Below are 72089 nucleotides of genomic sequence, written 5' to 3'. Positions count from 1 at the left end.
CATGCAATGTAGTCACAGAAGTAGCATGCCATCATATTTCTCATGATCTATTGGTTAGTGGCAATTTACAGACCATGCGCACACTCAAGGAAATGACATTACATAAGGCTGTGGACATAAGGAGATGGAGATCTGTCATAGGTTTTATACAGCTGCAAAATAATGAAGCAGAAATGAAATGTCTTGATATGATTTCTATAACTTATTGTTCAGTGAAAAGTAATACACAAAAATCTATAGCATATTATACTTCATGAAAGGAAAAAAATGCAAGAAAATGCATGTGTTTATTTGTTTAAAAAAAGCAGGAATGATAAACCAGATTTGTTATTTATTTAAGATAGTTATGAAAAGGGTGAACAGAATGGGAAACTGGGAATAAGGTAGCGAATGACAGACAAATATTTGTTTATTAAAACATTGACTGTTAATACTGTGGTAATATTCCACTTACTTCCATTGGAACAGGAGTAGAAGGAAAATCTCAAATTGAATGCAAACAGTAACTAATGTAGATGAAGATACCAAAAATGTACCATATTACAACTCATCTGAACAGAGGAAATAACTGATGTGTTATAAATTGAAATGTGTTCTCCGCCCCTCCCCCCCCAAAAAAAAGATTTATTGAAAGTAGGAGAAATCAAGTTAAAGAAAAGCTATTAGATTCGGCCTTAATCCAGTATGGTTTATGTCCTTCCATAAAGGGGAAATCTTTAGCTCCAGAGACAGACACGGGTAGAAAGCAAGTGACAGAAGCGGAGGGAGAATACCATGTGAAACTGAAGGCAGGGGTCGGAGTGATATATCTGCATGCCAAAGATTGTCAAAAAAAACAACCAGAAACTAGGAGAGAGACAAGGAAACGATTCCACTTCACAGTCCTCAAAGTGAGCTGACTTTACAAACACTTAGATTTTCAACTTCTAAACTCCAATGCTGTGAATATCGTGAGACTACACAGCTTTGGGTACTTTGCTCAAGCAGCTCTCGTGTTCTTGTTGCAGTAGGGTTTTGTCTCCCCCTAAACTCACTCACGGTTAAACTCTGGTATCTTAACGTTAGTCATTGATGAGCTAAGGATGGATATTTGATCTAAGTATGACATCTGAGAGATGCAAGATCTTTGGATCATTGAGTGTGTGCCCTTCGAGGGTGGCTTTTATGAGACGATTGACTATTTGAGCTCAAGTTCTGCCTAGCTTCTCCCCCCACCCCGTGTGTGTGTGTGTGTGTGTGTGTGTGTGTGTGTGTGTGTCTCCTTCCAGGCTCACCACTCGCAATGAAGAGCTTTCAGCAGACACTAGACTATCTGGTCTGTATGATCCTAAACTGAAAAATGAAATAAATCCTGGGTATTTTAGTTAAAGTAATAAAGAGTGCACTAGCCTCAGCATCCCATATGGATGCCAATTCATGTTCTGACCGTTCCACTGCCCTTGTGCTTACTTTGGCAGCACATATACTGACTGCTCCACTTCCCATCCCATTCTCTGCTAATGGCCTGGGAAAGCAGTGGAAGATGGCTCAAAACCTTGGGCTCCTGTACCCACATGCGACACCCAGAAAGGGCCCTTGGCTCCTGGCTTTGGATCAGCTCAGCCCTGGCTGCTGAAGCCATTAGGGGAGTGAAGCAGCAGATAGAAGACTTCTTTGTCTTTCCTCTCTCTGCTTCTAAACATTTGTTTTTCAAATAATAGATAAATAAATCTTTAAAAATAAATAAAAACAAAAAAGTGCACTAATATATCTAGGAAACTAATACAATAAATAGTTTGTTTGCTGTTTGCTTTTTTAAAAAAAGATTTATTTATTTTTATTGCAAAATCAGATATAGAGAGGAGGAGAAACAGAGAGAAAGACCTTCCATCTGATGATTCTCTCCCCAAGGGGTCGCAATGGCCAGAGCTGAGCTGATCCGAAGCCAGGAGCCAGCAGTTTCTTCCGGGTCCCCCACGCAGGTGCAGAGTCCCAAGGCTTTGGACCGTTCCTCCACTGCTTTCCCAGGTCATAAGCAGGGAGCTGGATGGGAAGTGGGGCCACTGGGATTAGAACTGGCACCCATATGGGTTCCTGGCGCATTCAAGTTGAGGACTTTAGCTGCTAGGCCACCACACCAGACCCAGTAAATAGTTTTGAAAAATGTATTCTGATGGGATATATGTTTGGCCCAACACATAGAACACTATACACAAATACCATGCTTTGAAAATTTGTTTCTCACAAGGATAAGGGTTACCAATTTTGAAGATATTTTATGTGCATGCTAGGGATAGAAAAATACAAAAATAATTTGTAAATAATGATAGCCAGATTTCTTCAAAGTCAGAGAAAGAAATTACAAATATAGGGTGAAGATTTCAAGTTCCTGGCTTTTGGCCCAGCCCTGGCCATTGTAGACATCAGGGCAGCGAACTAGCAGAAGGAAAAAAATCTCCTCTCCCCTCCCCTCCCCTCCCCTCCCCTCCTCTCCCCTCCTCTCCCCTCCCCTCCCCTCCCCTCCTCTCCCCACCTCTCCCCCCTCCCCTCCCCTCCCTTCCCCTCCTTTCCTCTCCTCTCCTCTCCTCTTCCTTTCTCTCCTCCTCTCTCCCCCCTCCCATCACTGTAACTCTACCTTTCAAATAAATAAAAGTTAATCTTAAACAACCCCCACACACATATTGGAAGCAGCATGGTGTCACAGTGCGTTAAGCTACCTGCTGCAACGCTGGCGCCCGCTGTTTGAGTCCTGCTGCTCTGGAATCTGCCTGCAAATGTGCTTGGAAGGTAGCAGAAGATGATCCAAGTGCTTGGGCCCCTGCCACCAAAATGGAACACCCAGATGGAGTTGCAGGATCCTGAATTCAGCCTGGTCCAGCCCTGACTGTTGCAGCCAATTGAAAAGTGAGGCAATTGATGGGAGATTCTCTCTCTTTCTCTCTCTCTCTCTCTCTGTGTAACTGCCATCTAAATAAATAAATATTTTTAAAATTCCACACATTATACAACTGTAGAAAATCTTTTTCTTTATATCCTTACTCTACACGCATGTTTTAAGATCTCTAACTTCAAAAAAATTTGATGAAACCTAAACCATAAACACACACATCATTAGTCTAGCCTTACAGGGTCAAAATCATCAATGTTACTGTCTTCCACTTCCTCATCTTGCCCCTCTGGAAGGTCTTCAGAGCAGTTACACATGAAGCTAATATCTTTGATGGTTACAATGTCTTCTCCTGAGACACTTCCTGAAGGACCTACCTGTTCTTCTTGAGGAGGTGTCACTTTTTTCAGTAGTATATTTGGCATGTTTGCTTGCTTGACATCATAAATGTCTTTGTCAAGGCCCGGCGCAGTAGCCTAGTAGCTAAAGTTCTTACTTTGCGTTTGCCTGGAACCCATATGGACACCAGTTCATGTCCCAGCTGCTCCACTTCCCCTCCAGCTCCTGACTTGTGGCCTGGGAAAGCAGTTGAAGACAGCCCAAAGCCTTGGGACCCTGCACTTGCATGGGAGGCCCAGAGGAGGCTCCTGGCTCCTGGCTTTGGATTGGCTCAGCTCCGATTCTTGTGGCCACTTGGGGAATGAACCAGCTAAAGGAAGATTTTCTGTCTCTCCTTCTCTCTGTAAATCTGACTTTCCGATAAAAAACGAAATAAATCGTGTTGGTGACTTCAGTGGGCTGCCACCTTGCAAACAAATGAACCACACCCGGGAGCAGATCTCAATAAATTCTGGTTTTACCATCGTTCTGGTCTTGGTAGTCCTGCAGTTTTGGTGAGGTTATTTATCTAACATTTGATGCGTTGGCCAGGAAGGGGTGCAAGGGCTCCCTTAATTGGTTTGAACTTCCCCCTTCCTCTTCTGGCCTCCAGATTGCTGACCTCCGCTGTCATTTCCGGACTGCTGACCTTTGCTGCCCTTGCCTGCCACAGGATGATGGACCATGAGGGAAGCCTCTCTGCCCAGCTCCTCCCATCCCCCAAAAAATCCTCCCCAACCTCCTCCGGACCTTCCAAAGTGTGCACACATAAAGTCCTCTAATGCAGCGCCCTCAGCAAGATAGGAGATGTGCCACCTTGCTGACCCTCTCCTTCTGGGAACTAGGTTCCCTTCTAGTCCAAACTCCAAGGTGGGGGAGCCTTCCTCACATTCGGACTTGCCAGGGGGTGCTTTGTCGGGACAGGACAGGCAGTGCCAAATTGCCAGAGGAAGGCATTGTTTTACTTTAATATCCTCGAGGATTTGGGCAATTTCTGTCACAACGGCAAGCAGTCTCAAATTCCATATGTCCAGGCTGTTGCAGTCTGCTGCGTCCCTCCCTTATTCCACCCTCTCCCCTCCTCGTTCCTCTTATTCCTGCCTTTCCCTTTGTTCCTCTTGTTCCCCATGACACAGAGAATCCTCGCTGCCAAGGCCATGTGGAAGGCCCCTGTCCTTGCCCAAGGACCTCTCTGACTCCTCGAATCTCCATGTTTTCCTCTAGTCCAGCCCGTCCTACTTGGAACCTTCCTCCTCCATATTCTTCATCTGCGGATGCCACGTTCCTAGGCCCCTTCTCCTACACTTCCTATGAACAAACCTCCATCTGCCATCTTGCCTTTGTCTTCCACATGGCAAACCCTGTCTGCCATCTTGCGTTTCTCCATTCTCATCCTCTGCCTATCCTGCTCTCCCTGTTGGGTTCTTCTGACCTAACCCCAGTAATGCCCATTTCCCTGCTGCTGCAGCAGCTGATTTTAACTTTTTTTTCCTTTTTTGTCAACCCTACTCCCATCCCTTCGCTGAGAGGTGGGGTAAGAGATAAGCTAATTAACGTATATTTAAAATTAAAAAAGAAAAAGCTGTTACTTACAAAGCTTGTTCTATGACTTAACATTTATATATCTAAATAATCTGGTATAGAATTATTCTAATCCACTGCTAAATTATTCCAAAGATGAGATAAACCCATGTGCTCTTACCAATTATTTTACCAAATATTTCCAGGTTAAAGCATATTGCAGAAGGGGTGGGAAGTCATGAAAATGCTGAGAGGAATACATCTTGTATGATTTCTGTGCAATGTAATTGACCATTGTTCTTAAAAATTGCCTATAGAGGCAGGGCCATGACGTTAACTAGCAGTAGAGAGAACCATATCCGGAGGTAGATTCTGTGGGGGATGTGTGGGCCAAACCCTGTGGAAATTCTAGCCCCACTGGTTAGCTCAAGAGTTGAGGGTGGTGATGGAGTAAGCTAGTTGTGACCAAGGAGTCTGCCATCACTCACAGGTGAAGGAACCAATAAAAGTCTGGATTGGTCAAGACAGCAGCTCCAGAATGTGCATCCTGAATAGGGTGTGGGGTGGGCAGGGCTGCAATGTTCACCAGCTAATACATGGCCAAATGGAAGGCCAGACTGTGCCGGGCATTGGCCTAAAATGCAATGGCATGTATGAGAACTGGGTCTGGGAGTGGTTCAAGTGGAGGAACTTGGGAAACTCCCCTGGCAAGTCATAGCTCCCACTGGTGAACATCTGGTCCAGACCTGGGGGTCGGACAAACTGAGCAAAGTAGCTCCAATGGATGGCCAATGTGTGAGTTGGTAATGGAACAGAGTGGACAGGGCAGGCCTGAGCAAACCTTAGCCCACAAGCAAAATTAGAAACCAGGATGGAGCACAGGTCTTGCCAAGCTAGGCTCTTGCACCGACTGGTCTGCGTAAGCCAGGGATGCTAAACCACAGTGTCTAAGGCAGGGGTGGGGATAGATGAGGGGCTGGGCCAAGCTGAGTCAGAGCAACTGCTGGCATGCGCGTGATCTATGGCTGGGAACAGGCCCAACTGGGGAGCTAAGGGCACACCCCAACTGCGTTGAGGTTCCCACCAAGGGGTGCATGGCCTCGAATGGGGGCTGCGTTCTGATCAGGATACAGTTGTAGTTTCCCTTGGCACAAGTGTAGACTGTGACTGGATGCACCAAGCCGGGCCAGATTTCAACACCATCTGGTTTTCTGGAGGACCAGGGTAGATGTGGGATGGACTAGGCTAGGTCTCAACCACTACTGAGCCATGTGTGAGCCGGATGTGGGTATGGATGAGCCTTGGCTGGGCTGAAACATCCAACAGCAAGAACCAGTTTGGATTGAAGGCCAGTCAGGAAAAGCCACAGTTCCTGCTAGGACAGGAGGTGGACTAAGTAGGGCTGGCTCATGGACCCACTGGTAAGCGTGAAACCTGGCATTGGGAGAGGTTCTGATGGAGGAGCCTGGGCAACTCCTCTGGCAGGACACAGACCCGGCAGGTAAGTGCAAGAAACATGATAGGAAACAGCCCAGAAAAGGCCATGGAAAGCTACACACTGGCATACAATTGGCAGACGTGGGGGCAAGACCAGGCTGAATCTGTCCACGTCATCCATTGGCAAATCCAGGCACCAGTGTGGGTTGACCCAGGTTCGGTCGCAACAACGACTAGTGCACAATATGGAATGCTGAGGTGAGGTTGCCTGTACCGGAAGGGACCGCAGTGCCCAACCAGCCTGAGAACAAGAAAGGAAGTGGGCAGAGCCGGCAGAGGAATAAGGGAGGGTTCCTTTGCAGGACAGCTACTTCCGCAGGAGAGCATAGGCTGGGAGGGGGGCAGACCAGACTAGGCAGAGCTACCACACCTGTGTGCCTCATGTGGCCTAGATCAGGGAAAAGCCGGGCTCGGCGGATTATTCCTTCTGGTGCAAACAAAATTAAAGTGGGCGAGGGTTGTTTGGGCTTAGACGCAGCATCAGCTGGAATCTGGGAGTGGGAGAGGCCTGGGAGGGAAATAGTGGGCTCATCCCTCTTGGGTTACCACTTCCACAGGAGGACATAAAACTAAGACAGCGGCTGGGGTGGAATGGGGTGTGGGACAGACTGGATTACTGCTACACATACTGGCAAACCAGGGTAGGGGGCGGGCCTGGTGGGGGTTATTGTGGGTTGCACCAACTAGGCTGCAGCTCCCACTGGTTTGTGTGAGGGCCAAGTGTGTGCTGGGCAGAACCAGGCTGGACTGCAACACCCATTGGTTCCAGTGGAGAACAGCGCTGGAAGCAGGGCCAACCCAGCAATTGTAATCACCAGCTGATCAAGGCGATGGACTGTGCCAGGTCCTGTACTTGCTAGTACATACAAGAATCTGGTCTGGGAACACTTCAGACAAAGTTTCTTTTGGGATCTCCCCAATCTAACTGCCGGACTCAGAACCCTAGCCATGAAAAGATCGAGGACAGAACAATTTGGTCAACCACCTCAGCTATTTGTTGGCAGCAAAATACTGTGCAAACGGAGACTCTGGGATGGACTATGTCAATCAGTGGATTCTTCAACGACCTCATCGTGCTTGGAGTGGCGAGATTGGCAACAATTCATGGCTGTTGAACTATCAAAACCACTTGAGGAAGACTCTCGGAGCATGCCCCACATCCAGGACCTGGGGTGGGTCAGAAACTGGGTGGGGCTTCTCTCTTAATATCCCCGTTTACCTCAGATTTATGAAGGAAGCAATATGGAAACAGTTTTACTCACTTTCCTGTAGTCCTTGAACTTTTTTCCCTAATTAACTATGTAAAGATTGTCAAAAATATAATTTAAAAATGGGGAAAAGAAGGGTGTGACTAATAGAAAAAATTGCCTTTAGCACTTTTCTAAATATTTATAATTGATATTATTGCTTTTTCTAATGTATAATTTAGGTTAATTGTAAACCTGTGCTCTTGTTTCAAACTTATAGCAGACATCAGACCTTTGGTAAACTTCTTTTAGAGCTTTTATTTGTTTTTTTTTTTTTTTTAAAGATTTATTTTTATTATTTTTTCATTGGAAAGTCAGATATACAGAGAGGAGAGACAGAGAGGAAGATCTTCCATCCGATGATTCACTCCCCAAGTGAGCGCAACGGGCCGATACTATGCCGGTCCGAAGCCAGGAGCCTCTTCCGGGTCTCCCACACGGGTGCAGGTTCCCAAAGCTTTGGGCCGTCCTCGACTGCTTTCCCAGGCCACAGGCAGGGAGCTGGAAGGGAAGCGGGGCTGCCGGGATTAGAACCGGCGCCCATATGGGATCCCGGGCGTGCAAGGCGAGGACCTTTAACCACTTGCGCCACCGCGCCGGGCCCTTTATTTGTTTTTACTTGACAATGTTATGTAATTAATCTGATGTTTCCAACTCCTTTTCTCTCTCTCTCTCTCTCTCTCTGTTTCTGTCACTGAAGAACTCAGGCTGCAAAGTTTGATCTCCAGACCTTCAAGGGATGCTTGACTTGTCAGACTAAGGGGCCTAATTATCTTCTCATGGGCATCACTTTTAAACTGTCAGAACTATGGCTGTGACTATAAATTTCTAGCTCAGTCCATTAAGGCATTCAGGGATAGAATTGAGCATCCCCTTGGCTGATATCCCAAGGCTGCCTCTGTGGCCCACTTTAACCAGGGCCCAGAGGAAGAGTAGTGAGCTAGGCATCAGGAGGCTCATTAATGCGGCTTTATACAGTAACCTGTTCTCAAAGAGACCCAGCAAGACCAGTCCACCCTCGAGAAGCACCTGCTTGCAGTGTGCAAGGCCAGAAGATCAGGCAACCAGCTATCAATGATAGAAGTGGTTTTCAAAGAACCCTATCAGCTCTGCCAAGAGCAAGGCCACTAGAAGTGGAACTGCCCTGGAGGTCAAAGAATTCCTGGGTCAGAACCATGCTGGGCCACAAGTCAGAAAACCCTTTGCTCCACCTAGCTCCTAAAGCATCTATCACTATAGAGGGATGGCCTAGGATAAGCAACATCACAGGTAAAGCTGTATATTTCTTCCAGAGACACCATCTGTTCTGTACCAGCCTCCTCTTCAGGCTATCTCTCCTCTCCAGGCAATGGGAGTCAATGGGACTGCTATCTTTCAGACCTGGCTGCTACCACAACATTGGACCCCAAAGCCTCTCTCTCCAGTCTGGTGACTTGGTTCTCCCAAAACCCTCCACCTACACCCACTCCAACCTTGGTGGACCAGATATCCTTTGGTGATCCTTACCATGCCTACAGCTGCCAAACTCCATGGTCACACTTCCTGGTATGGTTCTTGCCTCAAATGTTTTACTTCTTGTACCAAGCATGAGTGGTCTGTTACCTGCTTGGGACCCACTACACTCAAACTCTTTCAACTATCTCAACGCTCTCTTACTCCTCTTCCTGACAGCAGGTAACCCCTTTCTCTTCATTTCAGCTGGATCTGCCCCATCAGGACATTGGAACCCATGTCAATGCCGAGGGCATGTGTATAACCCCCACTTGACAAATATTATTATTTCAAATAGCTGTGTGGCACTAAGAAACCCAGTATCACACCAGGGTCCTCAGGCAGGGCTATATTACAGGGTGTCTAGGATCTCCAAGGCCCATTCTCGTTGGTCAGCCCCTGCCCCATCTTTCAGCATGGCTCAATGTAATTGTCATTGTCCTGTCTCCATTACCAATTCCTCTTTTCTGTTGTTTTCCTCAGTTTTACTCAACTGTTATGAATCTCCTAGCAGGTGCCTACATTGGGGAATCAATTACTAGACAGGAAAATCCAGAAGGGGTTTAATGAGCACATGTCCAGGGTCCACCATCTGCTGGAATTGCTCCCACCTCCCTGCCATAACAACATTGGTGGAATCCAGGATATGGTCCAATGTGACCACATCTGATGGATCATGCAGCAAACGGAACGGGAACAACATATTGGATCTGGGTGGTGTCTCGAGTTACAATGAATCAGATGCTCCTCCACTGGGAAATTTCCCACTCCCCCTTCAGTCCTCCCACTCAGATGACCCCCTACACTTTTTTTCCAGTCAGGTCCTCCAGGATCTTACCTCCCCCGAGTGGTCACCCCTATTCAGCACGAAGCAGCAGAACAAGACCAGAGGCACCCTATTACACCAAAGAGGTGGGAATGTTAGCCTGGAGGGCCAGGGGCAGGTGGAAAGCCCCTAGGTGGCGCCAAAAGTTCCTGCCGAGAATGGCCACCCTGGACTCATTCAAATGGAGACAACCAATCAGAAGACAGCATCAAGCCCTGTCATCACCACTACTTAAGGAACGTGCGGCTCAGTGCAGGCCTGACTTCAGCAGCCCTCCTACCTTGCAGACTGATGAACCTCGCCCAGGAGCAGATTTCAATAAATATGATTTTGCCATAAAATTGTTTGCCAGCAAATAATGCATTCCTCTCTATTAAAACGTCAGTGCTACAGCCCATGTTTTCACAATGTTTAAGAGGCTTGCTAAGATCTGCAAAACTTCCTCTAAATCCTCCATTACAAAGTTTCTTGAGGAAATCTTCTGTTTCTTTTCCTGTAGTTCCCTTTTTTCTTGCCCTTTCATCAGTTATACATCCAAAATCCATTTTCAACAAATCAGTAGCCTGTTTTTCAGGAGCCACTTCTAAGAGCTCTTGAACGCCATCTTCATTACATCTAGGTTCAAGTTGTTTTCCATTTTAACCACCAGCATGGTGATTTTCGCAACTTCATCATTCTTGGGAAATCTTCTGAATTTGGAAACTAAGCTCCTGACGATGTTCTTCTAGATGTTATTCATACATTCCTTGGTAAGATCAGCACAATACCAAGAAGGTTTTGATATGCAGTGTAATCTTTCCAGAATTACATCAATATCTTCCCGCTATCTTCCTCATTTGCACCCCCTGATCCATTGACTGGATCAAAGTGGTGGTATTTGGAAGCAGAAACACAACTTTGATATTGGGTTGAAGATAAAAAAGGGGGATGTGCACTTTACTGTTGTTACTTTTAAATCTTTGTTATTTTTAAATATTTGTTTGAAAGGCAGAGTTGGGCCCGGCACAGTGGCCTAGCGGCTAAAGTCCTCCCCTTGGGTGCGCTGGGATCCCATATGGGCTCCAGTTCTAATCCCAGCAGCTCCACTTCCCATCCAGCTCCCTGCTTGTGGCCTGGAAAAGCAGTTGAGGATGGCCCAAAGTCTTAGGACCCTGCACCCATGTGGGAGACCTGGAAGACATTCCTGGCTCCTGGCTTCGGATCAGCATAGCATCAGCCGTTGCGCTCACTTGGGCAGTGAATCATCAGACAGAAGATCTTCCTCTCTGTCTTTCCTCCTTTCTGTATATCTGACTTTCCAATAAATAAATAAATCTTTTTAAAAAAAGAAAGAAAGAAAGGCAGAGTTACAGAGAGGAAGAGCCACAGAGGGAGAGAAGTCTTCCATCTGCTGGTTCACTCTCCAAATGGCTGTAATGGCCAGGGCTGCACCAGGCTGGAGAAAGGAGATTCATCTAAATCTCCCATGCGGGTACAGAGATCCAAGTACTTGGGCCATCCTTTGCTCCCTTCCTGGACATATTAGCAGGGTGATAGATCAAAAGTGCAGCACTTAGGACTCAAACTGGTGACCATATGAAAAGGACCATGTGATACAGGATGCATCTTAAACCACTATGGCAAGGTACCAATGTCAGTAAAGAAATTCTTGAAATGTATGATACTTTCCAAACTGTATTTCTCCATTTCCCTGGCATAACAATTCAGGAGGGCGTCTTGGATGATGAGCTGAGTGATCATGATTTCTGATTGCTCCAATGGACAGTGCTTATTGATACGCTTGAAAGCCCTTGGGTTCTCTACAACACTGTCATCAAGCAAGACCGTCATCTTGTTCTTAAGAACTGAAACTGGCTCTGGCTTCATCTCCTTATGGATAAAAGTCTTTACAGGACTTCATTTCTACAATATGAAGATTTCATCCATTTGAAGAGCTACTCTGGAATTCAATTCGCCACAATAAACTTGTCTAGAGTTTCCAAAAATTCCTTAGCTTCCTTCACAGACTCATCACTTCCTTCTGTATTATGTAATGAAAAACAATTCTTGAATTGTTTAAACCACTGAAAGCTATCAGGAAATCCAACAGTAAATCCAATTCAGTCTTTTCTTATAATATCAGCAGGCTTGGATTGCGGTATAGCCAGTAAAGCCACTGGCTACAATATTGACATTCCATATGGGCAACAGTTCAGGTTCCAGCTGTCCCAACTTCCAAACCAGCTCCATGCCTGGAAAAGCAGTGGAAGATGGCCAAATTGTTTGGGCCCCTACTACCTACATGAGATACTCCAATGTCTTTGGCCTGGCCTATCTCTGGCTGTTGTACCCATTTGGAGGGTGAATCAGCAAATGGAAGATCTCTCTCTCTCTCTCTGTATCATTCTTTCTCTGTAAATCTGCCTTTAAAATAATTGTCCTTAAAAATAAATAAGTAAATAGATGCCAACAGGCTTTTTGATTTGGCCATGGTTGTTTTTTTAAAGATTTACTTATTTTAATTACAAAGTCAGATATGCAGAGAGGAGGAGAGAGAGGAAGATCTTCGGTTCAATGATTCATTCCCCAAGTGAGCGCAATGGCCAGTGCTGTGCTGATCCGAAGCCAGGACCCAGGAACTTCTTCCAGGTCTCCCACATGAGTGCAGAGTCCCAAAGCTTTGGGCCATCCTCAACTGGTTTTCCAGGCCACAAGCAGGGAGCTGGATGGGAAGTGGAGCTGCCGGGATTAGAACTGGAGCACCTATATGGGATCCCAGCGCACCCAAGGGGAGGACTTTAGCCGCTAGGCCATGCAGCCGGGCCCTTGACCATGGTTGTAATAGTGCTACAAGGAGTATGCTTCTGTGTTTGTTTTTCAATCGAGGTCATTAGAAGGTTCTCCATATCTGATATAGGTCTTGTTGAATTTTTGCTTAATTTTCTTAATTTTTATTTTATTACTTTTTAAATTTTTGAGTATCTTTACATACTTGATTAGGGCACAAAGGATCAGGAGAAAGTGGGTAATAACATTGTTTCCACATTCTCTTCTATTCTTCCTGTATCTGGGGGTACGGAGGAGATAAAGGGAGAAGCCACACCCAGCCTCCCAGCCATCCAAGCCATCCCAGGGTCCCCAATGTGGGTATGCCCCGAGGGTCCTGCTCAAGTGGTTTTGATAGTCCTACAGTTCTGAATTGCTGCCAATCTTGCCACTCCAAGCATGATGAAATCTTTCCAGAATCCACTGACTGACATAGTCTACCTCAGAGTCTCCGTTTGCCCAGCTATTCACTGCCAACACTTGAGTGGGGTAGTTGATCTATTTGTTCTGCCCTGCATGCTCTGTTATGTTACCAAGTGTCCTTTGCAGGTTCTAATGTACCATTGTATCCTCCATGTGCAACTGGCTATGCTATGCATTGTTTTGTCTAAGGCACCAAGGAGGCCCAGCTCTGACACAAGCACTCCATGGTTGGACCATGGATCCTGCAATTTTCTCCATGGTTGGAGCTCCGAATCCAATGGTTCATTTGGTGGGATCCCCAAAGAAACCTCATCTGAGGTGATCCAAAACCTGTCTGTTCTTGCCAATACATGGTTTGGCACAGTCTGTCACCCCAATCAGCTTGTATACACACTGGTGGTTGCAATTGCTGGGTCAGTTCTGTCTCTAGCCTTGCCTCTGTGTAAACCAATGGGTGTTAGAGTCCAACCTGGTCCCACCCACCACACATTTGGCCACATAAGCCACTGGGAGTTGTGGCCTAGTTGGGGTGACCCATATTAACACCCCCACCAGGTATGACCCTGCCCTGGATCCAGTGCATGCCAGTATGTTTCTCCCATATCACATTCAGCTCTCGTGCCTATCAATGGGCATTGAAGCCTAGTTCAATCCAACCAACCCCACTATCCAGCCCATACACATGCTGGCAGGTGCCACTCTATATAGCCATGCCTGTCCCAGTCCTGGTTCTCATGGTCACCAGTGAGAGTGGCAACACAAAACGGAAATGCCCACTATTTCCCTAGTGGACCCACTCCCAGATCTTGCACTCTCCAGGTGGTTCTGTGGTTTAATGACAGAATTTGTCCCCCATGCCAGCATCTGCCAGCTGATGCTGTGGCAAAACCCAACCAACTCACACCCACTCTGACTCACACAAGCACCAGTAGGAACAGTCAGCCCAGCCCGATTTTCCCCTGATCCAGCTCACATGAGTCCAGGTGTTGTAGCCCTGCCCTGCATGGTCTATCTGCAATCCCAGCTCTCACGCTCACCAGTGGAAGTAGTGGTCAAGCAGGGGAGTCCATGCAGAGCCCCCTTACTCTCTTCATTCCCTACTCCCTGGGTCTCATGTGTGCTGGTTGAGCTCTGCAGCCCAGTCTGGCATGGCCTGCCTCACCTTGATATTTGCCAGTGGGTGCTATAGCCTGGCCTGGCCCTGCGCCATCCCCAGTTCCAGCTCATGCTAATAGGAGCTATAGCCTAGCCCAGTCCAGCCCAGCCCAGGCAGCCCTCAGTCCCAGCCCTAATGTAAACTGGCAAATATTGTGGCCCCACCTGGCTGACCCACACACTATTTTGGCTCTCAGATTTGCCAGAGGGTGATATGAATTGACCTAGCCTGGCTTGGCCTAGACCTGTCAAATGGGTACCGGTGGGTATCATAACCTGGCCTGATCTGGACTGTTCCCTGTCTTGGTTCTTGTGCTCACTTGCAGGGAATGTGTCCCAACAGAGGAGTTGCCAAGCTCCTCCATCAGAACCTTTCCCAATGCCAGATCTCGCACACACTGGTGGGTCCATGGGACAGCCCTACATAGTCACCTCCTGTCCTAGCAGGAACAGTAGCCTTTCTGACCACCTACCCTTTCTGGTTCTTACTGTTGGATGCTACAGCCCAGCCGAGCCTGGTCCACACCCAGACACAGCTCATGCATGCCTGAACAGGGATGGAGACCTAACCCAGACCATCCTACACCCATCCTGGTTCTCACAAGCTCCAGTGGGTGCTAGAATCTAGCTCAGTCTTGCACACCCCAGACACAGTCCACAGCCATGCCAAGGGGGACTGCTTCCATGTCCAGACTGGACAGCAGCTTCCACTCTGGCCCTTGCACTTACCAGTGAGAACCACAACCCAGTCAAGGTGTCCCCCTTTGCTCCCCAAGTAGACCTATTCCAAGCCACAGATCACAAACGTGCTAGTCAGTGGTTTGTCTGACACAGCTTGGCATAGATCCCCACCTGTCTCGGCCACTGCCTTTGGATGCTACAGTCTGACCTGGTCCAACCAGGCCGCAGTCCCAACTCTTGCTGGTGGGTACTGCAACCTGGACCTGATCAGTCTGCCTCCATCCCTGGCTGTCGCAAACCAGCTGGTGTGGTAGCCTCGCTCAGAATGATCTGCATTTCAACTTGGTTTCTGCAGTGGTTAATGGGCTAGGGTCTGCTCGGCATGCCTGGTCCACCCCCTTCCAAAACAAACCAACACATTTGCTGATGGATAGAGCTATCTTGCCCAGCCTACCCAACACCCAGGCCTGGACCATGTGCTCACCAGCAGGAGCTATGACCCAATGGGAGAGTTGCCCATGTTTCCCCACTTGGTTCTCCCAGACCCAGATCTCACATATGCCAGCAGGTGCCAGGCCTTCACCAAACACAGTGTTCTCCCTCCATCCCAGTTTTTGTATGAGCTGGCAGATGATGTGACCTGGCCCGCCCCACACCCTGTTTGAGGGGGCACATACAGGTGCTTCAGCCTCTATCTAACCATCCTGCTTCCAGCCCCAATACCGATGAGTGTTGGCAGATTCCATGGTTTCGCCTAGATCAGCCCCTCACCACCACAACTCTTAAGCTAACCAGCAGGACTTGTATTTCCACAGGATTAGGCCCATATATGCCCTACAGCTTCTATTCCTGGACCTGGTTCTCTTGCGTGCTGGTTAGTGTCATGGCCCAACATAATGTGACTGTTCTGACACTCATTGTCAGGAACTGGGATCTAGCCCTGCCATACAAGCTCTCAACCCTAGCTTTCATGTAGGCTGGCATGTGCTGATCAGCAGTGTTCCATGCTAACAAGCCCAGTTCAGAAACTCCCATGTGGTTTGGAGCATCGGTCCAACCCATAAAACTCTTTTGGTCTCTATCCTTCAAACCACCAGGTCAGAGTCCTCTCACTTAAATGCAACTGCAGTGGACTTGCCATTTGGAGTCCTTCTGGAGTCATTCCTCGCCTACACTTATGGTGGTTTTCCCAGGGATGTCCCTCAGCAGTAATTCTTCACCTGGGCATGAATCCACAGCTCATTGCTCTCCCTCACCTGTGAATTCTGCCCTGCAAATCCTTACCCCAAGTTCCTGAAATGTGCCTCTGGGAGGCCTGAGGGTTGCACCCAGTGCCATTGCACCCAGCTTGGCAGGGACAAAAGGACCCCTTAGCAAGACCCGTGAAGCTGCCCGTGGCTCCTGCGGAGCATGTTGGTTCCCAGTAGCCCCTGGCAAGCCCAGCACAGAGCCACCCCTGCCACTGCACCAGCTGGGCAAGGGCAAAAAGACCCTTCAGCCTGAATTTTTGCTTAATTTAATGCCTTCAATGAAACATACCTGTTAACAGCTTCTGTCATTTTGTTTACTTTTTACACAAAATGTAATTTATTGTGTAGGTGGGGCTTGCAGAAAGAAACATGTTCTGATGACTGTGAGACAATGGATCCCTGTACCACAATGCAGTAGAAAATTTTTTATAGCTAAAGGTGAGTTATGCCAAATTTAACACATGCGGAGTTTTTAAAAAAATACTAATATTCATAAGGAACATTCTGGGCATCAGGTGAGAGACATTTCAAATGTCAGATAAGAGCAATGGATTATCTTAATGACTTTGTTCCTTAGGGCTTGAGATGACCATAAGGCTTACCTAAAGGACAAGGTGGTGGTTTCATAGAAAATGGCTGCAGTTATATGCTGAATCTCTATGTCCCATTCCTCATAACAAGGCTCACAATCTCTCCTTCTTCTGTGATATTCCATGAGCCTACTGTGGCAGAGTGTTTATTAGCTATTTGTCCAACCTGTAAGCAGAGTCCCCAGCAGCAATAGAAGAACACGCACAAAAAGAGACAAAAGATGGTTATGTAAGTGACAATAGCAAACAAAAGCAGATTCCAGGAGAAAGAGCAGCAAAAACAGCATCAAGCCACAGCTACAGAAGCATAAATGTTTAGTAGAGACTTGCATTGGCAAATCTGCACCACCAGCAAGACACTACTGATAGCATCATCTCTGTTAGACAACATGCTGGGAACAGCTGGGGGCTGATGTAGTGGGGCAGAGCACACATGATGGCCAGCAGTGTAGGACCTATTAGTAATTTCTAAAATGAACAGGAAAATGGCATGACTGACCAAGAGGCTGATTTTAGAGTCCTGCAGTATTTTCTTCAGCCCACTTAGAGCACAAGTCACAACCATGAGTCCAGAGCCCAACAGGATCAATGGGGACCAATTTGGGCAGACCAGCGACTTTTTGCCATATGGCAGGAAATATTTAATCCACTCTAGCAGAACAAACTATTGAGCTCTCATTTAGTTGTCCTTCCCCTGGACTTAGCATTTGTAGTATTTGAAACAATGGTGTCAGAGTCCCAATCCAGGCAGCATAGCAGCTGGATGTGCATCTTGGATACAAGGAACAGGATGCCAGCTGTGTGTATACTTAAATTCATTGACTCTTCTCCAGGACTTCACTCTAGTTGGCCAGGGTGGCTTTACCTAACTGGGCCTCTCCCATACTTGTTACTTTACCTAGTTGTTGTTGTTATTATTGTTATTATTGTTTTCATTAACCTTAATAGCTGAAGGGCTATATGGCAGACAAACATCAAGTATTTGAGCCTAATCTTTGGATATCATGTCTCATAAAATGGGTGTCTCATTCATATCAAAGTTTTCTCAACCTCCAATAATGGCAGTTCAGTAACTCCCTTGCAAGGAAGTGCTTGTTATACAAATGGCTGTGTTTAACACATAAGTGCATTTGTGTGTATATTTGGCAAAGGGCCAATGAACTCTACCATCAACTTCTCACAGATTGGATGGTTCAGTGTGACTGTTCCCGACTGTGTACCAAGTGGCAGCATTGGACATTCAAGTACACATTACTTGGGTCATCATATTTTAGGGATAATACTCTTAGTACTACTCCATGCAACTTTAGCACTCTAAGGTTCACTTTTGCTATGTACCCACAGAATCCTATTAGCTGCTTGGGTCAGGACCAGGGTCCATACTTCAGTCAAAGCATCAGCCTCCATGTTCCCAGGGATGGAGGTCTTATTATCAGCAGATACATGCAGCTGTTCCCACTGTTGCCACATCTTGAAGCCCCAGAAAGGGAGAACAGAGCTACTAGTATAGACTGTTGTTCTTATTGCCATTGTGCCATCTACAGTATGAGGCCGCCTGATTCTCAGTTCAAACAACCATTGGCCACAAGCTGCACCAGTTTAGACACTCGAGTGCCCCCTGAGGGACTTATCCTTATACCAAGCATTTTCAAGTATGGGAGTCAATCCCTCTATAACATAGTTGATATAATTGATGTAGGCGATGAATTAAATAGGAAATGAAAGCCGACCAATAACTCAAGGGTCCCACAAAAATGCATGCTTTCCTTAACTGTACAGGAGAGGGGAAAAATTTGTACTTTATCAATCACTATTCCAATTTTAAATGGGTCTTACCCAACTAAACTAGTTTGTTTGAGAGCTATGTCTTACAATCTATTACTTGGTCACTCTGCCCCCCCCCCCCCAGGACAAAGAAGAATCACTAAACTAGGGTTCTGAAGTTGGAATTGGGGACAGTGGCAAGCATCTGAGTAAAACATCTATTCTAGATGCAGAACATTTGGTACAGAGGTGGAAGAATTCTGAGGTCTTGTCAGTTTACTTCTTAATGTGGAACTACTGCCTCATGAGTCACGGGAAGGGTTATTGGGTATGTACAATCCTCAGCATGCCTTGCTCACATTAGAGCATCCCACTACGCAAGCAGGGAGTGGGAAGACAAAGGGAGTCCCCATCTCTTGACACCACGAATGTCCAAGACTTAGCCTCAGGATGGTGGGGGCAAAGGCAGAAATGCAGAACTCTTAAACTTCTGGGAAGAGTTATTAGGTATCTGGTCTGTAAATCACTAGACGTGGGCCATGTAAATGCTTCTCAATGACCATAGGTACAAGTTCCTACTCACCCTGTCTAAACAAACTTAATAATTTTGACTCTCCTCCATATTCCAAATGTGTAGCTGATGTGCCTTAATACAGCAATATCTCTCTGCAGGAACAGGATTAGGATTGCGGGAGTGGTGTTTGGAATATAACTGTCGTGGACCTAGACCAACAGCTAAAGTTCAACCTTGCTTATTACTTTGCTTAGAACTTCAGTATCCCCCCTCGGGGGTCCTCAACAAAATCACCACACTACAAATACTTCTTCAAAGATTTATTTCAGGCCCAGCACAATGGCTCAATTGGCTAATCTTTCCTTTGTAAGTGCCAGGATCCCACATAGGCACTGATTCGTATAACAGCTATTACACCTTATGGCTCCCATCTCTCAAGCTTATGGCCTTAAAAAGCAGCAGAAGACAGCTCAAAGCCGTGGAACCCTGCACTCGCTCCTGGCTTCGGATTGGTTCAACTCTGGTTGTTACAGTCATTTGGGGAGTGAACCAGTTAATAAAATTTTTTTCTCTCTGTCTTTCTTTCCCTCTGTAAATCTGCCTTTCCCATAAAAATGGGGAGAAAATTGAAAAGCAGAGCAAGAGAAGGAGTGAGGGAAGGAGTGAGGAAGAGAGAGAGATTTTTCAAATGCTGGTTCATTCCTCCAAATGGCCACAAAAGCCAAGAACCAGGAATTCCATAAAAGTCTGCCACATGAGTGGCTGGGACCCAAGTACCTGATCCATCTTTTTCTGCCTTCCCAGGTGCATTGATGGGAAGATTGATAGAAAGCAGAGCAGATAGAATTGCAGTATGGGATGGGAGGCTGGTACCATAAGCAGCAGTTTGACCCACTGTGTCACAATGCCAGCCTCCAGATATCTTAATAATAGAATTTAATATGAGATCTGCAAGGAACCCTGGAGCCTTATTTGCTCAGTTAATGAATGATGAACCTGAGCCCCAGAGAGAGATGGAAACTTGCCCAAATTTCCTATACACAGCACATGTAGGAATTGGCATCTTTGCTGCTTGCCTCATAATCTGATTATCTTTTAAGTAATAGACATCAACTTATTTCTTGTAGGGTACCCCAACTGAAGAGAGCTCTTAAAATTAGCAGAAATATTGTACTAGAAACCAACACAGGGCATATATTCAAAGATCCCTTGAAACTTTATTTAGTACCAAACTCTGTATGTGCTGTATTTTCCCAATATATACGTAACTACGACAAAGTTTGATTTTTATTAAGCATGATAAGAGATTGATATGTATAACAAAATTCTGAAATTAGAGTTACATAAATGTGTTCCCTTGCTCTCTCAAAATACCTTTTTGTACCGGTCTCACCTTTCTTCTTACCCTTGGTTGACCGTGGAAATTGAAACCATGGATAAGAAGGGATTACTATAAAACACATGGTGCCTACTTACTCAGAGAATTTCATCTTAGCAATAATTAAGGGATATGTAATGGGACTTCTGCAAGCAGGTGCATGTTAGTTCATAGTCTTATAACTTCATTTTAACAAATCAAAGCCAGAACACATTTAATTAATCTTGTCAATCCAATCCACTAAGTAGGTCTGATACTGCAATTTGCAAAGTAGGAGTTTAATCAACGGCAGCATTGCTTCTTTCATCATGATTTTTTTTTGACAGTTTGAAGCATCAAGTTCATACACGTACTTCGATAATAGGATTATTGGGAATTATGCTTTTTTTCTGCTATAGGTTGGGTGCCCCTGAAAACAGACTTTAGAGATTTTCATGCAGGAAGTTTACTGGGGAGAGAGAGAGCACACTAGGTCGAAACTAGCAGCCCAGAACTCCATCTGGATTCCCAATATGGGAAGCAGGGCACAAACACTTGGACCATCATCTGCTCCCTCCCAGGATGCACTAACATGAAGCAGCATTGCAAGTCTGGACTCAAACTAGCACTGTGATATGGGATGTGGGTATTTCGAGTCGCAGCTTAATCCACTATACCACATTACCCACTCTTTCCTTTCTTTCTTTCTTTCTTTCTTTCTTTCTTTCTTTCTTTCTTTCTTTCTTTCTTTCTTTTCTTTCTTTCTTTCTTTCTTTCTTTCTGTTTATTATTTTCATCCAATTAAAAGGCAAAGAGACAGAGATCTCCCATCCATTCTTTTACTCCCCCAGGTGATTTAACTGGTTGCCCCACAATTTCTACCTATATATAATTTTCACAAAATAAGCAGGCAAGCAGAAAAAAACAGTACCATGCATTAAAAACTTTTGAAAGTAGCCAAATTAAAGCGAAAAGAAGATAAATATACACATTCAAGAAGATAGCCACATAAACATTTGGGATCCAAGATAAGGCCAAAGTGACATTTGCATCTGCAAAATGATACAAATATTGATTTGAATAGAAAGGCAAATCACAATAAGAATCTTCAAAAAAGTTCACATAAAACATATTATGGAAAACATACCCATGGATTTCAATTGCTTTTATTAATTATTATTAATTGCATTGCATTATGTAACACAGTGTTATAGGCTCTGGGATTCCCCCCACCTCTCCCCAAACCCTCTCCCCATGGTGGATTCCTCCACCTCGCTGCATTACCAAAGTTCAAATTCAGTTGAGGTTCTTTCATTGGAAGTATTTACCAAGCATAAAGTCCAGCATCTTATTATCCTAGTGAATTCAATAATTTCTTGGTGAGACCATCTCTGGTCTGAAGGTAAAGCCAGCAAAGTATCATCCCAATCAATTAAAAGCCCCAACATAACGTCAACAATAATTTACAACATTATGGCATTAACTGACATGGTATTGATGAACCAAAATGTTAATAGGAAAATGCAGGTTCCTAACTACATCCTGTGACTTCTTCATAGACATTTCAATTTTAGTTTATATTCAACCATGTTCTATACACCTCAAAATGGCTATAGATTACTATTCAGCTGTCTCGTGTCTATTTTCATTTTAGTATTTAGCTGTTTATAGTGTTGAAGGACGGTTTTGCTGAACTTGGTTGTTTTTCAGATGGTCTGAACTGACTTATAACTCTAGCAAGACATGTGTCATCAGTTTGGGTATAGAACAATTTTTTTAGGAGGGGTGTGCAGAGAAATCCCCAATACCCCAGTGAGGCACAACTAATTCTTGTGCCCCACCTAGTGAGGTATGAGTGAATCCACGCTGACCATTTCCTGTCTGATTCTAAGCTTTCCTTGTTATTGTCTCTCCATTCTAGGTTTTTTGTTTGTACGTTTGTTCATTTTGAGGGGTTTCTGGAGTGATCCTAATGGTCATCACGAGAGAGGGTGGGGACCCAGAGCCGGAGCTAGGCAAGGACCAGAGAAAGCTCGCCTCCCTGGTCCCGAAGGAAGTTTATTATTCTTCTGTTTCTCAGACTGCTCAGGGCTCCTGGTTGTCGTTCCGATGACACTGGTTTCTGCATGGCAGTTTGGACTTCTTCTATCCCCTGTGGAAGCTCCAGATGGGGGTGGGTGACCTCAGAGTTCTCAGCCTCCGAAGGTGCTCCTATTCCCTGTGGTCTCCTTGGCAGTTCGGATGTAGTCCTTGGTGTCCATACTGATAGTCCTTGGTGAAGATCTGGGAGTCTTCAGGGTTGGGATACAAGCCTCCTCCTGTCCCCCTGCTCCACTCTGGGGTCTCCCCCTGCTCCATACGCCCGACCTCCTGTTAAGAGGCTGTCAGGATCGCTCCCAATTCCCCCCCTTATGCCTGTGTAGCTTTACTATTGTCTAGTGCTGACTCGAGTCTGTTGTCTATGAGTTACCAGATTTGATCCTGATAGGCTATATTTCATGTCTTCCTCACACTTTTTAGGGAGATGGAATATTTCTCTGCATTCCCTCCCCATTACGGAGTAACATAGGGTATTAAGAGTGTTTTAGGTTTTACAGTCTTTGATGTAGATCATAAGCAGTCTGACTCACACTAATTGTTGATTTATAGATTACAATGGCTTATCTTATTGTATTGGATACAGGCTGTCAGAGATTGCAATAATATTACAATATACAGGTACTATTTTCCAGATTGACATCTTTTCATCTCAAATTAAGGCAAACATGTGGTATTTAACCTTTAGGGATTGGTTCATTTCTCTTAGCATAATGGGATTTTAGTTGGGCCCATTTGGCCACAAAAAACTGCATTTTTTTTAATAGCTGAGTAGTATTCCATAGAGTACATGAACCATAGCTTTCTTATCCAGTCTTCTGTTGATGGGCATTTCGGTTGCTTCCAAGTCTTTGCAATTATTGATTGTGCTGCTATAAACATAGGGGTGCATGTTGGTTTCTCATGTAGCAGGTGTTTTGGATATATTCCTAGGAGTGCTATTGCTGGGTCACATGCAGGTTTTGAGTTGTTTAAGTGTTCTCCATACTGATTTCCATAAAGGCTGTACCAACCTGCAGCTCCACCAGCAGTGGAGTAAGGTTCCCTTTTCCCCGCATCCTTGCCAGCAAGTGTTGTTGGTGGTTTTTTGTATGTGTGCCATCCTTGCTGGCGTTAGGTGGTTCCTCATTGTTGTCTTAATTTGGATTTCCCTTATTGCCAGGGAACTTGAGCATTTTTTCATATGTTTGTTTGCCATTTGGGTTTGTTCTTTTGTGAAACGTCTGCCCATTTCCTGTGCCCATTTCGAGTAGTTTGTTTGTTTTGGTGTTTTGGTTGTTTTTTAGTTCTTTGTATATTCTGGAGATTAGCCCTCTATCACCTACGTAGTGCGCAAAGATCTTCTCCCATTCTGTGGGTTGCTTGGAGTGGCGAGTTTGGCAGACCCAGTCTGTGGCAGGCTGGACTTGGTTGGGCTGGACTCCCAGGGACACAGTACCCATCAGTTTGCATAAGATATTATACTGGGGTGGAGCTGACCAGGCAGTTGCATCCACCTGTATATGCATTGGCTAGTGGAGGTGATGGACCAAACCTGACCCTGTACTGGCTGGTGCATACAACAGTGAAGTCTGAGGTCACCCCTTGGGAGATTTCTTGGGAGAATCCTCAGCTAGATGCCTGGACTCAGACCCCAGCCACAGGGAAAATCACAAGATATGTGGTTCAACCTTGGAATGCATATATTTTAACTGGACCTTCTCAGTTGCTGATGCCTATGCAGTGGACAGCATGCCCAGATGCACATGGGGGATATGATGAACTAGGCCAGCAGAAGATGTTGACTCGTTAGAGGATGGAAAGCAGAGCAGGTTGAACAATTCTCCTGGCCAAGCTTGCAGCATGTTCCTGTATCTGTGGATGCACTAAGGTGAACTTTGTAAACCAATAGATTTTTCAGCCCTAGTGCAATGAAACCAACAACATCTCAAAACTATCAAAACCACTCAGGTAACAACACCGTCAGAATATTTTTGTCCATATTGGGGTTTCAAAGGATTCATCAAAAGACAGTCTCCCATCCCCGGGTGCTGTGTGGTTTGACAGCAAGGAGTGGTCCTTTTTCCCCACCCCTTGCAAAAAAAGAAACTGAAACACTTGTCCCACTCACCTTCCTCCATACTTGAGCGTCCCCACCCTAATTGGAGGCCAAGGAGACCACAGGGAATTGGAGTGCCTTTGGAGGCTGAGAAATCTGAGGTCATCCACCCCCGTTTGGATCTACCAAATGGGATAGAAGAAGCCCAAATCCTTCCTCACAGGATCCAAGGTCATCGGAACAATGGCCAGGAACCCTGAGTGGTCCACAGAAACAGAACAGTAAATTTCCTTTGGGACTCGGGAGAGGAGCTTTCTCTGGTCCTTACTTAGTTCCAACTTTGGATCCCTACCCTCTCTTGCAATGACCATCAGGGTCGCTCCGGAGCTGCCCCCCCCCCCAAAAAAAGACAAACAAGCAAAATTAGAATAGATTGACAGAGAACAACAAGGAAAGCTTAGAACCAGACAGAAAATGGTCAGCGTGGACTCACACATACCTTACACAAAGATTAGTTACTCCTCACTAAGGTATTGAAGATTTCTCGGCACACCCCTCCTAAAACTGTTCTGCACCTCAACTGTGGACATATGCCTTGTTAGAGTTATAACCCAATTTAGACTATCCTAAAATCTGCCAAGATCAGCAAAATTATGCTTCAACACTATAAACTGCTAAGTACTAAAATGAAAATAGACATGAGACAGCTGAATAGTACCCTATAGCCATTTTAAGGTGTATAGCAGCCGGTTGAATATAAACTAAAATTGAAATGTCAATGAAGTAGCCACAGGATGTGGTTAAGAACTTGCATTTTTTTAACATATTGGTTAATCAATACCATGTCAAATAATTCCATAATGTTGTAAATTGTTGTTGATGTTGTGTTGGGGCTTATAATTGATTGGGATGATATTCTGCCAGCTCTGCCTTCAGACCAGAGATGATCTCCCCAAGAAACCGTTGAATTTATCTGAGCAATAAGATGCTGGACTCTTTGCTTGATACATGTTTGCAAAGAAAGAATCTTGACTGAATTTGAACTGTAATACTGCAACAAGGTGGAGGAATCCACCATGGGGGGAAGGGGGGAGGGGTTGGGGAGGGGCTGGGAGAATCCCAGAGCCTACGAAACTGTGTCACATAATGCAATGTAATTAAAAAAAAAAAAAAAGAAAGAAATCACCAAGAGTTTGAAGTTGATCCAAGTGCACAAGGATGGTTTATTGAAGCTCAGCACATCCAAGCCTGGGTTCTTGGTTGAGAGCAGGTAGTTGGCTGACTGACCGGCCAGCTGGCCAGCCAGGACCAATACCCCTCACCAGGAGTGTGGCCCCAACAGAACATTCATAGGGTTTTTATAGGGGCAGTCCACAATAGCTTGAAAAGGGGCAATTCACAACAGCCTGCAAGGTGAGGGGAAATACCACACATTCCCTACCTATCTTGGCTGGACAGCCCACGCCTCCAGCAACTAAGGGAAGCACCCACTTAATTACTTGGAGCCACTTGTGAGATAACCAGACTTAAGTGGGCCTTGATTCATTAAAGGTCACATAGTTCGCTAAAGGTCACATAGGCCGTTTGGCCTGTAAGGTCATGCAGTTTCTTAGTAGCAATGAGCAAATGGTTGGAATTTTGATACTGAGGTTCTTCAAAAGTACTAGGTTTCCAATCTTAGCTTTGTTCATTTTTGGATATGTGAATTGGATAACTCAGATTAGAAAAAGGAATTACACTAATACTATCTGTAAATGGGTAATGCATATGAAATTCTGTAAATTATAAAACTCAAGATGTCACTACTATTTATCAATGGTGAATTACACTTTAAGAGCCTTAAAAAGTGGAACTGACAAGATAAGTAGGCTTGCTAATTGCTAATGGTTAATCCAGATAAATGTATGCATCAGTGTTCCCCATGTGAGTGCAAGCAGAAGACAGGCTGACAATGTTATCATTCTGATTCATATTCTGTGGCATTGAGAATGAGGCCACTGGTCAAAGGAGACACAGGACAAAGCTGTAGTGGTTTCGGTCCCAGGATGTCTTTACAATGTGATTTTCAAGTTATCATGGCATTAAAATTACTGTTAATGATACACTACCGTTTCAGTGTTTCCCCTTATTCAGGGGTACATTAGCCACTCAATTGTTCCTGCCCACTTCAAGTTAGCAGATGCAGCTTTTAAACCCAGAGACTCTTTGATTCTCATTATGGACTAGGTGAAAAGATGCACAGGCTTTGTCATCCAATCAAATGGAAACTCTTTGCTGCTAATAGTCTACAGAACTGAAGGGTCAGGCACAAAGCAAAGAAAGAGAGAGAGAGAAATATTACTAATAACAAACCCCGAAGAACAAATAATGGGAAACAGAGCCAGGTCCAGGTCTCACCAAAGGCCTGGATACTCCCTCATCTTATGACTTGGATATTTCAGAACCCTTGTATGTATGGGCTATGTTCCTGTGTGGAAGAAGAAAAATCTAAGAATCAACTTTAGGGAAGTAAAATTATAGAAGGAAAAAATGGGAAGATGTCCAAGGATCAAATAGTTAATGCATGCCAGCTTATAGATAGGGAAAGTCAAGTCCTAGAGAGAGAAAAGACTTGTCAAATGTTGCCGGATAATTTAGGGAAGGAGGAGCAGAATTAGCAGGTACTTGTGTCAGATGGTAGCCATAGTAGCCCCCTGAAAAGGGAGTTTCAAAGACCGTTTAAGAAAAACAGTCACAATTACTAGGTTACTTGTTAAAGATTTCGTGGGTCCCCTCTCAGGTATACCGAGTTAGAATTTCAAAAGTGAGCCAGTAACACCAGAATTTTAACAAGCTTTATGATGATGCTGGTACACATGATGTTTAAGAAGTACTGCCCTAGACACCCTCTTTTTCTTCCCTCTCTTTTCTTTTTTGCATTTTTTCCCCACGTATTTAAAAGAAAACAAGAGCAGATCTGAAATGCTGCAGAATCCCCATAGTAACACGCACTTGTCAATTGTTGGGCCCAACCAATAAAGAGAAAGATTTGGCGGTCAAGCCCACTTAGAAAGCTGCCGCCGGTTGTCGAACAGTATGGGTGAGGACGGGCTCCACAGCCTGCAGACATTTTCACGTCCTCCTTAGGTTACACAGATAAGCTAACTAAAGATGCAGCCCCTGAGGTGCAATTTTCCTGCCCCGTGACATCGACTGGCTTTCTATGTGCAAGTCGTTTGTTGCCCCCGTCCACTGGTAGCGTCTCCCGATTCGACCAATCTCCCAACTTTTTAATAAACACAAACCCTGGGGTGTTCCGGAAAGACCTAACAGCAGGAGTGCCTGGCCTAGCCGCCTCGGGGGCAGGGCTACGTGGAGGAACCCATGCAGCAGGGGTGAAACAAAGGGTTAACAGGCAGCGCTCCCCAGAGTGGCAGGGAGAGAAGCCAATTGGGCGCCGAGCAAGCCTACGTCTGGTGTGGGCGGGCTTGGGACAAAACGTGTGAAAGGAAACCGGAGGCGGCCTAGGGGTGAGAGGGCAGGTGGGGTTAGGGGTTCGCGGGGGGGAGGGGGGGACGCTGCCAGAAAGACCCGCGACCCTGGGCCCCTTCCTGCTCTTTTCTCCTTAGGGTTCGGTAGCAGCGGAGACAGCCCGGGACCCCGTGCATGGCCACGGAGTTACAGTGCCCAGACTCCCTGCCCTGTCAAACCCAGCAAGTAGTCTCTGACTCAGCCCTAAATCCTGAGCTGCTGCGGCTGGACGAACACACCCCGGACTATGTCGGGGGAAGCTGTGCCGCCATGGCCAAGCTGACTCTCCGCCAGGAGGACACTGAGTGTAGCGTGCCCGCCGAGAGGGACCCTCAGGCCCGCAGCGATGCCACCCTCAGCTCAGAAAACAGCAGTGGCACGGGTGATGGTAGTAACTCGGACACATTCGTCGGCGACTCCCTCCCGGTGGACACTGAGCTCTCCTGGCAGATCGGACCGCAGCTTAAGTTGCTGCCTATGAATGATCAGATTCGGGAACTGCAGACCATCATCCGTGACAAGTAAGCGGAGGTTGCAAAGAGAAAGGGCGGTTGGAGGGTCTTGCCGGAGGTGGGCGGGGACCGGAAGCAAAAGGGCTAACAGGGTAGTGTTCTTGGCCTTGGCTAGCTGATCTTTGGAGACTGGGGCAGGGCCTTTTCTTTTGGGGTGTGGACTGGGGGTGTCATGTGACACAAGCCTCCAACCCTCTGTTTCCTAGTTTCCGGGTTGAATTTTTGCTTTGTGGAGGGGAGGAACCTTTTGAGGTAGCCTGGGGCCTCTTTGTCTCTGAGCAATGCGTTCTCACCCATTCTAGGCAGGTAAACGCCCTAGTGTAATCTGCACATTCCTGTCCACGTGGTAAATCTATGGTTATTAACTGAATTTAGGTTCTATCACTGATCACCTCAGGCTCACAAATTATGAAATAAAACAATTTCAAGAAAAATCTATCCTACTCTAGTGCCCTTCTGACCCTTTAATGTTTGCTACGGTAAATATATCATTGGAGCTAGGATCTTGAAGTTCATGGTTACCTGGTCACATGAAGGCTTATCATCCAGCTCTTATCAATATCATCTTAGTGTAAACAGAGCAAAGGGAACCTTAAGGAGCCTTTGACTATTTGTGATCCTTCAAACCAGTGCAGCTAGAACTTCACACTAGAGTGCTAGAAATTTCTTTCTGAAATTTCTCGGAGTCCCAGGTGAGCTTGTGACACAGAACCACTAGGGATATCCCCATGCTGAAAGTAAATGTCTGGTTCTTGTACCGGTGTCGCCATAGATCCAGCTTTCTACTAATGCACTACCTGGGAGGCAGCAGCTGATGGCTCAAGTGCTTGCGTTTCTGCTACCCTGTGAGAGGCTCGGATAGAGTTACTGGCTCCTGGCCTGGTCCTGGGTCAGCTGCTGGGCTTTTGAGGGAATGACTTAGCCGGATAGAGAATCTCTCAATCTTTGGTTCTCCAGCTCTCTCTCTCTCTGTTGCCCTGGCCTTTCAAATAAAAATAAATTTAAAAAAAAATTTTTTTTTAAGGACTCCCTAATTCCTGTGTTGTAGATGGGTTTTCTCAAGAGAAATGAGTGCCACGGTGAATTATAATTGGCTTATTGGCAACACTTTGAGTAGCTACAGTTTGTCAGAATAGCCTGTTTTCAGTGGCAGGCCATGCCTCGATCTTTGAAAAGTGCCTACTGACTGATAGAGTGCCACTTCCTTAATCAGACCCTGGTAACTTTTTTCTCATACTGTTTCAATAGGCCCCTAATTTGTTTCTTTGCCTGCTGTTTTCTCTCTTCCATACCCACCCACACATAACTGTACAATCAATCTTCTTAAATATACAGCTCTGACTTAGTAACTATCATACTCAGCAGCCTTCTTTCGTTTCCCCCCAACCTATCAAATAAACTCCAGAATCATTGGCTTGATATCAAAGCCTCTCATACGGTTCCTCAGATAAATTCTGAATCATCCCTGCTTCTACTCTCAGTTAGAATTCCCTGTATCTCTGTTATGCCTGTTCTGACTCTGTCTATTCACAATCAAACTCAACTTTGCATCTGTGCCTCTGCCAAGAAAACTTTCTTTATTTGAATTTTGAAAAAGATTTATATATCTATTTGAAAAGGCACAGTGATGTAGAGAAAATATCTTTCATTCCATGGGTCACTTCTCAAAAGGTCACAACAGTCAGGGCTGGGAACACTGAAGCCAGAAGACAAGAGCTCCATTCCAGACTCCCACTTGGGTGGCAGGAATCTAAGTGCTGGGGCCATTGTTTGCTGCCTCTCAGCCACTTAGCTGGAAGCTGGATTGGAAGTGCTCCCGGATACTTTTAAATTTGGATACATGTATCACAAGTGGCAACTTAAACTGTTGTTCTGTAATACCTGCTCTGAGAACATTTTCTTTCAATATTTTTCCTGGCTGATCTTCCCCTGGCCTTTTTAAAAAATAAAGATTTATTTGAAAGAGTGACAGAGAAAAGGAGAGAGACAAAGAGTGAGAGAGCTTCCATCTTCTGGTTCATTTCCCAACTGGCTAGAGATGAGACAGGCTAAAGTCAGGAGCCTGAAGCTGCATCCAGGTGTCTCACTTGAATAGCAGGGGCCCAAGTACTTGGGCCGTGTTCTGCTGCTTTCATACATGTATATCAGGAAACTGGATTGGAAGTGGAGCAGCTGAGACTCAAATCAGTGCTCTTATGGAATATTGGCATCACAGGTGGCAAATTAATTTCCTTCCCTGGCCTTTGATAGGCAAGATTTACCTTCTATCTTGTTAGGTGTTTTAGAAAGCTGTTATTAGGTTGGAGTTTTGGTTTGTTTTGCTTTTAAAATCTATTTACCAGAGACAGGAGATAGAGATAGATAGAGACAAAGAGAGGGAGAGAGAGAATATAAGTGCTCTTATCCCCCGGCCCACCACCCCAAAGCCTGCAGCTGGGAGGGAGCTAGGAACTTGATCCAGGTTTCCCACCTGAGTGACAGGAACCCAACCACTTCAACTATCACCATTGCTTTTAAGGTCCACACTAGCCGGAAGCTGGATTCAGGAGTTGGAGCCAGCCAAGTGAAATGTAGTTGTCATGGTATCTTAAACTTCCAGGCCAAATACCTACTTCCAACTTCTAAATTGTTTTTAACTTTTGTTTGAGAGGCAGAGAGGAACAGAATGGTAGGGAGAGAGGACTCCCATTTGCTGGTACACTCCCCAAATGCCAGCAATAGACAGACCCTAGTTGGACTCAAAGCCAAAAGCCAGGAACTCAATCCAGGTTCAAGAATCTGAACTTGAACTTGAGCTTTCACTGCTGCCTCCCAAGATCTGCATTAATAGAAACTCACGCCAGGAGGAGAGCCCATGTCCAACCCAGGCACTCTGATAGAGAAGTCAGATGTCCCTTAACCATTAGACCAAATGCCTAACCCCATTTTATGTATTTTTATATATTGATCTTTTCTATTAGGTTTGAAGTTCCTTGAAGGCTGAAATCTTACATCTTTGAACTCTAACCATGCCTTGCATTGTGATGCAGCAGATTAAGCTGCCACTTAAGCTGAAACCCATTACAGGCATCCTGGTTTCAGTGCTGGTTTGAGCCCCAGATACTCTGCTTCTTATCCAGTTTCCTGCTAGTGCATCTCAGGAGGCAGCAGATATTAGCTCAGGTGCTTGGGCTGCCGTCTCCCATGTGGGAGAACTAGGTGCAGTTTTGGCTCTTGGCTTTGGCCTGGCCCAGTTGTTATGGTCATTTGGGGGAGTGAACCTTTACATGGAAGATTTTCTCTTTTTCTTTCATGCTACCTTTCCAATAAATGGATAAATAAATCTTTAAAAAATAGATGCTCGATTATGGAGCTTTCTTCTTATTTATTAATACTATACTTGTGAAACTATTTAAATACTCTTAATCACTATTGCAAACTACTGTGATCATGTGCTCTAACAGATAAGCAGTGATTTAGCAAATAGGAACCATAACATTTATAGTTGTACAGGTAGTTTAAATAAAGCTTATGTATAAAATAAGAACAATTTTTTCTTTCTGTGAAAAAGGAATTACTAATCTTGGATCTTGGGGCCTTGTTGATATAGGTTGTTTTCAGGACTTTAGCAATCTCTTAGAAATTATCTGGGAGCTTCTGTTTGCATGTGCATTTTAATGATTGCCAACATTGACATCTTTATTGAGGTATGATTCACATTCCATACAATTTCAGCATCTAAAATATATGATTCAGTGGTTTTAAATATTTTCACAGTTGTGTAGCTGTCATCACAACCAACTTTAGAACATTTTCATGACCTCACCAAGAAATGCTATATCCATTATCAATCACTTTCTGTTTTCCCTCCAACTCATCCAAAGCCCTAGATAAGTAATACTTTCTATCTGTTGATTTGCCTATTCTGGACATTTTGTATAAAATAAATCATAGAATATATGGTCCTTTGTGACTAATTTCATTTGGCATAATGTTAATCCATGTTATTAAAATTAATATGTAGCATTCCTTTTATGGCTGAATAATATCCCATTATATGGCTATACTGCAGTTTGTTTTTCATCAGGTAATGGACATTTGAATGATTTCAACTCTATGGCTATTATGAATGATTATGAGTAATGCTGCTATATACGTCTGTGTGCATTTCACTTTTTTTGAGAGACAGACAGAAAGAGGGACTGACAGATTTCCCATCCTGCAGTTCACTCTCCAAAAGCCTCCAACAGCAGGGGTTGAGCCAGGTTGGAGCTGGTGACTCAATCTTAAGTCCCTCATCTGGGTAGCAGAGACCCACTACCTGAGCCATCACTTGCTGCTTGCCGGGGTGCACATCAGCTAAAAGCTGAACTGGGCAGTGAAGCCCAGGGCTTGAGTCCAGGCACTCTGATAAGGGATATGGACATCCCACCTGCTGGCTTTTGACCATTCAGCCAAATCCCTTCCCTTGTACCTTTTCTTAATAGGGTAGGGATTCTCTGCTTTCCTTAGCTTTTGTAAAGGATATGATATCGTAAACCATTATTGTAGAGCTTGGAGACAGCATGGTATTTGGCATTTACATATGACAGTATCAACTCATACTTGATTAAATTTCATTACTTGGAAAAGCCTTGGTTATATCATAAACCTAGATGTAAGTAGGATCTTTTTTTTCCTCCCGAGTTTGGAAGGAGGCAGTAGGATTCAGGGGAGTGATCTCAGGCTAGATGTTTAGCAACTCTGTGCTGCTTCAACTTTATCATTTATGAAATGAAGATGTTAGTAACAGCTCACAAGGCTCTTGGAAAGCCAAAACAAGATATTGTCACAAAAAAATGTTATAAACTGTGAAGAGCTGTGCCTGTTTAAAACATTTCAAACCATCATGTTTGGATTTTAGCTGAAAATTTGAAGCTATCTCAGAAAGTTCGTAGAAAATGGACTTAAAGTAAATTTGTTGCAAACATCTTGAAATGTGTCCTGTAGAACTCACATTTTTATTTTGAAAATCAATATTGAAAAGCACTGGAAATTTTTTTGCTGCTTACATATAACATGAAAAGACTACAATTTTGCTAATGTATCTATTTAGATTAGGAACAGTGGTTTATTTTTTGTTAACTAAACCTGTTAACAGAGGTTTTATTTTCTGTTTCTTTATCTTTAAAAAAAATCTGTTTCTGCCCCTCTAAGGGACTGGTAATAGTTTGCCAGTGGTAAAAGCAATTGTATTTACATAGGCCTAAATTATAGCAAGTGTCATCACTTTTCATTCCCTGTCTTTTTTTTTCTTGTGCTACTTTTTCTTTGATGTGGTAGTATAGATGTGTACTGAGGAGCTGTCTGATAATAAAAATTACTGGAGTACTTGGGGCTTTTTCTTTGTTTTTATTATTCCTGGTCTTTAGCATGTATCTTATAAGGGAATTGCTTTGAATTCACTTAGGCATAGGCAAGTGGGGATTGAGCCAGCAGGACTCCATGTTGTAGTATATATTAGAGGGTACTTCAGAATGCTTGTGGAAAAATGGAATCAAAGGTATGAATGTATCTTTATGCAAAAACATCTTTTTTTTGCAATATACATTTTTTATATATTTTGGAAAACCGGTTTTGCATCAAGATAAACTCATACCTTAATCACATTTCCCACAGTTTAAAGTGCTTTCCTATATATATATATATATATATATATATATATATATATATATAAAGCAAAGCTGAGAAGACTATACTGATTTCAAATGGAGTTATGGTGCTCAGTATTTGAACCATAATATACTGATTGTTACTGAATTTCAAGGAAATGATTTTCTCTCTTTTGGAGAGTACAGTAATCTAAACACAGAACGAACAAGTAATTTACTCAGCCATCTATGCGTGGGTCACAGGAGAACTTGGAAAAAGAAATGACACCTTCATTTCCCTGGTTTTGTTATTGTTGCAGTGAATTAAACCACACATCTTTCTCTTCCTGCCTCCTTAACGTACTAACCCTAGCAAAATGTGAGAATAATGTACTTTTCCCTTGTTTTCATTGTTTGAAACGTGGTTCATGACCTTATATTCAAGGCAGTGCAGTATATTTAAAAGATCATCCTCCCTGCCCAAGTTTTTGTTTTCTTTTTGTCTTTTGAAACATTAGAATTAGAGCTATTTTATGAGCTAGTGAATGGTTCTTAAAATCTTTTTTAAACTATTTCATCTTTTTCAAAAAGGCTTATTTTTATTGGAAAGGTAGATTTACAGGGAGAAGGAAAGGCAGAAAGATCTTCCATCCAATGTTTCCTATATATGTGTCCTAGCGGGGCTCTGGCATGGCCTTGGCAGGCTGCTTGGATGACAGTTAAGCAATTTGTGACTTAAAATTTTTTTTCATTTTTAAGAAATTTATTTGAAAAGCAGAGTTAATAGAGAGGAGAGAAAGAGAGAGAGAGAGAGAGAGAGAGAGAGAGACCTTCCATCCTCTGATTCATTCCACAAATAGCTGCAACTAATAGCTTGGGCTGGGGCCCAGGCTGGAGCCAAGAACCTGGAGCTTCTACCAGGTCTCTCAGTGGCTTGGGGGGCCCAAGCACTTGGGCCATTGTCTGCTGCTTTCTCAGGCCAGCTGGGAGCTCCCAGTAGGAGCTGGCTCAGAAGTGGCATAGCTAGGACTTGAAGCTGGGCTTACATGAGATGCTGCCATTGAGGTGGCTGGCATCTTACCTTGCTGAGACTATGCTGCCCCCTGTCACACACTTTAATTTTATTAAGCTGGTGACAATGCATTTCAGGGTGGATGATCATCCTATCCAATCCTAATGTGAACAGCCTGATAGGACTGGAGTCATCTAAATGACGTAATGTTCTTTATCAAAGCTTTGCAGTCCTTTCCTGTGAAGTCCTTTCTGATTGTGGTTTTTTAAAATACAAGTTTCCAACTTCCCTATTTCAGGGTTGTTTGCAATGTCTTAGGCGCAGCCTGACCATTTGCAGCTTTTGAAACGCCATAGGAGAGGGTATTTTCTCAGATAGCACCACAGTCCCTGTGCAATGTCCAGTTTCCCTTGTGTGGTAATTTACTTGGCTTTGGACTTGGGGTAAGAGCAAGCCAAGGATTCCATACAGTAACAGGTAACTGAACTTGCCTATGGAGCCTGGCTGGACACCACCCCAAGACTGGAGGAATCACAGAACTTTTACTTTCAACTTGTACAAACCCAAAATGCCCACCACAGGGGAAAAAAAAACAACTGTCACTTGTTCATTGTTTAAAACATGGGTGTAGTTTTGGTTTTTATGTCTTTCCTGTGTGAATTTTCTGATTGGCTTTTTGGGGTAGAAGGAAGGGAGCCAAATCTTTCAGCTACACAAATGCTAGAGAATTTATTAGGCATATCCTAATAATTTCTCACCAGCTAGACTGGACCCCAAGAAGACAGAAAGTCAGCTCTGACACACAGCATTGTGTATAGGGGCATGGATGTAGCAATCCTAATGTTAGGAGAAAAATGATAGCTTCCCTTGTTTTCTACCTGAATTTGAGTATTTACATTAAACTTTGCTTTGAGCTGCAAGTGAGTCATCAATACCACTCTATTTTATGAGCTTATTAAGAAGGTGCTAAAGAGCTGTGGCCTTGATGACTTGCACCTGGCAGGTAGTAAAAGCTAATTGTTTTTAGCTTTTCATTTTGAATTAGCTTCCTAGGGATTTTTTTTTTTCCCTGAAGGTGAAGGAAGGAGAAGGAAATTCATTTATAAATTGTCAGCATACACTCAGAACCTCTAGGGGCTATCCTTTATTTATTCCTTATTTTCATTTATTTGAAAGGCAGAGTGACATCAGGGAAGGGCACAGAGCTTCCATCCACTGGTTCACTTCCCAGATAGCCACAATAGCTGGAATTGGACCAAGCCAAAGCCAGGAGCCTGTAAATCTACCTGGATTTTCCACATGGCGGCAGGGACCCAAGCACTTAGGATATCATCTGTTCCTTTCCCAGGCACAGTAACAGTGAGCTAGAACAGAACCAGAGAAAAGATTTGAACTGTCACTCTGATATGGGATACAAACATCACAAGTGTTGACTTAACATATGGCTACGGCACCACAACAGTAGCCCCTTTATTTATTTATCTTAATATTTATTTATTTGAGAAGCAGAAAGACAAAAAGAGAGCTCCCACCTTCTGGATTGCTCCCCAAATGCCTGTCATGGCCCCATACCACGTCAGCACTGAAGCCAGGAAAGTGGAACATGGTCCAGGTCTCCATAGAGGCAAAAATCCAATTACTTGAACTATCACAGCTGTCTCCTCAGATCTGCATTGGCAGGAAACTGGAGTCAGGAGCTGGACTTGGGTATTGAGCCAGGCACACCAACCAGCGTCTTAACTACTAGGCCAAGCATCCACCCTGATTGTTTAATGATAATACAGAAACAAAGTAATTATGGAAATAGAGTTTATGTTTTCAGATCTTTTGCTAAGCATGAACCTTAAATGAAATATCTTTTTATTTTAAACCTCCCAGAAAAACTTTAATCTTCTATTTCCATTTAACCTATGGCTTAAAAAACAAAAACAAGCAAAAATATATTAGAGCTGAATTTTAATCCATTTCTTTTTTGTTCTTCAATTGGAAGTTACCAGATTAAAAGTAGAATGCCCAATTAAATTTGAATTCAAATAAATGATTTTTTAATTTATTACTTGAAAAATCTTAAGCAACAGATTCAGTACAGCTGATATTAGGTAACTTAGGTGCTAAGAGTGTGTGCAGGCTACTCATTTTTACCTCAGAACAGTTAAAAAGTTTTGCTCCCCTTTAGTCTTTTTAAGGTAGGGCTATCATTATTTCATCAATATCATGGGCCAAATCCCCCCTCCGTCTCCTCTGCTCGAGACAGCGTGGCTTGCTAGTGCTCACTACGTTCTGCCTCGTCCATGGTTCCCGGTGATGTTCCAACTTCCTGAGTATGTTTTAGCAGGGCCTCGCTAGCCCTGCGGACAATGGCTGGTGGGGTGGAAAAACAGAGCCTGCAAGCTCGTGCCTGCTGTTGACCCAGGCGGAGGCACCAGGTGCTTGCTGTGCGCGTGCACAGACCTGCAGGTGAGGATTGATGGTACACCTGTGCAGTCACGAGGCCACACTCTAGGTTAGAAAAACAAGGGCAACATCAGAGTTCACTGACTGGTTGTGGAGGGAAGATTGTGAGCTCCGGAGTCAGGAGTCTTGGGGCCAGAGTGAGAGAGAGGGGTGGAGGTGGGGTGAGTGGAGTGTGTTTTTTCGGGGGCTGGATTCTGTTTAGGTTGTTTGTGCCATGCAGGTGCCAAAACCCGAGGACAAATGTGCAGTGCTTTGTGGCTCATGTGAGCTAAGTCTCTTTCACTACACATCTTCATTAAAGAGCCTGTGAGAGGTTATCTTTCATAATGAATACAATAAACCTCAGATACTAAGTGCATCTCTCCTCTGTAAAAATTCTGGATGCCAGCCAGTGTGTGAAATCAGGTGCTACCCAACCTGCATCACACAGACATTGGAGGCCACCTTCTCGGTAGCAGTGGCTAGCGCTGATGGGCATCATTTTAGGGTTATGAAGGATAGGAAGGGCAAAGGAGTACCCTTGGACTTGGTTTAGGTCTCCTTCCCATGTTTTCTTTAGCATACACTCAGGCCGACTGCAAACACAGATTCTGACTCTACAGTCAATACCGGAAGCATTGGGGGCCACTCTGGAGATGCTGCCCAGCCCTGCACACTCAGGGCTGAGAATCCACAGAGCAAGGAAGCCCCTGAAGCTGCTTCAGAGGGGACACCCCTGGACAGGAGCTGTTAATATCATCCAAATAGAGGCAAGGCAGAGAAAGGTCTCCTCCCAAGAGAGAAGTGCATTGAGGGCACTGGGACAGCAGCCTTGTGCCTTGTTGCTGCTACCCATCTCCCACCTGTAGCTGGGACTTCACAGAGACTGGGACTGACCACAGACACACACCCCTCCCACCTTTGCATCACAGACACAGAGGCAAAGGCCACAGGCGGTCACTCCCAGTGCTGTCTTGTCTGGGAGCATCCTATTTCACAGTCCAGTGAATGAGCCATTATGGGAAGCTTGGTCTGTGGAGGTGGCTGGGGATGTGGAGTACTTGGCAAGTAACGGATGAAGAGGTGGTCTTCTTTTTACAGCCAGCGCAGAATTTGATCACTACAAGGATGGCACCTGCCTTGGTTACCAGGGGGCTAAGGCAGGTGTAAAGCTCAAATCTGGAGGTCCCCCAGGCCAAGTCTGATAGCTGCTGCTGCTCCTCCTCTCTGTAGTATGGAGCCTCTAGCTTGGAGCTGGTGAACTGGGGCAGCTGGCAGTGGTGGTCAGGGATGTCTAGTGATTTACAGAGTAAGTGTTGCAGGCCTCCCGCCCCCCCCCCCCCCAGCATGCACACGATGTAGGCAGGTGCACTGGTTGGTGGGGTGTTAGAGAAGCTGGCAGCCTTCCCAAAAGCATGCTGGGCACCAAGGATCTGCATGCCATCTTTGACCAAACACCAGCATCGGCATGTGGCCATGGCACAGAAGGCTTCACAGAGCATGCTGAGCAGCAACAAGCAGATGTTCATGGCATCCAGGAGGGCCATGCAGGCGTAGAAGAAACCATCAGGGTTGAAGCGGGGCAGGTACATGGAGCCCAGACCTTGCTGACTGCAAAGATTGGGGTGCCCATCCAGTCCAGCAGCAGCTGCAACTTGGCAGGTTCCAACTGGCATTCTGCCAGCACATTTCACTCCTGGGCTGCAGTCCCCAGCCAACCGCCAAAACTGTGCCAACCCAGGTGCTGTACAGCAGTAGAATAGTGTGCCGAGGGCTTCCTGCAACGGTGAGCCAGGGGCATGCAGTGCACAGCACCCAGGAGCAAGGCCCCTGGATTCCTCTCCATGCTGTCCAGAAGCTGGTCCAGAGTGTGCTCGGAGCTAGCCAGCAGGAGACGGAGGTCGTAGTTCTGCTTGTGTGCAAAGATAGGAGCCAACACTCGCATGGGTCAAGGAGCTCACAATCTGGACTATACGGCCAGCAGCTCTCCCCGTAGCTGGGCTGCCAACTTAGGAGTCCAGGACACTTGCACCAGCAGCAGTGGACCCTGCTGCAGGATTACCAGCTTGTAGTCTTCAGCATAGCTGGCACGGATGGCATCTCCCGCACTCTGCACGAAGAACACGAGAGCTGTCATCCTCCCCATGGTAGCTGACAGCGCCTCCACGCTCCCATACCGCAAGTAGATGGGCTTGCCAGCCTCGCTCAGGACAAAAACGTGCCTCTGCTGGCTGCGCCAATCTTCATCGCCAGGCTGCCGCTCTAGGTCCCAGGGCCACTCTCAGAGCCATGACCGGGAATCCTTTCACCGACTGCTGGACTCCAGCCCTCACCTTTGCTTGACAGGGACTCGGAAGAGGGCAGTAGTAAAAAGAGGGTGACCTGCTGCTCCGTGCCTTTGGGTTCTCCAGGTCTCCATCTCCAGAACCCCTTGGACCAATGGGGTCCCCTATGTACCCGTCACCGGTCTCCTCATTGGAGAGCCGAATGTCCCATAAGTCCTCTGTGCGCCGCCCTGGGGGCCGCGGCAACAGCGTCTCCTCCAGCCTCCATCTGCACATCCTGTTGTGCTGGTGCGTGCCACCCACGGGTCTATGCCAGACCGGGTCATATTTCTTTCCACCAGCCAGCTGTGCTGTGTAGATATATGGTTTTAAAATACGTATTTGAGGGCCCGATGAGGTAGCTTAGTGGTTAAAGTCCTTGCCTTGCATGATCCAGGAACACATATGGTCGCCAGTCTGTCATCCCTGCTTCCCATCCAGCTCCCTGCTTGTGGCCTGGGAAAGCAGTCAAGGACGGCCCAAAGCTTTGGGACCCTGCACCTGCATGGGAGACCAGGAAGAGCTCTTGGCTTTGGATTGGCTCAGCTCCGGCCATTGTGGCCACTTGGGGAGTGAACCAGTGGATTAAGATCTTTCCCTGTCTCTCTCTCTCTATAAATTTGGCTTTCCAATAAAAAAATAAATAAATCGTTTTTTAAAAATGTGTAGTTGATTAGGCATCCTGTCATTTTATTTGCTAAATCTGGCAGTTGTATGCCTGATTCCAACTTCCCTATTCCAAATGCTGCGAGGAATCCTTGCGTATAATCGTCTTGAAGAAAGATTGATATGTTTAAACTTTTGAAAGCACATCTAATTTAGTGTTACTAGGATTTGATTTAAATTAACTCATGTTAAGGTACGAATCAGGCGATTTTGCTTTAATCATTTTGGAAAGAATGTTTCTTGTCTGTGCTTAAACGGCGTACATATTCTTTACAAACTAGGTTATAAAAGCTTCTCTTCAAAAAGAAACATTTCAATGTCTTATTTGCCCTCCAGGCTCTTGATTTCATATTTTCATTGTTTGCCTTGTATGTACATGCCAATTTCATTCACAGGGGGAGAAATATAAAAATACATCTAAAAATTGGCTACCTTCTAAGTAAACACTCCCTTATTAGAGCAAAATGTAAATAATGACTTGACTTAGGGAGTCAGAAGCAGAGAGCTTCAGAGTGGGAGAACCTGGAAAGTCTTCACCTCTGTGAGCCTCACTCTTTTCAGTGCTAAAGTGCTGTTGATAATTGTAGAATGTACCCCTTAGGGCTTCGTGAGGGTTAGATGACATAATGTACCTAAGTGCTTAATACTTGGCACCAAGATAACTTAATGAATGATGCCAGTGAGAATGAAGGAGAAAATATGGTGTTAGATATCCAGTGCAATTTCTTGACCTTTTCAGAAGAACTTTGTTAATAAGTCTTCATGAATTTGCGATACATACACACACATACAAGCGTATTTCATAAATTCAAGGAAAATAGTATTAAAAGAAGCTTATTTTGATGGAACAGACCCTGTAATACACATATAACTTCTTCATAATATGCATTTTCCATTAACATTTTAAAGACCTTTTTTAGGCATTAATTCCAGTTTTTTTGGCATCAAAATGACTTTTTATTGTTTATATTCTTTTTGAAGTATCTGTATACACACATATAAACATATATACAGCTGTTAAAAAGCTTTTGGCTTTAAAAAAAAAAAAACCACTGGGACGTTGGGCCCTGTGTGATAGCCTAGTGGCTAAATCCTCAGCTAGTGGCTAAATGCCAGGATCCCATGTGGGTGTAAGTTCATATCCTGGCTGTTCCGCTTCCCATCCAGCTGCCTGCTTGTGGCCTGGGAAAGCAGTAGCAAATGACCCAAAGCTTTGGGACCCTGCACCCACGTGGGAAACCAAGAAGAGGCTCCTGGCTTCAGATTGGCTTAGCTCTAGCTATTGTGGCCACTTGGGGAGTGAACCAGCAGATGGAAGATCTTTCCCTGTCTCTCCTTCTCTCTGTAAATCTGCCTTTCCAGTAAAAAATAAATTAATAAAGAGAATTTTAAAAAATGGGATGTTACTATGAGTACAGGAAGAAGTTGAATGATTAAATGACCATTTCTGCTGTGACTATTGAAGTTGAAATTGTCCCAGGGAGGCTGTCCTCCGGCAGCAGCACTGGAAATACAGGACAGCCTAACAAGAGGAGCGGGAGAGGATCCCCACTTGAACTCTCATTTTTTAAATGTTATAAAAAGTCCTTTTTATATTTCTGCATCTTGTGAATGACAAATGAATCTCTGTTAGGCTTTGAAAGAAAGGTTGGTAACACTCTTAAGCAGCTTCATCTTGCTTTGAGTTTGCTGTGAAGCACACGTGTTTTTAAATATACACGTTTGCTGCAGTCTGTCTTGAAGTCTTAAAGTGCTTTATAATAATCATTCTCTCTCTTTTGTTTAAATAATCTCTCTTAACAAATAGGAAAGAGTCAGGTTACTAAGTCCACATATTCAAATGAGGATCTGGTTTCCAGCATGAATCTCATTCTTTTGTTGTTTCAGTGTGAAGATCATTTTGTAAAATGGCTGCCTTTGGCTTTCATCTTGTTGCTACAGGTGTATGACACGTTTATGACGGGTGGGGGGAGGGTATCAGGAGAAGCGTATTCTTGGATACGGTTTGATCTACATTATTAAACTCATTTAGTGTTTGTTGAATTTAAAAGATGTTGGCTTAACATTAATTACATTTCATGCTTTGGATTATGAGCACCTGGATATTACTGTTTGTTTGAATATTTGCTATTGAATTATTTAAATATATTTTAGAATATTCCAGGGATGTGTGTGTATGTGTGTGTGTGTGTGTGTGTGTGTGTGTGTGTGTTTATTTGTGATCATTTTGCCTTGGATTTCACTTGAGAGCATTATTTTATAGAAGATGATGTGTCTTTCATGGGTTTGTTTCCAGTAGAAGTGTTTTCTTTTTACTGTTGTTGAGACAAAAGTGAATAGGATTGTGGTGCCAAATGACGTGTATGGAGTGAATAAAACCCACAGCTTGGTATACATGAAAACATCTTTATTAACAAATAATTTAGCCCAGTGTTGAGCCTAAAGTAGAGGTTCAGAGAACACGAACAGCTTGATTGATCTGGCAAGTAATCATCTGGTTTATAAGCCTCTGGTCTTAACAATATTAAGGATTTCAATGTGATATTGAAGGCCGCTGGGGATTTTTTTTTTTAAATGCAATCAACTTATTGTATTCCAGCTTTACTTTAATTTCTAAATTGATTTAAAGTAAACAGTATGGGTCTGAAGTCTGTTTGAAGCAGCAGGAGGTGAGTTGGTAATTACTGTTCATAGTGGAGTGACTTGGAACAGTGGCTGTTTTAATTGGAGGTCAAATAGCTGTCAAAAAAATGACAGTGCAAGATCAGTTCTCGTAGTTCCCTTTTTGGATTGTGGAAAAGGTACTTATTAAAGCTTATTGGCTGAGGCTGTTTTTTGTTTTTTGTTTTTTGTTTTTTTTTTAGATTATCTGAAGGGTGTTAAAATGTCTGATTCCAAACTAAGGGAATGGTTTGTTGATTCTGACAACTTCACCTAATTTAACTTTTCTGCGTAATAAATTGATATGTAACTGTTCAGAAATTCAAAGCAAAGCAAAACATTTTGTAAGTGTTCCCAAGACATACCACAGGTATTTCCTTAAGATGAATACAGACTTTTTTCCCTACTGGAAAAACTGAGTTCTGGCTGCCTAGACAAGTTTGTATAGATTTAGCAAGCAAAACAGTAGGCTTCAATATTTTTAAATAGTTCACTGCTTTTACTTCCTTGACAAGCATGTTGTGAAGATTAATTATAGAAATGAAAGGTGCTGGTGTAATAGCACAGTCGCATTTGAAAACCACAGTATATGTAATAGAGCCTTTTAAATGGGCTCTCTGTGCATGCAAGGCTGCTTCAATACATCTGTAGAAAAACAGAATTTAAAAAGAGGCATTTATTTTGGTTTCAAATTTTTTTTGAAAGCCATGTGTAGTTTTTTCCCCCCCATAATACATATTTTTCATGAACTTTTAGAAGACCTCCCCATTAGGGAAGTGTGGATAGCTTTCTGAGTTTAGGGAATATTTATACATAAATAACACTGCCCATATTCTTGCTGTTGCTCAAATATCATCTGTCTTTTAGAGTTAATATCTGTAATATGCTAGAGCTGTGATTACTCTAAGAAACCTAATGCCATTTGTGTCAGGAATATTTCACTGCTTTTCCATGTTAGAGAAAGCAAATGCAGCTTGAGAAAGAGTGGTGATTAATGGTATACTAATGTGGTATGTGCTTGCATATGGCATTTTGATGTTATGTTGGGGAATATTTTTGGTATGCTTTGGATAGGCAGATGGGATTTTTAAGTACATAAACTGTAAATCAGTCCTTTTAATTAAATCATTTAACTTTTCATGAAAGAAGAAACAGTACTAGATTTTTACATACAGAATAAAAGCAGTCATTTTTAAAGTTCACTTTTTTTTTAATAAAAAGCATTTATATTTATTTGCAATGCAGAGCAACAGAAAAGTAGGGACAGAGAAATATCTTGCATCTACCAGTTCACTTCCCAAATGCTTATAATAGCTACCGCTGGGCCAGGCTGAAGCCAGGAGCCTAAATCTTGTTCTGGGTTTCCCATGTGGGTGGTAGAGATTCAAGTACATGTGCCATCATGTCCTCTCTCCCAGGATGCACATTAGCAGGAAGCTGGAACGCAAGCCGAGTAGCTGGGACTGCGTCCCAGAGACCCCTTACATGGGCTGTGAGTCCCAAGCAGTGGTTTGAAGTGCTAAGCCAGAATGGCTGCCCTAATCAACAGTCTTTTAACATTCCTTCTTTGGCTGGTTAATAGTTTATAGGTAGGTGCCACCCTAGATTCTTATTCCCTGGGTACCTCAAGGAAATCAAAGGATTGACTGGAAAATTACAGAAAGATCTAGGGATTAATCTTGGAAATTAGACTATATATGCTTGGAAGTGATAGGAAAAATAGAGAATATACTATATCATAAATTCATAAAGGATTAGAGATGAAGTAGATGGATTACTTGTCTTGATAATATGGAGGGAAGACTGGGAGACCCTGAAAACTTTACTTTGCTTTTTAAATGCTAGAAATTTATTTTAAAATGATATTTGGAAGGCAGAGAGACAGACATAACATCTCTCCCATCTGTTCCTATGACAGCTTGGGTCTGGGCCAGACCAAAGCCAAGAGCCAGGAACTTAGTCCAGATCTCCCACATGGGTGGCAGGAGCCCAACTATCACCTGCTACCTCCTAGGCTGGACATCAGCAGGAAACTGGAATCAGGAATGGAGCTGGAACTGGAACTGGAACCATAGGTGCTCCGGGATGGAACGCCCCAAAATAGTGTGTTAACCACTGGGTCACATGTCCACCTTGACAGCCCAAATTATAATTTTTTTTTTTTTACCACAAAGTTTCCTCTCCACTTGAACTGCAAACTTGCTGCCACCTTTCAGGGGAAATTTATTCATCTTCTAATTGAATTATATGTACTCAGATACCTCAGTGGGGGTTGGGGGAGAGCTGAATGCTCTTCTCAATTCCTATCTGTAATATTGGTAAGAAACAAAAATTTCTGGTAATATTGATCAATTTAGCCCACTTAAATCCTTAAATTTCATTTTAAAACAAAGCTTATTTCAGCAATAGCCTGTACATATATGCATTTACACTTTGGGTATGCAGTAGGTGTTACTATTAGTGTTACCATATACATTAAACAACATTTACCTTAAAGTTTTAATCTTACTAAAACTATACCTTTTTTTTTTTTTTTTAGAACAGCCAGTAGAGGGGACTTCATGTTTTCTGCAGATCGCTTGGTAGGTGGAGGCTTTCCATTTTCATTTCACCATTGCTCCTACAAATGATGTAATCCTACCAGGGGGCTTCATTTTTTGAGAGCATTCTGGGGGTGTTGAGAGACAGTACTAAATTATAATTATGTTGCTAGGCTTCTGGAATTGTTCTTTGTACTGTTATGTTAAAGCTCTGTCTCAGTCCTTTTGACCTCACAGCATTACCCATGAATTCATTCCCTCCAGCTCTGAGGTCCTATGATCTTACAAATAAATCTTGATAATCTGGCACTCTGAAACTAAATGCATCATTTTAGGTCAGTGAAATGAAGTACATTAAATGAAAAGGATGTAAGTAGAATTAGGAGTTACCCTTGTGATACTCTCAGTTAAAAGGCAAAACTAATATGTTTCTTGTAGCATATGGAGTGGGTGGGGTATTTTGCCTCTTCTCTATCCTCACAAGTGAATACTAAGCTGGTCTCCCTACACTTTCCTCAAGGAGTTCCAATTAAAGACTGACTAAACCAAATTCTGTTTAGCTAGTGTGATCTGAGATGTCATACCAATTTGGTTTGCCATCAGAGTGAGTGCTGCAATTGTGTCTTGTGTTTTTATTTTAAGTGTGCACAGTGCTCGGAATGGGGTTGACACATTGTCTGCTGTGGTTATTGTTAGTCTTCATCCATTCATGAAGCATATAGTAAACTCCTGTGCATCAGCCACTGTTCTAGGCTCTGCTGGGAGAAAGAAGATACAACAGCAGGGAATATACACATGGATCCTGAACTCATGGAGTTTTCAATATGAATGCTATTGTTAGTACTGGGTTTTGAAAAGAAAGAATTGAGGGTATGACACAATGGTTCAGTTGGCTAATCCTTCACTTCCAAGCACTGGGATCCCATATGGGTTCCTGCTCCTGTTCCTGCTGCTCCATTTCCTGTCTAACTCCCTGCTTGTGGCTTAGGAAGGTGGCAGAGGATGACCTAACTCCTTGGGACCCTACGTTCACGTCAGAGACCCAGAAAAAGCTTCTGGCTATTGGCTTCAGATCAGCTCAGCTCCAGCCATTGTGACCATTTGTGGAGTGAACCAGCAGATGGAGGATTTCTCTGTCTCTCTTTCTCTCTGAAAATCTGCCTTTCCAACAAAAATAAATACATCTTAGAAAAAAAAAAGAATTGTGGTTTATTAAACCTCACAATTATAATCAAATGATAGAAGGTAGATTATTAAAGGGAATCTGAGGAACTCCACCCCCCCCCGCAAAAAAAAAAAAAAACATGAAACTTTTCATTTAGATTTTCCCTGGGGAATTTATTCCAGAAGCATGTAGTCAACTCCTGTTCTGCTTTTGGCTTTAAAATTCTTAGTTCAGAGAAAATTCTATTTAAAAATTATTTGAGCTTTCAGGGGGCAGTGAAGGCACCAAGATAAATGTGGTTGACATTTTGTGGGCTACAGTTAGGTCATTCTGTCTTTTATGCTTTTATCAAACCAAAAGAACAGGTTGGAAGCAGAAGGAACTTTTGTCTTAATGGCTTGCTGTGGAGAGTACAAGGGTCTCGGTGTTCTCTCATAGAAAAGTGTTCTTCCTTTCTTTCACTTTCTTGTGCTTTTTACTTCTACAGAAAATAAGCATTAAGTCTGTGGTTATTGAAAAATGCTTCCCTAAAGGGCAGGCATTATATGAAAGGTCTTCAAAAAAATTTGTGGAAAGTGCACCGAATGACAAAAAAAAAAAAAATCTTTGCATGAAAAAAAAATATTTGCATGAATTTCAAAAACTTTTGCATCAAAATATGTATCTTTTAACTCTATTTTTCATAAATTTTTGGTATCTTATACCTTAGCCAATTGAAATAATAAGAAACTTGAGTATGATTCACCTGACAGGATGGTCATTTGGACTGCTCTGTTTTTTACAGTTGGCTCTTTGAAGGTCCTGAGGTGTGCTAAGAGATGGCATGTTGTGGTTGTGGAAGGAACTAGAACATTTAGGTCTATTGTTGAGGATTTCTAGTATACTGTCTCCTAGTACAAGGTTCCCGACATAGAGAGAAGGAATTCTGTCCTAAATTTGCCAGGGTTCATTTCTCTGATCCTCAGATTTTTTTGCTATATTGGTCACTGCTGTGAATTTCTACTCTCCTGTAAGAATTGGATACACTAATTTCTGTGCTAGGGTTGCAGATGATAGGCCAGGCGATAAGACTCTTTAAAGGAAGCTTACTAAGAGGAGGAGATTCAGGCCCTTTAAAGAAAAGATTCCTCTTCAGTCCTTGGAATTTGTTCATAAAGAGCATAAATGCCCATGGCAAGCAGTGACTGGAGGTGAGTGTGCACGTGCACGCAGTATTCATGTGGTTTCCAGGTCCTCTGTCTGATGCCGCAGGTTGACAAAGTACTGGACCATTTGGAACTGATATTTTAATGGCAGCAGGGTGTTGTGTTATGATAACAAAGCCTGGGACCTGATACTTCTCTCTGCTGTTCCTGATTCTCCATCAGCAATATAGAACTGATTGGAGAAAATGTGCACTACACACGCTACACAGACTTTATGATAGTCAGATGTGGTTGCTCCTCAGGGGAATACTGTATCTGGTTTGTAGAGACTGTTTCCCACAGTGCTTTAGAGAAACTTATCTGACAGAAAGAATGTGCGCAAGCAAATATGAGTGCTCCCCTTTGCTGGTTCACTCTCCAAATTTCCACAATAGCCATGGCTAGGTCAGGCTGAAGTTGCGACCTAGGAGCCCAGTTGGGGTCTCCCATAGGGTCTTCCACGTGGCTTCAGAGAACCAGTGACTTGAGCCAGAAGCTAGAGTTGGATGCCAGAGCCAGGAATCAAATCCAGGCATACCAGTGTGTGGCATGAACCATTTAAGTGGTATTTTTAAGCATTAGGCTAAACACTTAGCCCTGCTCCTGGTTAGTTTTTAGTGATTCTTTCCTCTATATCACATATTGTGATTATTGTGTGCCTTTTCTTTAGTTGAGAAACTGAAATACATTCCCCTGGATCCTCCTTGAGGAAGTTTCAGGCTTTGTTTGCATCATCATGGATCTTTGTTAAAAAGAAAATAAAATAAGAATTTAAAAGGTAATAATCAAGGCAGAAAAATTCCCAGTAAACACTGTTTCTAGATAACCAGAAGTATATTACTACTAAGGAGGCTTGTCATGAGTTTTACTGCTTGCTGGAGTTTTGTTTCAATCATAGCTGGATTGATTATCAAAAAGTATATTATGTTGTAGAGTGCAAGAGAAATGATAGCAGACGCAAGTGGAGGATATCAGGAGGAATCTTAATTGGCCAAGCTTGGCCACAGTAGCTCCCACTGCACTTCAGGAGCCACTGCACTGCATGGTTGAAGTCAGTTTTTTGTTTTGTTTTGTTTTGTTTTGTTTTTAAATGACACAGTTCCATAGGCTCAGGAATTTTCCCTACCCCAGTCCCCAAATACCTTCTCACCACTGATTTCTCCTAGGGGTTTTCATGCTCTCATCCTCCAGTCAGATTGAGAGCCATATAGTACAGAGTTTCCATACATTCAATTAACTAAGTGGCAGGAGGCAGGAAGGAAGCTGCTGGAGCCCAAAGTTTCCCTGTAGTTTCATTAATCTAAAGTAGCGTAGTAGGAGGCAGGAGAGACTGGGTTTGGAATCTTGGGAGCCATTTCCACTCTGTGAGAGGAGATAGGAAGGGCCAGGCAGGGAACCTCCCTTTCCACGCTGTCACCACTGTGAATTAACTAGGCAAGCAGGTGCTAGTATCAACCCACTGCACGCCATCACAATTGAAGCCTTTTGGTGGCAACTATGTGCATGAGGCAGAATATGTAGCAACAAGCAGTATGACATTTGGATATGTCTTTGTCTAACACACGATATGGGCCCCTTTCCACATCCAAAGATAACCTTTGCTTAGTGTGCTGTCCACCTCTGCTTTCTCATTCACCTCATGAGGTTAGCAACCAGCAGAAGAGTCTCACCAGATTGTCAACTTATTCCTCCTTTGACTCTAGATCAGACTTGTTGTGGAAGAGGGACTGAATCAGCTTCCATATAAAGAATGCATGGTGACCACTCCAACAGGTAAATGGGGTTACTCAAAAATTTTCTCATAAAAATTCTGAACCTAGAATGAGGAAGAAAGGAAGAAAAGCAGTGTGAATAAAAATCAATATGTACAATAAGAACTCTAGGCAGAGCTGTTCTTTTAAACTTCTTTAAAAAAAAAAAAACTCAGGCACTAAGTAAAGAAATCTGTGGAGGTGACTTTTTGTTAATGGTTTGCTTGTCAATTCAAATTAAAGGTTAATAAATAGTATTCAGCATGCAGGTGTTACTTCTGATGACAGCCCATTGGGATCAGAGTTAAGAATTGCTGGCAGCTTATCTTCACCTCGGTGGAGAAGCTGCTGGTGTTAACAAATGGGCAAGGCTGGTTTGGCATTGAAACTCCAGGTTGAAAAAAAAAAAAGAATGAATAGCAGAAAAGAAAAATGAGAACTGGAGAAGGTGCTTTGTTCCACTCTGGAATAGAAAGTAGCTAAAGATATCTGTTTCATGGATTTGAAATTCTGATTTTATTCTTTAGTAAGAAATGGGAAACTGTCCTATTTAAAGGGTTGACCTTGTGAAAATTGGGAGCTGAGTTTGGTGCATCTTAATTGACACAAATTCAGAATGAGACTGGAGGTTGAGCAGAGTTTGATAACTATTTCAGCCTTTTTCTTCTGCTTTTAAGACAGAATGGAGACTCATGAAAAGGAATGGAATAAGGAGGCTTTTTGCTGTGGCTCACAGTGGGTTCCTAGTTTGAATTGATGGGGTATACAGCATTCTCGGAGTGCAGTGAGTCTCCTTTGAATTCAATTTGATGAACGTGTGTGTGAATATCATACTATAATAAGTCCTATTCCCATGCAGTGAAGTCTGCCTCTCCCAATTATCCCCACAGGTTCATTATGAAGAATTAAGAAATAACTATGAAAAATCATGACTCAAATCATGACTTACTCAGAAAACCTAAGGTGTTAAACTGTGTGTCTGGACAAGGGTTACTGTCTCCATCTGCTTTAGACCCATGGGTACTTTATGAAACACGAAAGTTGCTCCAATGAAAAAAGATTAATTCTTTGGTTTTATTTCCCAACAGGGTACAAGTATGAAGGAGTGAAATTTGAGAAGGGAAATTGTGGGGTCAGCATAATGAGAAGCGGTAGGTTTGTACATGTGTGAGTTTGTCTCTTTGCATGCATAGAAACTGTAGCTGTTTCCCAGGAGAGAGGCAGCCTTGTCTGTTGTAATTGCAGCCTGCTTAGCTTAAATCTCACCGCCCATGTTGTCTATCCTGATGCCTTGCACTCATAGCCTGTGTGCTGCTAAGTTGGGCTAATTTTAACTACAGAGCAGCTTCCCTGGTAGCCTGCCTCCATAGGCAAGGAAGCTTTCAAAGAGCTTCAACGGAGGGTGCAATGACAGTGTCTTGGGCAGTTTGGTGACTGAAGTAACATGATAGAAATTCAGGCTAGTAGAAGTCTGAATACCTGCCTGGAGAAAATCTGTTTTTGTTTTATTTCTGTTGTAGGAACAGTATTTCCCTTCCAGGAGCTTGACTGAATGGCTCCTTCAATCTTTTTAAATTTATATTTGATGACTATTTGACCATGTAAGCAAAAGCGCTTATATGTCATTAGCTCTAGGTATTTCCATCTGCTGATCTTATGTTTTATTTGTGTTTGAGCCCAACTGATTAGCCTTCTAAGCCAACCTTTGTGCAGCAAAACCACAGGTCTGTCATTAGAACCTATACCATGTACATAGGAATAATTACTTCCATTCAACAAACTTAATTGTTTTTTGTACAAATGAACTTTTTTTTTTTTTTTGCATTAATGGTGGCAGCCACACTCACTTGCACTGGAAACAGATGGAATTTTTTTAAACATATAAATGTTCATTTTTCTTTTCTGGCTATGAATTTTTGTTTGTGAGTAACTGAATACCTCAAGTAAAATAGCTCTAAGCTCCCTTTTTTAATAGAAGATATCCCTTAAACAATATTGCAGTCTCAGGATACTGTCCAACTTTTTAAAAATTGTTAAGACAACTGGCTTTAAATATTTTTGATTGATATGTAATATTTTGAAAGAAAATGTGGTCATATATACACAGTAAAATGCTATTCAGCCATAAAATACATGAAATCCTACAATTTATAACAGCATGGATGTCCCCAGAGGACATTATGTTAGATGAAGTAAGTCAGGCACAGAAAGGCAAATACCACATTATCTCACTCATAAGTGGAATCTAAAAAAGTTCATCTCTTAGGAGGTGAGGATAAAACAGTGCTTATTTGAGATTGGAGCGAGTTGAGTTGGGGGGTTGCTTGGTCAGTGGGTACACTGTTCGATAAAAGAGATGGCTCCCAAGTTCTGGTGTAAACATAGTTAACCATATCTCAAAAAGTTTGGAAGATGGGGTTTGGAATTATTTACCATGAAGAAATTGGTAGCAGTTTGAAGTGATAGAAATGCTAGTTTATCGTGAATTTATCTGGTTCAGTATTCTGTGTTCTGGTTTTTCTGTAGCACAGCAGGGTGAATAAAGTTAATGATAATGCATTATAGATCTCAAAACAATTAAAAGAGGCAAGTGTTAATTTCTTCACCATAAACTATGAAATTTAAGGTGATGGATATGCTAATTACACTGGGCAGGATCACTCCCCAATATACATGAGTCAAAACATCACACAAAATGTTTTCCTAAGTATGTAATCATAGGAATACCATGTCATGATGTACTTTTAATGTACAGTCTGTTCTGTTCAGTGCAGCTTCTTCCCTAAAGGGAAGCACTTTCACATAGTCCCTGCACTTCTAGGTGCTTGCACTGCCAATGACTTGGGGCATTGTGCAGGTAGAATTGTTTTTATCCTTAATGGATGCTTGTTGAATTTTATATACACAAGAAACAGCTTATTTTTGTTTTCACTAATGCTATAAGTTTTTCTCTTTTTAAAAAAGAAAAGATTTGTATAGGGGCTGGTACTATGGTGGATAGTAAACTGACCCTCTGCCTCTGGTGCCAGCCTCTCACATGGCACTGATTCATGTGCAGCTTGCTCCATGTCTGATCCAGCTTCTTGCCTGTGGCTTGGGAAAGCAGTAGAGGATGGCCCAAAGCCTTGGGAGCCAGAGGAAGCTCCGGTCTCCTGGCTTCGGAGCAGCTCAGCTCTGGCCATTGCCACCATTTGGGGAGTGAACCAGCTGATGGAAGATCTCTCTCCTCTATCTCTCTTCCTTTCTCCCCTTCCTCTCTCTTCTTCCTTCTGTAACTCTGCCTTTCAAATAAAAATAAAATAAATCTTTTTTTAAAAATGTTTGTTTAAAAGGCAGAGAGGTGGAGAGATAGATCTTCCATCTGCGAATTCACTCCACAAGTGGCCACAACACCCAGGTCTGGACTAGGACTAAGCCAGGAACCAGGAACTCCATTTGGATCTCTTGCATGAGTGTAAGGGCCCAAGCACTTGGGCCATCCTCCACTCTCCCAGGCACATTAGCAGGGAACTGGTCAGAACTGTATCAGCTGGGACTTGAACTGGCACTTTGATATGGAATGTTGGTATCACAAGTGGCAGTTTAACACCTGCTCCTCTTAAATTTGAATGGTTTTTTTCTATTATATTTTGCTTTATCAAAAAAGTAAAACATTTAAATTGCATGACAGAAATTCAGATGTTGTCTTGTGATCTTTAAATAATGAATGAACGACTTCTCCTTTAAAAAAAGATCTAAGAAAAATGTTAAGTAAATGCCAGTAGTGTTGGTAGAGAATTCTGATTTCACCTTTTTAAAATCTTGAAGTTATGAGAATGAGTTTTGGTGAGCGCTTCCTTAAAGGAATTCAGACTTTAAAATATGTTCAAAAACCAATGAGGTAGCAGTGGTGGTTCTTCGGGGGGAGGGCAAGCAGTGTTCCTTGTTAACAATGACGCCTCTGTTGGGGAGGTCATCACTTAGCTAAGTGGTGTCTCCTGATGCTACAGTCATCTAAAAGATCTTTGATTTATAACCCCTGTTCTGTCATGGATTTTAAAAAACCATCTTTAGGTGAAAATGATCCATTTAGGTGGCTTGATGACTTCTTTAAAATATTTGGAGTACAAATATTGCTAGTATAGGAAAAAGCTCCGGGAACAGTTCAAGAAAACCCTTTGTTTCCTGTTTAATCACAGGAAGCACCACAGCTCTCAAACTTGTAAGCCAGCAACAAACCTAGCTTACCTGGGCTTCGTTTTCCTCATGCTACTGGCCTGCACTAACAAAAGTAGTTTAAAAAAATTGTTTCCCTCTTGTGTCCTTTTTGTATTAATTTTAATAATCATTACTAACTCTGCCTATTCTTGGGCTTTCAATCTGTCTCCCCCCCCAACAATGTTTGTTGTTGTTGTTATTTGTCTCTTTTGTTAAATGTCCTTCCTCAAGGTGAAGCCATGGAGCAAGGTTTACGAGACTGCTGTCGATCCATTCGAATTGGGAAGATCCTGATTCAGAGTGATGAGGAGACACAGAGAGCCAAAGTGTATTATGCCAAGTTCCCCCCAGACATTTACAAGAGAAAAGTCCTTCTGATGTATCCAATTCTTAGTAAGTGGCTTGAGTTCAATTCCTATGCTTTGAATAACAGTTTAAATTTTACTTAATACCTGTCTCCTAGACACCTTATATAAAAAGCAAGAACACTTTGTAAATGTGTTTTTCCTAGTTGGATTTACAGTTGCCTTGAGCAGTTCACTGGGAATTTTATTATGTAATAAGAGAATATGCATTAGTCAAACTTTATTAGCTCCAGAGAGCTTCTGTCTTTAAATGAACACATAGAAACATAAGATCTAATGAGGCAAAATTCATGGAACACAGAAAATACATTGAAACATGTCTCCTTTTCTAGCCTAATGAGTATAGAGTGATTTTCTTAAGGATTTATCCTCTCTGGAGATAATATTTCTTTTCTTCTATTTTGTTCTCTTTCTCAAGCTTACTGAGATCACACATGGCATGGTCTCCTGGGGGAGGTAAGGGAAAATATGCTAAATTTGATATCTCAAATACTAAATGAATGTAGAGCTTGTCATGTATTTGATAACTGAAAAGTATATGTGTCATGTCCATTACTGAAAATAACAGTGATGAGGAACAAACAGTGTCAAATGAAGCTTTGCCCAGTGATGTCTTATGTTAGATTACTATATTGCTCTGACTTCAAAGACACTTAAAAACCATTCTGAAATAAACATTGGAATTGCTAATTCATTTGGCTGTCTTTTGATTTCAGGCACTGGAAATACTGTAATTGAAGCAGTGAAGGTTCTTATAGAACATGGAGTTCAACCCAATGTCATCATCCTGCTCAGTCTGTTCTCCACTCCTCACGGTGAGTTAACATGAGACCATAATAAGCCTGCAGGTGCTCTTGAAGTGGGTAAGTACACGTTATTCTAGCCCCTCATCCCAAGGAAACGGTTATTTGCTCCTGTAGTAAAATCTAAATCTAATTCTGGCAGTTACAACTTGTATTCTGATAGTATTTTTATACAATTCTAAAGTTCAAATTCAGTTGGAGATGCATGAGAATTCTTCAGAAGATCTGTAAAAACTGGAACAGGAAGTTAAGTTTACTTTGGTTGAAATCCATGCATATGAGGAGGCCATCACAAAATTCATAGAAAATGCTCGTTAAGAAAACTATTCAGGGAGTGGCATTGGGGCACAGTGGATTAAGCTCTTGCATATACCACCAGCTTTCCATATGAACTCTGGTTCGAGTCCCAGCAGCTCTACTTGTGATCCAGTTGCCTGTTAATATGCCTGGAAAAGTAGCACAGGATGTCCCAAGTGCTTGGCTTCTTGCCAACCACCTAGGAGACCTGAATGGAGTTGCAACTTCCTGGCTTCCACTTGGCCCCAGAACCAGCTATTGGAAACATTTAGGAAATGAACCAGCAGGTGGAAGTGTGTGTGTGTGTGTGTGTGTGTGTGTGTGTGTGTGTGTGTCTGCTTTAAAAAAAAGTGCACGAATTTCGAAAATATTTTATATGAAAACAAACTTTCCATTCAGTTTTCCATGAGCTTTATGAAGTACCCTCATGTGAACTGAAAATAATTGTACTTGCCTTCCTGGTTACTCTGTTTAGGTAGATTGTTTAGATAGAAGTTTCTGCTTCAAAACAGAAAAAAAAAAAAGACATAAGGGTGAGGAAGCAAAGTGAGTAAAACTGGTGCCTGCAACAGTGTCATCCTATTTAGGCTCACTTTTCTGTGCTGGCTACTTTGCTTCTGATCCAGCTCCCTGCCAATGGTCTGGGAAAAATAGCAGAAGATGGTCCAAAGCCTTGGGCCCCTGCCACCCACATGGGAGACTCAGATGAAGCTCCTGTTTCCTGGTTTTGACTTGGCCCAGCTCTGGCCATTGCAGTCATCTAAAGTGTAAACCAGCAGATGAAAATATCTCTTTCACTCCCTCTCACTCTATAATTCTGCCTTTCAAATAAAGAAAGAAATAAAAACAAAAGACAAAGGAAAAAGTGCCTGCTTCCTCTGGCTCGCGCCTTAGCCTGAGCATTATTTCCAAGCAGCAAGAACTCAAGGTTTCAGTGAGCTCTGCAGTGAACTTTGCAGTGTTCAGTAAACAGAAGTCATTGAAATATTTAGGTTTTTGAGTTATCTGCCTAAAGGGCATGATCAAAGAACTGAAGGAGAAGTGCATAATTTAAGATCCTAACTTTTTTGCTATGCATAAGAGAGTAGATTTTATAACATTAAATTAGTAGTACATGCATGTAAAACTACCTCTTAGGATATTTGTTGCAAAATTATTTAGTGTGGGAAAATTTGAAGCACATAAATAACAATAGGGAAATTGTTGCACAATATAGTTTTCAGAAAGCTCATGAAAAATGTATATGTGAAAAAAAAGCATGCATTTCAAATTTTTTTGTACCTAAATAAACTTGTAATTTCATTCTCCCATGAACTTCCTGAAGTGCTCTTACATATATTTGAAGGTTGTAGTATTATGTAACTGTTAAGCCATATGCTTGAAAATTATGTGGTAAATGGAAATGAGTAGTACAAAGCTAATAGCATTAGAATAACGCACTTATTAGCCAATACAAATCATCGGTATTTTAATTACTAAAATTGTGTGGATTTTGGATTTGTCATCGAACTGAATAAATTTTTCCTCACCTTAAGAAGCTTCTGACATATGCAGTGCTATGCCAATTTTGAATTCAGAATACATACATAATAGTAATAGTGGGTTTTTTTTTTTTTAGCATTTTGGGGATATTTTTCGAATGTTTATATTGAATTTTCATCATAATTGAAAAGAAAAATATGAGAAAACTTCAGAAAGTACATGGAAAATAGAATTAAAACATGGTTTGTTTTGGTGCAAAAAAAATTGAAATCCCATGAATAGTTTTTTCATGCTGGGTGTTTTCCATGAACTCTTTGACATTTCCTCCTATGTGATTTGCCCAGCGGTGGTGTTTCCTCATTTCCATCTCAGCCTACCCTCAAGAAGCTGCACAGTAGCAAGTTGGGAAAGCTGCTTTCAGGAGGCCACCACATTGGGAAGATGGCCTGTTTCATTACATTTTAAAAAAATTACCTACAATTCAGTGTTGGTGTTGAAAAGGGGTGGTTTCCTTGGATACACATTTGTATATAACACAGGTGGGATAGAAGACAGTGAGATAATGCAATAATTATTGAGATTCCCATTTTGAGGAATAGAAAATGTATGTCTTTAGTTCTAATAGTATATGTTAGAATAATAGAATATACTATTCTTTGACATTGTAGTTCAAAATAATTTAAATGTTTATTTTATTTTTTTTCTTTTTTCTTTTTTTTTTAAATTTTATTTTTCATCTACTTGAAAGGTCATAGTAATAGGGAGAGAGAGAAAGAGGGGGAGAAGAAAAGAGGAAGGGAGGGAGAAGGAGATCTTCCATCCACTGATTTATTTACTAAATGCCCATAAATAACAGCTGGGGCTGGGCCAGGCCAAAGGCAGGAACCCGAAACTCCTTCTGAGTCTCACACATAGGTGGCAGAGGTTCCCCAAGCACTGGTGTCCTCATCCATTGCCTTCCAGGATGTGTTGGCAAGAAGCTGGATCAAAAATTGAGGAACCAGGACTGAAACCACTGCTACAATATGTGATGCAGATGTTGCAAGAGGCTTGGGGCTTTTAAAAGGAAAAATTGCTGTAACCAAATAATTGCATTCTTCAAACCTTGGATAGGAAATGATTTGATTCTAAGAATGTATTAATGAGGGGTGTAATATAACTGCTAACAAGGCTTTCAGATATGAGCGAAATTCAAAATTCTGATGGAAATGGCATGATAAAATAACTTTCAGGGGGTCAAAAATATGAAATCCATGCATAGTTTTTCTATAACGTGTGTTTCCCATCAAAGTTTTGATGACCTCTTATGTGAGACATTATATAATGAAGGGATTAGCCAAGTTGGGCTATGTATGCAATGACTGTTCTTTTCTGTCAGTATTATACCTGGTTACAATGAATGATACAAATTCCTAAATTTTGACTTATGTTACCAACCAATCTTATCATAATTTTTCTTTTCTTTTTTAAAGGTGCCAAATCAATCATCCAAGAGTTTCCAGAGATCACAATTTTAACTACTGAAGTACATCCTGTTGCACCTACACATTTTGGACAGAAATATTTTGGGACAGACTGAAGTATTGAAGGAAAATGGCTTTTCTTGTGTAATATTACGGTTCTATTTTTGAGTTCCTACTTGTATTACTTCACTGGAAAAGTGGCAGAGACAACATGTTAAAGATGCCTTTTAATTTTGGGATCAGGTACAGTAAAAAGGAAATATTTGAGGCTTTATTTATTTGATTTGATAATTTCTTGACTGTTCACACCAAATGCAATATGGAAGCAAGCAGAACTCTTACATAAGATGGAAATTCTCATAATATGCCTACGAAAGTTGTGAGCCCTCAGTGAACTTCTGTTCTCTAATGAACCTCTTAGTTTAGAAGTTGCTTGCAGCCACAAAGTAAACCTTTGCATTTGATCTAGTTTGTTCTTAGTTGTAATGCTGTTTCATGTGTGTAGCTGTTGCCACCTTCCTCTGCTCTTTACTTCCCCTAGTACTATACATGTTAATAACTGAGAAAAGAGGGGGAAAAAATAATGCCTCCTAGAATAGTGCATTTTCATTAATAATTTCATTTGATTGGCAGACCTGGGTATATGGTTAACTCTTTGATCATGCCATTTCCCAAGCTGTCTTGTAGGCAGTGCCCTTCCAAGCCATAAGGCAGTGAAGAAGGTAGCGGGTTATTTTCAATAACTGAAATGTAACATAATTGAAAGGCTGAAGCAGGGGTGTCTGCTGACAAGCCAGAGCTCAGCACTGTCAATGCCATCAGTTCTTCAGAAAGGAGTTGCTGGTAATTTTTCTTGACATGTTTGGGAAATGGAGGGTGTTTCTTCCTGGATTTCATGGCCAATAAATAAAGTAATTAAAATTTTAATTCATTTTTATTTGTCTTTTTATTTCAGTAATTTAGATATATATATACATATGTAAGCAAATTATTTTTCATGATACAGTTCCTTAGGCTCAGGGATTTCCCCTTCCACCTTCCTTCATCCTCTCCCCCTACTGCTTTCTCTTATGCTGTAATATTAGTTCAGTCCCTCAACAACAGTCACAAGTCCATCATTCTGTTATCCAAGTGTATTCTGACATTGTAGTTATAGAGCATGGCGCAAGTCCAGCATTTGATTGTCAAGATAATGTAACAGATTCATTGGGAGCTCATCTTTTATTGAAAAGTAGAGATGCATACTACAATGTATCTCCACTTCATGGTATACTTGCCTACATAATACAGATCTTCTAGATAAATATATGCATATATGCTTGCATATATTAATTCATTTTAACTTTGAACATTTTTACTAGGGACTTTGGACATGGAAATTATATTGCGTGTTTATTAAATGCAGTTGTATTAAAATGGGAAAAGAAAAACCTCATCCGTACTCTTTAAAAAAATCTCTGGGCCTGGCGCGTGGCGCAGTGGTTAAGGTCCTCACCTTGCACGCCTGAGATCCCCTATGGGCACCGGTTCTAATCCCGGCAGCCCCACTTCCCATCCAGCTCCCTGCCTGTGGCCCGGGAAAGCAGTCAAGGACGGCCCAAAGCTTTGGGACCCTGCACCTGTGTGGGAGACCCGGAAGAGGCTCCTGGCTTCAGATTGGCATAGTATCGGCCGTTGCGCTCACTTGGGGAGTGAAACATCGGAGGGAAGATCTTCCTCTCTGTCTCTCCTCTCTGTATATCTGCCTTTCCAATAAAAATAAAATAAATCTTAAAAAAAAATCTCTAAGTCTTACTTATCTGTTCATATTTAGGCTTCTGGAAGGGAAACTATTTTTGAAAAATCCATGTGTTCTGAAATCTGCATGTAAAACTCTGGCCTAATTTTGTGATGATATTAAAACGTTTTAACAGTGGTGGCTGGCTGATTACTTGATTAGTTACACTCTTAGAGGCCTGTATGCAGCTGTTGTGGACCTCTGTTCAAAAAGTACAGAAAAGGGCAGAAGGAAGTGTCTTAGAAAGAACTAAAGCTGACCAAAGTTGACAAAGATTGGGGAAGAGAAAAGCAACTGGAACAGTATGGGTTATATTTTATCCTGCAGGTAGACTGCTATAGAACCTTACTGTAACTCTCTCCCTTTATTTTTAAGAACCATTATAGATAAATCACCCATATTGCAGTCCTTCCTTGGAAAGTGTTCTTTCAAATTATTACTGAAATCCTTACCTATATCTGTCACTTCTGATTTTGATACAATGTGGATCTTGTTTACTCCGGATTAGCAGAAGCTGTGATTGAAACCTATTAAAAGCCAAAATCATTATCTCCCTGTCCTTGGAAAGCCAGCGAATTTAGATAGAGAACAAATTTGCTTGAGATTATGGCATTAAATTAGTTGGAAAGATGATGCCTACTATTGGGGAGTTAATGTTTCTGAATTAGTGCATTTGTTAGGGCTTCAATATTTTTATTGAAATGACTTTATTACAGAGCATTAGATAAATTAATATTTGAGAGTAGGAAAACTGTATTTCAGGAAAAGTATTTTTATATGAACATCCCTTTGGATTTAACATGCTTCTGCTCCTTTGCATCAGTGATCATGATTTCAAGTTGACTGGTTTCCACAAAATGCCTGGCGTGAACAGTGAGAATTATTCAAGGGGATCATATTCCCCCCTGATGTTTGTCCTCTACCGCTGGCAGATTTCAAGAAAAATTGTAACCATGGCTTCTAAAATTTGGCCCTTTTAAACAAATGAGACATGACTTGTAGGGTGAACCTCTTTGCAAGATTTCATGGACCTGGGACGTTTTCTAAAATCTAAAGTTTACACAAGATGAACAGATTATTTAAAACAAGATTCTTTTTAATGAAATTAAACTCCTATTGAAGGCAAAAAAAAAAAAAAACCACAACACCTCTGGTACAATAAAAATGACAAGTAGAATACAGCAGTGCTTTTTAAAATTTGAATGTTGGGGCCAATGTTGTGGTGTACAAGGTTGAGCTGCTTCTTGTGACTTGTACTTCTTTTTTTTTTTTTTATTGTTGTTAACATTGTATTATGTGATACAGTTTTATAGGCACTGGGGATTCCCCCCACCCCTCCCATACCCCTCCCCCCATGATGCATAACCACAGTTCAAGTTCAGTTGAGATTCGTTCCTTGCAAACACATATCTAGCATAAAGTCCAGCGACTTGTACTTCTTATGTGAGTATGGGTTAGGGTCCCTGCTGCTCTGCTTTTGACCAGTTTCTTGTGAATGTTGAGGGAAAGCAGCAGAAGATGGTCCAAATACGTGGGACTTTGCCACCCACAAGGAAGATCCAAATGGAGTCCAAACTCCTGGTTTTCTATCTGCTTGCTTGAGCCATTATTGGGAGAGGAGTGTTGAAATCCAAGACTAACATTTTAGACTTTCCCATTTATCCTTTTAAATTTATTAATATTGGCTTCATCTATTTTGAAACTCTGCTGGGCACAAAAATTAAGATTATTATTTTCTCTTGATGATTTGACCCTTCATCATTATGAAACATCCCTCTTTATACCTGCTAATATTGCTTGTTCTGAAATCTACTTTGGCTGATGTTAAAATAAATATTGTAGCTTTCTTTGGAATAATATTAATGTAGCATATTGCTTTCCATCCTTTTAATTTAATGTGATTGCTGCTTATTGTTTTTAAACAAATATTTGAGAAATAGAATTCTCAATTGATGGTTCATTTCCAAAATGCCCAAAGCCAAGTGCTGATGACTCGGTCCAAGCCTCCCATATGAATGACAACCCAATTACTTAAACTGTCATTGCTGCCTCCTAGGATCCTCATTAGCAGAAAGGTTCAGTTAGGAACTATAGCTGACAGCTGAAATCAGGTCCTCTGATGTGGGACATGGGCATCTTAACTACTAGACCAAATGCCAATGATTGGTTTTAAATCTCCCATCTTGGTATTTATTTGCCTATTTGTTCTATATTTACTTTTTCCTCATTTTATACCCTTTGGGTTAGTTGAGTATTAATCGTGATTCCATTTTTTCTCTTTTGATTTGTTATTAGTTTTATTTTTAAAGTTTTTTTCTTTTTCCATTTTTTTATTATATTTTTGACAATCTTTACATAGTTAATTAGGGTAAAAAGGGTCAAGGGCTACAGGAAAGTGGGTAAGACTATTATGTCCACATTGTTTCCTTCATGTATCTGAGGTAAAGGAGAATTTTAAGGGAGAAGTCCTACCCAGTCTCCCACCCATCCCAGGATCCTGATGTGGGGCATGCTCCGCAGGTCTTTCTCAAGTGGTTTTGATAGTTCAACAGTTATGAATTGCTGCCAATCTCGTCATTCTAAGCACTATGAGGTCTTTGAAGAATCCACTGACTGACATAGTCCATCATAGAGTCTCTGTTTGCCCAGTATTTCACTGCCAACATATAGCTGAGGTGGTTGATTGACTTGTTCTGTCCTCTATCTTCATGGTTAGGGTTCTGAGTCCAGCAGTTTTTTTGGGGGGGAGATCCCAAAAGAAACTTTGAGGTATTCCCAGACCAGATTCTTGTATGTATTAGCAAGTACAGGGCTCGGCACAGTCCATCACTCCAATCAGCTGGTGTTTGCAATTGCTGGGTCAGTTCTGTTTCCAGCCCTGTCTTCCATGTGAACCAATGGATGTTGCAATCCAGCCTGGTTCTGGCTAGCACACATTCGGCCCTCACATAAACCAGGGAGAGCTGAAGCCTAGTCGGAGCGACCCACAATAACCCCCACCAGGCCCACCCCCTATCCTGTTTTGCTAGTATGTGCAGCCAACTAGTCCAGTCTGTCCCACATCCCATTCAGCTCTCATACATGTCAATGGACATTGAAGCCTAGTTCAACCCAACGAGCCCGACTATTCAGCCCACATGATTTGTTATTAGTTTTAATGCTTTATTTTTGTAATCCTTTAGGGGTTATAGTATACATCTTCAACTTATCATAGTCGACTTCATGGAGAACTTTAACAATGTGTTTCCATTACCCACTCCTCATCCTGCCTTTCCAGCCTTTGTGCTATCATTGCTATGTATTTTATTACTCTACATACTAAACTTCACAGTATACTTTTTGTTATTTTTTTGCTCACTTTAATTTCCCCACATAAGGGGGTTTTTCTATGGCACAGTAGGTTAAGCTGCTACCATGATACTAGCAACCCATAGGAATGCCACTTCAAATTCCACTGTTCTACTTCTGATCCAGCGCCGTGCTAATGTGCCTGGGAAAGCAGAAGAAGATGGACCAAGTGTTTGGGTCCCAGTGACCCCACAGGGGAGACTCACACACAGTTCCAGGCTCCTGACTTCAACCTGCCCCATCCCTGGCTGTTACAGCTATTTTGGGGAGTGAAAGATCAATCTCAGTCTGTCTCCGTCTCTCCGCTCCCTGTTCCTCTCCTTCTCTCTGTAACTCTGCCATAACAAATGAATCTTTAAAATAATTAATCCATCTCATCCGCAGCATCTGGAGTTTAAGAATAGTGTAGAATCCTAGTAGAGTTAAGTGATGGCTACATCTAATGTTCATACTAATGATCAGCAGACAGAATTCTGGACAGGAATGGCAGTCTAATTGTACCTTGGTCTGAGAAACAAAGAAATAATTTAGAAAAATCTTGGCTTGAGTCAGGTCCTTTTCTACATAGTTCAAAGTGAGAATGGATTTAATTGCCATTTAACCAACCTTTCCTTTGCCCATGGAAGAGAACAACCTAGTGCTTAACCTGATCTCGGTTGAGAGATTGTCTCAAAAATCCAGTCAGGACTACGCTAGTGTAAGATGGAGTCTACATTCGTCTTTGTTGTTGTAACCAAGCAAAGCACACTGGTGGCACGGACAGTGATACAGTGATAGAGGGTTTTGAATACCTATCGGTTTGTTGTAATCCTAAGGGAGCGTCAACCTTGGAAAGCAACTTCTGAGACTGCAGAAGGCGGGGGTTGGGGGGGGGTACATGATACAGAGCCTCCGCTTGATACCTGAACTCCAGCCAGCTAGAGCTCTGAGCCAAGCAATAGTGCAAGTTACCCATCACCAGCGTTCATACAGAGAGAGCAGGGATTCTGGCTTTCAGCAGGTGACCCCGGGGTGTGTAGGCAGAGGTTGACTGCCACAGACAGCTCCAGGACTCTATCCATGACATTTCTCCCACCACAAAACAGGTAGAAACATGATCCCTGCTTCAGGGCTCTCATCTGTGTCTGTCTTTGCTTATGACTCCATTTCTGTGGGACGCAGTGTAATTTTGTAACTCGCCATGTTTTCCTTATAATCTCTTAAATTTAAAAGACTTGAGTTGTGTTCAGCAGGCCGGTCACACTGCCATTGTCACCCCCTCTCCTTCAGTATGGTTTTCAAGTGCAGCTCCAGACTTCAGCGTCTGCTTGGTTGGCCCATACCATCTCCACTGTCTGAAAAGTGTTAAGCTGTCAGAGTCTTCAGGGGCCGGAGGGTAATTTCTTGTGGAGTTGAATGCACGTGTACTGTCATTCATAGTGTTTGTACATAAAAATACCAGGAAACTTCACTTTTACTACCTTGATACAGCATTGGCTATCACGTTACAACATTGAAATATATCAGTTTATTTAAAAGGTACTTTTGTAAAAAAAAATAAATAAATAAAATAATTGATCCAGATATTTACCATTCATGGTGCTTTCCATTCCTTTCTTGAATCCAGTGTTCTTTCATATAAATCTTCATTCTACCCTAAGAACTTTCTTCCTGTTTCTTGTAATGCAGGCAGGCATCCTAGAATTAATTAATTCAACTTTCGTGCGCCTGAAAACATATGTTCCACCTACACTTTGGAAAGATATTTCACTGTTGTAGAATTTTAGGCAGATATTTTTTCAATATTTGAAAGGCAGAGAAAGAGAGAGAGATTTGCCTCCTACTGGTTCACCCCCAAATGTTTGCAACAATCATGCCATGAAGCCAAGAATCAGGAGCTCCATCCAAATCTCCCATGTGAATGGCAAAGACCCAAGCACTTGAACCTTATCTGTTTGCCTCTCAGTGTACTTTAGCAGAAAGCTGAGATGGAAACATAGTAGTCAGGACTATCCAGCACTCTGATATGAGATAGAGACGCAGCTTGAACTACTGCACCAAAAGCATGCCCCACAGTTGTTTTTTTTTTTTTCTCTGAGTTCTTTCAAGATGTTGCTTCACTGTCTTTAATTTCTTTAATGGGAAGGCTGCCATTATCCTTTTTACAATTAATGTAATTCTGAGAAGGTAGTATTTACAACTAACGTTTGGTTGTTTTCTATGTCTTTTATCTCAACTACTGCCTTCTTTCATATTAGGAATATTCTAGCATACCTATAAAATTAAAGATTTATTAATTTTTATTGTAGAATCAGATATACAGAGAGGAGGAAAGACAGAGAGGAGGGTCTTCTTTCTGATGATTCATTTCCCAAGTCATCACAATGGCCGGAGCTGAGCTGATCCAAAGCCGGGAGCCCTTAGCTTCCTCCAGGTCTCCCATGTGGTACAGGGTCCCAAGTCTTTGGGCCGTCCTCAACTGCTTTCCCAGGGCACAAGCAGGGAGCTGGATGGGAAGCGGAGCTGCTGGGATTAAAACTGGTGCCCATATGGGACCCTGGCGCGTTCAAGGTGAGGACTTTAGCTGCTAGGCTATCGTGTCAGGCCCATAGCATACCTTTGTTAGGAATTTGCAAGACCACCTCCATGTTTCTTAGGAGTCTGAGGTCATTCAGTTTGTGATTATGGTTGTTTGCAGCTGAAGGATGCTAACCAAACCCAGCAGAAGAAATCGGTACATGGGGTAGTGTCTGGAGACAGATACAAGCTTGCGAGACTCCTTTTCTAGTGAAAGTGTATAAGATGCACACAATTCCTCTGCTTATAAATCTTGACAACACATGTTAAATATAATCTTCCATTAGCTCATTTGACCTTGAGACTCCAGAATTTATTGCAGTTTGGACACAACAGGACATAGTGCCTGCATGATTGACTGTAGTTACCAAAATAGAAAACCAGAAGTGAAACAGATGTTCCCCACAAGTCACATTGTCTGTGGAGACTAGAAAACTTGGTACATTGTGGTTTTAAACTACCAAGTATGCAAAACAGTCTCATCAGAACGTTTTAAGATTTCAGTTCCTAGTAGCTAGACAAGTACTCATTAATGGAAACAGACCCTCTGGAGGTTAACAAGGTTTGAGCAGTTCATATCTACTGAGTCAACTCCTTCCTGCACAATCTATTCTCCTGGCTCGTAGCCCAGGCTATCTTCAAGGAAAGCTGTATTTTTGTTTGTGCTTACATTTAGTATAGCACTTACATAATAACCATAGTAAAAATATCTGTGTCCTACATTGCAGGAAGTCAGTACAAGACGGGGATAGCCTGGAAGACCCAATTAATCCATCCCATAAAACTATTAGATATATCTCCATTATTTCATATTAATTTCATTGTTTCTTCCATTGGTCTACCATAATTTGTACTTTAAGATAAAGTTAAATAGAACTGTTTAGCATATCAGTTAGCTATTGGTTAACTAGATAAATTTCTTCCTCAAGCCAATCAATTTCCATTGATCTCATGTCCCTAGAAAGTTTAATTAAATTTCCCGGTACATATAATTTTCAATAGCTGCCTTATGACTTAGTTATGAAAATCAGTTGAATTTTACCAACTTTACCAACGCAGCAGTTATTATACAGCTCTATTTGATTACACAAGCCAGTGAGAATTGGCTATTTATTATACTTCCCCAACATAATTGGCTCTTGACCACATACAAAATGTTCTAACACAAAGATGTCACAATTGACCGGGATTTGTTAATTTTAGGTTCCAAGTCAGATGGTGTCGTTGTCGTTAGTTCACTAGTGCTGTCACAACAGAACACAGACTGAATACCTGTAACAACAGATACTTGTTTTCTTATTGTTCTGGATGTTGAAAGTCCAAGATCAAAGTGACGAATGGTGTGACTTCTAAGGCCTCTCTGGCTTGTAGATGGCTGTCTTCTTGCTATATCCTTTTGTTTTCTTTCCTTTGTATGCGTGCCCCTAGTGTATTTTTGTATGTCCATATTTCTCTTCCAAGGACACCAGTCAGAATAGAGTGTGTCTAGTGTCCTCAGTTTGACTTCTAAAGATTCAATCTCCAAATAGTCATGGTCACATTCTAAGGTTCTGGATGTTAACACTTCTGTGTGAATTTGGTCAGGACACAATTCAGCACATAGCATGTGGGGACAAGGCTAGCTGTCTCAATTCACATGATTTTTACTGAGACTGACTCCAGTCATGTGCCATTCTGTTAGTAGGTCCCACTTGTTTCCTAAGGTAAGTGTAAGGGTGTCATTCAGAATGATTCCTATTCCTGCAAATAGCACTATAAGCTACAGTTTATTTTTAGCCTCTTGGAGTGAGGCTTGACAATGTATCACATCAACATAAATTATTCCTGTCTCCAGATAACTTCTTTTTTTTTTTTAAGATTTATTTATTTATTGGAAAGTCAGATATACAGAGAGGAGCAGAAACAGAGAGGAAGATTTTCCGTCCAATGACTCACTCCCCAAGTGAGCGCAACAGCTGATGCTATGCCGGTCCAAAGCCAGGAGCCTCTTCCGGGTCTCTTCTGGGTCTCCCACGCAGGTGCAGGGTCCCAAAGCCTTGGGCCGTCCTCGACTGCTTTCCCGGGCCACAGGCAGGGAACTGGTTGGGAAGCAGGGTTGCTGGGATTAGAACCGGCGCCCATATGGGATCCTGGCGCGTTCAAGGTGAGGACTTTAGCCGCTAGGCCACTGTGCTGGGCCCCAGATAACTTTTAAAAGTGTTGATGAAGAGTGGTCTAGGTTGTAGCATTATTGCCCCCACTGAAATGTTAGTCTGTCTCTGTCTCTCTCAAGTTTTGAAAAACAGTTAGAGAGAGTGACAGATAGCTTCCATGTGCTAAATCGATCACCCAAATGACTGCAAGAGCCAGGGCTGGCCAGGTGGGAGCTAGGAGCCGTAGCTTTCTTGTCCTTAACAGGGTGTACTTGGACATCATGCTACATTAGCAGGCAGCTGGATCAGAAGTGGCCTGACAGAGGATGGAGTTTGGACAACTCTGAGACAAGCTTTGACAGCAAGTATCTGGGTGAGTGGAGACTCTAAGGTGGACTATGTCAGCCAACGGACCTTGGATGGATTTCCTCAACCTTGGAGCAATGAAATCAATAGCATCTCAGAACTATCAAAATCACTTAAGCAGTATCCTCAGTACATGCCCCATGTCAGGGACCCTGGGATGACATTGAGTGGCCTTCCCCCATTCCCAGGTACTGATGCAATTAGGCTGCTTGGAGCAGCCTTCTCCCCATTTCTTCTCCCTTCCTCCAGATACAGGAAGAAAAAAAATGGAAGCAACTGTCTCATCCACTTTCCTTCATTCCTTGACTGCCCTAATCACATCAACTGGTGCCCATATGGGAACCCAGCACCTGCAAGGGGAAAATTAGCCAGTTAAGCCATTGTGTCAGGCTCTGCATGACGTATCTTTTATATCCTTTCACTTTCAACTTATTTTTCTCTTTGAACCTGAAGTATCTCTCCTTAGATCATAGCTAGGTATTATTTCGTTCATTCTTTTTTGTTCATTCTTACCGTTCCAGAAGTTTGATTGGATTAATAACCTGGGAATATTACTGACTGTGACTGAATTTATACCCATCAGTTCACTTTGTCTTTCTACTGCATTTCATGTCCTTCATGTTCCTTTGCTTTCCTTTCTACTTCCTTTTTTGTTAAAAGATTTATTTATTTATTGGAAAGGCGGATATACAGAGAGGAGAGACAGAGAGGAAGATCTTCCGTCCGATGATTCACTCCCCAAGTGAGCGCAACAGCCAATGCTATGCCAGTCCAAAGCCAGAATCCAGGAACTTCTTCCAGGTCTCTCACGCGGGTGCAGGGTCCCAAAGCTTTGGGCCATCCTCGACTGCTTTTCCAGGCCACAAGCAGGGAGCTGGATGGGAAGTGGAGCTGCTGCGATTAGAACCGGTGCCCATATATGGGATCCTGGCGCGTTCAAGGCGAGGACTTAAGCCACTAGGCCACGCCGCCAGCCCCTCTACTTCCTTTTTTAATTGAATATTATATAATATTACACCTTTTTTTTTCTACTGTATTTGTAAGACTTGTTTTATTTATTTAAAAAGACAGTGTGATAGAGAGAGGGAAAGACACAAAAAGATCTTACATCTGTTGTTTCACTCCCCAAATGTCTGCAACAGCCAGGGCTGGGCCAAGCTGAAACCAGGAGCCTGGAACTCCATCCTGGTCGCCCATGTGGCTGACAGAGACCAAAGTATTTGAGCCATTATTCACTGCTTTCCCAGGAATATTGGCAGGGAACTAGGTTAGAAGTGGAGCAGCTCAGACTTGAACTGGTGTTCTAATATGGGATACTGGCAAGCAATGGCTCAGCTAGTGCTAACAACTCCAACCCTGCTACATTTCTTGAGTTACTTATTAGGTACTGTAATCTCTAGGGCTCAATACAGGCAGATGTTCCTCTACTTAAGATGAGGTTATGTCCAGATAAATCTATCATAAGTAATGCATTTAATACTCTAACCTATCAAACTTCACAGCTTGGTAGCACAATTCACTGTAGCATATCAGTTCTTTTCCTTTATTATCACATGGCTGAGTGGTAGCTGTGGCTTGTTGCAATTTTCTTTCTTTTTTTTTTTTGGTAATTAAAAAAAAATTTTATTGGAAAGGCGGATATACAGAGAGGAGAGACAGAGAGGAAGATCTTCCATCCAATATTTCACTCCCTAAGTGACCACAACGGCCAGTGCTGCGCTGATCCAAAGCTGGGAGCCAGGAACTTCTTCTAGGTCTCTCACGCGGGTGCAGGGTCCCAAGACTTTGGGCCATCCTCGACTACTTTCTCAGGCCACAGGCAGGGAGCTGGAAGGGAAGCAGGGTCAATGGAATTAGAACTGGCGCCCATATGGGATCCCAGCACGTGCAAGGTGAGGACTTTTACCACTACACTATTGTGCCAGGCCCCCTAAGCAATTTTCAAGATAATATAGTAATGCATATATCTAGCCTGAGATATGATCAAAATTCACAATAGAGTTTCCATTGAATGCAGGTTCCACTGGCACCATTGTAACACAGAAAAAACGGTAAGTTGGGGCCCGGTGCAATGGCGCAGTGGTTAAGTCCTCGCCTTGCACGCCCAGGATCCCATATGGGCGCTGGTTCTAATCCCGGCGTCCCCACTTCCCATCCAGCTCCCTGTCTGTGGCCCGGGAAAGCAGTCAAGGACGGCCCAAAGCTTTGGGACCCTGCACCCGCGTGGGAGACCCGGAAGAGGCTCCTGGCTTTGGATCGGCATAGCATCGGCTGTTGCGCTCACTTGGGGGGTGAATCATCGGACGGAAGATCTTCCTCTCTGTCTCTCCTCTCTGTATATCTGCCTTTCCAATAAAAATAAAATAAATCTTTAAAATAAAAAAAACGGTAAGTTGAAGCATCCTTATGTGGGAGTTCTATACATTTGAATTTGTGAAGATCTGTTTCAGATTCTATCAGAGATGTAATAGATCATAGTGTTTATCCTACTTTCACTCAACACAGCATTTTTCCCCACACACCAAGCAGTCAGTTTGCAAGTGAGCAACAGCTGAGTGTCCTCTAACCCACTTCAGTCCTAGCATTGCCTGGCACTACTGTCAGATCCCACAGGTTCAGTGCTCAGTCCCACAAAATTGCTTCCCACTTCAGATGCCAGGTTTATCAGTTTCTCTAAGGGTTCCCAAAACTGCCTCCTCAGTTTCCTTTTATTGGTTTGATGACTCCAAAATTGAGGCAAATGTTTGTTTACCGTAAAGGATATTGCAGAGCATGCATATATACACATGTAAGAGATGCATGAAGTGAAGAATGTAAGGGGGGCAGCACAAGACCTCAACTGGCTATATCTCCATCTTACAGTGCTACGACCCCATATGGGCGCTAGTTCATGTCCCACCTGCTCCACTTCCTATCCAGCTCTCTGTTTATGGTCTGGGAAAGAGGTAGAGGAAGGTCCAAGCCCTTGGGACCCTACACCCGTGTGGGAAACCTGGTAGAAGCTCCAGGTTCCTGGCTTCAGATCAGCTCAGCTCCAGTCATTGCAGCTATTTGGGGAGTAAACCAGTGGACAGAAGATCTTTGTGTGTCTCCTCTCTGTATATCTGACTTTCCAATATAAATAGGAAGATATTCAATCTGACGACTCACTCCCCAAGTGGCCACAATGGCCAAAGCTGAGCCGATCTGAAGCCAGGAGCCAGGAGCCTCTTCTAGGTCTCCCATGCAGGTGCAGGATCCCAGGACTTTGGACTCTCCATTTGCACCACTGTCACACTAGGTTACCATGCCGGGCCCAATAAAAACTTTTTTTGAAAGAATATGTAAAGGAGTGTGAGGCATACCATCTTTCTGGGCATACCACCCTGTAGGAACCTCTATGTTCAGCAATCCAGATACTCACTACCCTTTTGGGATTTTATGGAGGCTTTATTAC

The 72089-nt window shown here is 42.7% G+C and overlaps 1 protein-coding gene and 1 pseudogene across 1 annotated transcript; one reads left to right on the top strand and one right to left on the bottom strand.

Moving 5' to 3' along the window:
* The first annotated feature begins 27968 nt into the window (after positions 1–27968).
* UPRT (uracil phosphoribosyltransferase homolog) lies at positions 27969–59401 on the top strand. Its single transcript, XM_040999742.1, has 8 exons — positions 27969–28009; positions 28109–28531; positions 45767–45809; positions 49820–49889; positions 50956–51018; positions 54296–54457; positions 55146–55244; positions 58484–59401. The coding sequence occupies exons 2-8, from the start codon at positions 28146–28148 to the stop codon at positions 58588–58590; spliced, it is 930 nt and encodes a 309-aa protein (XP_040855676.1). The 5' UTR covers positions 27969–28009; positions 28109–28145; the 3' UTR covers positions 58591–59401.
* Positions 38571–40137, bottom strand: LOC121169435 (annotated as a pseudogene).
* Positions 59402–72089: the final 12688 nt, after the last annotated feature.

The sequence above is a fragment of the Ochotona curzoniae genome, unplaced genomic scaffold (assembly GCF_017591425.1).
Source record: "Ochotona curzoniae isolate NIBS_2020 unplaced genomic scaffold, NIBS_Ocur_1.0 scaffold_1852, whole genome shotgun sequence".
In the NCBI taxonomy this organism is placed as follows: Eukaryota; Metazoa; Chordata; class Mammalia; order Lagomorpha; family Ochotonidae; genus Ochotona; species Ochotona curzoniae.
Note: the sequence above shows the minus strand (reverse complement) of the source record. Positions and strands in the feature narration are given on the sequence as shown.

Excerpts from the sequence above, each read along its gene's own strand:
- UPRT (XM_040999742.1), top strand. The coding sequence starts at position 28,146 with ATGGCCACGGAGTTACAGTGCCCAGACTCCCTGCCCTGTCAAACCCAG. Across the intron at positions 45,810-49,819 it reads TGTTTTCTGCAGATCGCTTG|ATCAGACTTGTTGTGGAAGA; the intron begins GTAGGTGGAGGC and ends CTTTGACTCTAG. Across the intron at positions 51,019-54,295 it reads GGTCAGCATAATGAGAAGCG|GTGAAGCCATGGAGCAAGGT; the intron begins GTAGGTTTGTAC and ends TCCTTCCTCAAG.